Source organism: Anastrepha ludens, chromosome 2, assembly GCF_028408465.1.
Source record: "Anastrepha ludens isolate Willacy chromosome 2, idAnaLude1.1, whole genome shotgun sequence".
Taxonomy (NCBI): domain Eukaryota; kingdom Metazoa; phylum Arthropoda; class Insecta; order Diptera; family Tephritidae; genus Anastrepha; species Anastrepha ludens.
In genome coordinates, this window is record NC_071498.1 from 108,738,017 (window position 1) to 108,810,105 (window position 72,089).

The window sequence follows — 72,089 nt, forward strand, 5'->3', positions numbered from 1 at the left end:
ACTCAGCGACTCAGATAGATAAAGGCAACGTACCTATTTCAATGGCCGTATGTGTACGTATGCACCACATATCGTTACCAACCCATTGTAACCGTTGATTGGTGTTGATTACTCAGTAACTGGCCGCAGCTGTTTTGCAAATAATGTATCACAAAAGTGTAATAAACCAGCGATAGGGGCGAGCAGACAGATGTATGCACAGTTACATAGATTATTACAACATAGTTATTATTTATTCAGTTGGTCAGCCACTGTATTTTACTCACTCTTAAGTACCATTGTTCAAATGCAGGCTTTAACATTTAATTATTCCATTAACGGGGAGTAAAGTTGGCCCAACAAAGTACTGACAAGTTATTATATGGGGATTATAATTTCAACCAACAATCGGTTTATTAATAAAATACAAAATAAAAAAATTTAAATAGTTTGTATGTAAAAAAGAACTACGAAAATAAATAAAAAATGCTTGTCACAATATTCGGGATCAGAGCAAAACAGCGGCCAAGTAATGTTGTGTGGCTGGCAAATCATTTGTAATGTGATTAATGCGTCAACATTTTATTGTTCCATTAACCTGCTAAATTATTAATTAATTTAACAATTATCCATACATATTGTGATAATTGAAAGTAACGGACGGTCGGCAAAACTAAAAAAAAAGTTGCAAAAAAAAACACGGTGAAATGTTTTTTTATATGTTTTTTGTTTTTTTTTTTTTTGTTCAACCTGCTAACATTTAATGTTTTTTTTTTGGGGTTGTAATATTTTATGGCTGTAAAGTTTAATTACTATAAAAATTAAGTTTGTTCACATTGCGAATGCGATTGTTGAAAAATTTACAAAGGGTCACATATGTAAGTAGACCTACAGTGGAAATTTTTTTTAATTTTTAGAAAGCCAACTCCAGAACAAAATGCAGTGCTTTGTTCAAATCAGGTACCCAAACTAACTGTTATCACATTTTTCAAAAATACAAATGCCAAATGCATGAAACATATGGAAGTCGCTAGGGTGAAAACTGGTCACGGTGGGTCATTCCCATGGCATCCGGTTCTACGTTATCGGAATGACTCCGGTTTTTCCCGATCAAGGGCTGCCGGCCCAGTAAACTAAAACAGAAAACTGGTCGCGGTGGGTCATTCCCATGGCATCCGGTTCTACGTTATCGGAATGACTCGGGTTTTTCCCGACCAAGGGCTGCCGGCCCAGTAAACTAGCCCTCTGTAGTGAACCGTTTATCATCAATACGGTGGGTGCTTTGTGACACGGTTCATTGTCCTGATGACAGAGAATTTTTTCTTTTGCAAAATGGGTATTTTTTCACGAATTTTCTCCTTCAACTGTTGTAAGAGGTTGCAATTATATTTAGAATTCATTGCTTTGCGAGTTCGCAAGTAATCCGCAAACAAAATTCCTTTTGCATCCCAAACAACTGATGCTAGCAACTTCTTGGCAGATTTTGGAGCAAAAGAACCAGGTTCACACCACTCTTTAGCCTCTTGTTTGGATTTAAGATCATGGTGATAGACACAAGTTTCATCCATGGTGCTGAATCGACGCACAAAATCCACTTTATCTTTTCGAAAACGCTCTAAATATTGCTGAGAAAGTCGCATTCGAATGTGTTTTTGTTCCATTGTTAGCGAATGCGGCACCCATTGTGCACACATCTGTGTTTACTGTTTACAGTGCCCAATGAGATGCTTACAGCTTCTACTAAATCTCCTTCAGTCACTCGACGATTTTCCAATACGATATCCTGTATTTTTCCTACGATTTCTGGTGTTATCGGCTGTTTTAGGCCGTCTTGTTTTTGGATCATCTTCGAGGCCTGTATTACCATGTTTAAGTTCAGCAACCCATCTCTCTATTGTAACAATTAAAGGCGAAAAGCCATTATACACTTTCACATTCGTTCCTAAATTTCCTTTGCTTTTAAATCTTTCAAAAATAAAAATTTAACTACGGCACGATACTCGATTTCTTCGTTGTAGAAAATACTGTTGTTGTTGTAGCAGCAATACTAAACCCTCCCAGTATAGTGTCGACAGGTGGGGTCCATATGGAGAGCAGTGTTAGATGAGTGGGTTTAGTGGAGCATGTGAAAAGGTGGTTAGTGTCGTGCCGGGTGCCTTCGCATGCAGAACATATGTTTGGTATGTCGGGGTCATTTCTGGATTAGTAGGAGTTTGACCTGTACCAATGTTACGCTGGTCTCACGGGGAAGCTGGAGCTCTTCACCTGCTGTAGGTGGTTGCTGGATTCCATTACGGCATTCGGTGGTCGGGAGCTAAAGAAGATGGTAAGGGTCTCCCGATTAAAGTCGTTTATTGTCTGTCTAAACACTGTCTGGTCCAGTAGTTGTCTGTTCCTTCTGTTCTGGATCTCGTTGGCATCATTGAGGAGGCGATTCTGGCTCAAGCAGGTGTCTACATGGGTGAAACCTGTGCTAGCACCCAAACAGAAACTGTTTGCTGAGTAGTTTGATGTGCTACTTTGGCGGTAGCATCTAGCGACCAGACAGCGCAGAGCAGAAAATACTGTGATATGTCGCTGTTAAATGGCTTCTAAACAGAGAATAAATTGACAGATTGAAATGAAACTTCACCTATGTTCTTATGAAGGGTGTGTCAACATACCAAACAAAAAATTTAGGCCAGTAGCAGTACTTTTCGTAGACTTCCTGCGAATAATTTGTGTTGCACCAAACGTCAACGCGCATGTTTCGGCGCTAACTGGCAAACTAAGGTCGTCGAGGATGGCCCTGGTTGATGCAAAGGGATTATTTTTTCAGTGTTTCATATTTATTTTTATAATTAAAGGAATTTTCTACCATCAACAAGAAAATCATTTGGGGTCTAGAATTTCCGTTTCACGCTATTATTTTGTGGGCAACTGTAGTTCTTTAGTGGTTACTTGTTTGGCTTTCTGCCACCGAACAAGTGAGGCATAGGCGATGATGAGTCTAATCATCGGGGTATTACAGCCAATTGTGGCAATAAATAGTAGCCAAGTATCACATTTTCAAATCCATCTGGCCTCAGTATTACTTACAATCAAATAAAGACAATATTAATTTTTCATCAGAAATCGCAGCGATGAGCGTATAAAGCTGAAAACAAAAAAAAGTAAAAAACTGCACCAAAATAGTAATTTTGGACCATTTAACATTAAAAACATCAAAATCCAATTTCTGAAAGATTCCAATTTGTAAGCTGCTGCAGTACGAGTAAAGCTCATTTATGCTATGTTCGTCTATTATACATACATATGTTCATATTGTCATATTCATTATTCTGTATTATATGTAAAAAAGAATATATATTCGAAAAAGCAAAAACGCACATCACGTGGAGTATCAAAAAAGCAAAACCTGGCGAAAACCACAGCTGTTACGCTTACTAGAAGAAGCATCTGCGCAGCAAATATCAAATACATTTTTTGCATTTGTGAGTGTGTGTGGCACGAATTAAGGGTTAACTTTTATCCCACTAGAGATGGAATTTTACGGCAGTGGCGGCAGCTGGCGAATATAATAACAATGAACCAGGAAATTGGTTAGTTTCGGTTAGCAACAGGCTATTTAAGTTAAGAGAACAGATTTTTGTAATAGCGAATCTCTGATGTCTGTAGGTTTGTGTGTGTTTGATTATGTATTTCCAATACGAATATTGGTTGTATTATTTGGATGGGTTGGTATTCATTTATGTCAACTATGCATCCCAATTATAAAAGAATACCATATATGACGTGATAAATTATGGAAAAGCGAAAGAGGCTGAAAATCCGTACACCACCACGCACATTCCTCTACACGTGCAGGTACAGGATCTTTTAAGTTTGAGTTCTTTTTTTAAGTTCCAATTAAAGAAATACTTTGAATGGGAATTCGTTATCTGCTAATTTGGCTTACGCTTGTGTTCAAAATAATAGCTGCACTATTATTACCATTATTACCTCATTTTTAATATTTGTTTTGTATGGTCGACGCACTCCACAAAATTGGAGGAGGAGCCAGGCCAAACACTCAATAAAGGGTGTAGCGCAAATTATATCAGAATCTTTAGAAAACTTCAACTTTTGGCCAAACAAAGTGCAAGCCTCAAGTGGCTCGAAATTCTCATTGAGAATTCTTCTCGCTTAGGTGTTGAACATTTCCTTCCATATGAAAGACTTCCGAACATGTACTTTATATGGAAGAAAATTGTCAACATCGCATCAAAAAAATATATATCAAAAATCATGGCGATTTCAAACTTGCCAGATCCTGAAAATATTTAAAATTTTGATGACAATGTTTTTAAATTTGTTAAATTTTTGTGCCCACATGAAAAAATTTCAGTAAAATTGACGATATGTTGCAGGCCGGTTCTACGTTAAAACGACACGGAGTAGTAGTACATGTTATCGTGCTACAACAACAACAACAACAAGTATGTATGTTGCAGCATATCACCACTTTTTTGTTTTTATATGTAATACGCATAGGCAGACAGCTTGCTAACGTGCCGAATGAGAAAATTAGCGAATTCATTTTGCTATATTTGATAAAATTGGGCTACAAAAAATATAAATAATTTAATCTGCAAATAAAACTCTTCGGAAAAGTAATAGTAAATTAGTTGCAAATTTCAAAAAAAAAAAAAAAATTAAATAAAAAATATAACAAAAAAAATTAAAAATATAAAAAAATAAAAAAAAATAAATAAAAACAAATAAAAATAAAAAAAAATACAAAATACAAAAAAAAACATAAAAAAATAAATTAAAAAAAAAATTAAATAAAATAAACAGAAAAAAAAATTGAAAAAGTAAAACAAAGTTAATACAATAAAGAAAAATTTTAAAATAAATAAAATAAAACAAATTAAAAAATACAAAAAATAAAAACGCAAAAAATTAAAGGTAAAAAATCACAAAAATGGAACTAAAAAATATTAGAATAAAAAAAAAATAAAAATGTAAAAAAATAAAACAAAATAGAAGAAAAAAATGATCATTGATCGAGAATTTCACAGCATTGCTGATATCGTAGGTGGCGAGTGGAAACTACTTGCGTTACGAGCAGACAAATCTGGCTATCCTACAATCTGAAACAGACAAAACCCCTTATAAGTCTTTCGAAACACGAACTAGGGCATATAATATCTCTTATCACCGGCCACTGCCTTTTGGGCACTCACGCACGTCGACTCGGGGTTCCTCAAAACGACCTGTGCAGATACTGCGAGGACGAAGATGAGGAAGTATCGAGCAGGCATTTGCTGTGCAGTTGCCCCGGTCTAGTCAGAAGTCGACTCGCTCTTCTAGGCTCTCCAACAATTGACAATCTTTCAGCACTCTTTAATCTCTCATTAAATTCTCGAAACAAATCAATATTTTGGACCAAAATCTATAGTAAAAATCTCGGTTAGGTGGGGAAATCATATAATATAATGAGCTCTAGGGCAACACAACGGACCCAACTTGCGGTCTATGTAGCACTCCGATGCGGGGTCACCCTTAAACCAACCAACCAAATAGAAGAAAAAAACCCAAAAAAATTAGAAAAAAATTAAAATAAAAAAAATAAATAAATAAAAGGATGTACAGTGAGGGGCAAACTCCATTCCCTAATTTTTTTTTCATATTATGTGAAAAATATACAACAGATTTAAGTTTAATCGGTTTTGTTAACTAATGTTAATCGATAGAATTCGATTACACTATGTGTGAAATATGATGTCACGCAAATGTTTGCCTTTTTCTTTAACGCAAAGTTGAGCTCGTTTTTTTGCATTTTCGATGACTTTTTTTTTAATGTATCTGGTCCTATGGCTGCAATTTCTTGTCGAATATTTTCTTTTAAAACTGTAAGTGTCTTCGGCTGGTTAGTGTAAACCTTTCCCTTCAAATATCCCTACAGAAAAAAGTCGGGAGCAGTTAAGTCAGGTGAACGCGGCGGCCAGTCAAAATCACATTTTTTTGACACTAATCGACTTGGAAACATTTCGTTCAATAAATAAATAGTCAGGCGAGCTGTATGGGCCGTTGCGCCATCTTGTTGGAACCAATAATCTATTAGGTTATTTTTCTTCATCTCAGAACGCAAAAAAGTGTTAAGCATAGCCCGGTAACGTTCCCCATTCACAGAAATTGCTTCGCCATCGTCATTTTCAAAAAAGAAAGGTCCAATGATGCAATCCGCACATATTCCACACCAAACTGTGACTCGTTTGTCATGAAGAGGCTGTTCACGATATTGCTGTGGATTTTCGTTGCCCCAGAAACGATAATTTTGTTTATTGACGTTGCCATTTAAGTCAAAATGTGCTTCGTCACTCATAATGATTTTGCACGAAACGCGCGTTGAGTCAGAATAATTGAGTTCTGATTCTTAATGTAAAGTTCGACGATTTCAGAACGTTCGACAGGTGTATACTCATGTCGCAGAATTCTATTGACGTCTACTTTTTAAAATGTCATACTTTAAGCCGCATTTACGTCTACGTCAAAAATTATGGCCAGTTTACATTAGGGAATCGAGTTTGCCCCACCCTGTATAACCAAAAATTGAAAAAAAAATAAGAGAACCAAAAAAACAAAAACAAAAAAATAATGCAATCCGGGAGTATGGATAGAAAAGATTAGTTTACTGCGGCCAAATTTTTGGAAAAGTTGCAATCATTTAGTCAGTAGGTAATGGTAAATATTTGGTTGGGGGAAAAAGCAATCCATTAATTTCTGGGTTAATCGTGGTACTGGATTTAACAATTTAAAGTTTATGCTCGTTGTCAAGGTGACATTTAACACTAAAAAATGCATTTGCTGTTTTCGATTGTCCCATTTGTTGTGAGTTACAGGGTGTTAACAATGGAAGTCAACAAAGAGAAAATTCGGTACATTTTACAGTATTTCTTTGGTGGAGGCGAAAATGCAAGCCAGTCCGCTTAAAAAATTGTGAATGGTGATTATGATGCCGATACTGTAACAGTGAATTACGTGCAATTTTGGTTTCATCGATTCCGTTCAGGCATTTCTGATGTTAAAGAAAAGGTCGATAATGTCGAAAATATCGACAAAATCACAGAAATAATCGAAGTTGACCGGCATGTTAGTAGTCGAAGCATCACCCAGGAGCTAAATATCGATCATAATACAGTTTTGAACCATTTGCACAAAAATTTTACACAAAAGTATAGGATTTCTTTTTCCCCAAACTAATATTTTGGTGTTATTGGTGTATTTGGTGTTAAAAGAGTTATTGCGGTGATCAAGAGAGGTTTTACCGAGGGCGTACTGTACTAAGATTTTTTTGTGTTTACTACATTTCTCTACGCGCTAAATATACCGAGTATTTGTAAAACCTATTAACATCATGCATACCTTGTTTAAAATTTTTGCTCCACCTTCTTCCTTTTCAGCCTATATCTTAAGTGCCGTATAAATATAAAAATATATGTACATATATATATGTACACACGCATTTTTAATATTTTACAAACAATGTTTTCCTATCGCTCATATATTATATAAACTATTGTAGTGGGACTTTTTTATTAGTATAACTTTTGATGTTGGCTATGCTCTTGTTAATATTTTATTATACTCGTACACCTCTATATATTTTTTTTCACAAATTAAATGTATGTATATACACAATTTTCTTACTATTTCTGCGCCTGTTGTTGTGTGAATTGTTTTTTTTCGTTGTAGCTTCTATTTTCAATGTAATAAATTTTCTATAAATAAAAATCAAGCGAAGATGTTTCCTATAAATTCATGCCTCTCTCCATCATTTCATACTTTCTATATTTATTAGTTTCAAGCAGACTACCTACCCACATATATCGCTGGGATGTTGTATTGCTGTTGTGTTTTTTTTTCTAGAAGTCAACACTAAATATCCAGTAAACACATTCGTAATCTGTAATCAACTAAGACTACCATTTAGAAATGTCCTAAAATACGCATAAAATGTTTAATTGCTCAAGCCCACACATTGAATGTTCGAAATAAGCTGGCTTTTCATATTGTAAACATTAAGTGTCTTCACTGGGGCACCGTCATAAACAACACACCACCCATTCGCTCTCAATACACTTCACTTGTAAACATTTTTGGCGCTTTTCCCTCTATCGCTTTCCATATACCTACACCTGTGCGCATAATAATAGCAGCACGGCATATTACAAAGTTTTGAGTATTTGTCATTTAATTTTTTTAATATTTTTTTATTCAAATAAATATAGTCCATACTACAACAAGAACCATGTAACTCAAAGTTTCCAGCTTTGCACAAAATTCAAAAACTCTTCAACAAATTTTCAAACTTTTTACTCAGAATATTTATCATAATTTCGAGTTTGCAGGTTTTTAGCCCATTCAAGTTTGGACAAGCTTGTGTAAGTTTCAAATGGCTCAAGATTCGCTTTAATTTTTAATACAATAATTTTTTTAATTTTGTTGACAATAACACGGTCGAGTTGTTTTGTATATATAGAGAAAAAGCTCAAGACCGCCAGCAAAAAAAATTCTCAAAAATCAACGCGATTTTTGCGCCATTTCAAACTTGCACTTTATTATGTCAAAATTTAATGGACTCCAAAACTGCGTACTTGAATTTTTTTTTAAATCTGTTTAATACGTTGATATTTTAATGCAAATTTATTGAATATTTCTTAATTTTGTATAAAGTGTGCAGCTTTTAGTTATATGGGATTTGTTATAGCGTAAACTATCTTTTCATAAAAAAAAAAGAATAAATAATAAATAAATAGTCGAAACTTTGTAAAATGCCGCTCTGCTAATATTGTGCACACAGGTGTATAAATTGTATATTTTTGTATTCCAATTCCTTGGCTCTTTGTGTGCCACGCATGTTTCTTTTATTCATTCTACTTATAAATCATGCAGTTGTTGCAACTTCAACTACTTCTCCCCTATTTTTTCCACAGGCGCTTTGCAGCTCGAATTGATCTTCTATTGTGCGCTTACTATTTAAATCCATATTCATATAGTTTTCTTGAATGCCACTTTCTATATGCTCTGTTCTTCTACCTCGTTCCCTTCCTCCTCACTTCATTGCGCTTTCTTTGGAATGCCTTTTTCCTGCACTCGCATCTCTGTGGTTTCCTACACATCAATAAAAATCAAAACAAAAACTTTACCCCCTCACACTAATTTGTTTCGCAGCTGCTACTTGACAGCTAATTAACCAAATAAACAAAAATGAAATGTCCACTGAATCTGCCAATTGCATTGACATGGGAAATATTTTTTCTTTTCGATTTTTCCAGGCCTGAGATTCGCATTCGCAAACAACAGCGCATACAAATGTTTATTAAATCGAAGTCAAACACTTTTCCGTAAGAAACTTATTTAAATCAGATGAAAATTTTCATATAAAAAACGTTCAAAAAACAAGCAAAATAAAACAAAAAGAAACAGCAAAGCAAAAATGGCGTTAATTAAAATGTAAAAAAAAAGGTTAAAAATTAACACTTAAAAAAGTTTTTTAAAATAATAATAATTGCCAAATAAAAAATAGAATCCTTAAAAACAGCGAAAAATCGAAAATTACTTAACCGTCGCTGCTGTCTTATGAGAATTGCTTCATTAAATTTTCGCTACGTTTGATTTAAATTTTAATTGTGCACATACGGGAAGCATTTATTTTTGTTGTTGTTGCATTTTATTTATAAATTCGTCGAAAATATTCGTACGAGTAATTCTGCAAGGCACATACAATTTTCAAAATGCCATTAAAAAAGTAATTTATGCCTCAAAAACGAAGTGTTGAGGTGCAAATATTTTCTGCATAAAATTAGAAATAAAAAAAGAGCTCGAAGTAAAACATTCAAAGAATTTTAATTTTCGTTTCATTAAATAGCGTTATTTTTATTGTTTTTCTATTGCTTTGTTGTCGTCGAGTGACAGAGCAAAAGTGAATAAAAAAATCTGTGCTTCAAAAGTGTTATACATACATACTCACTCATACATATTCAAGTAGGTTATTAGAGAACTGTAACTAACAGCAGTGCTTTGAGGACAACACATGTGCTGTTCTTTTTAAAATCGGGTGAGTAAAATTATAAATATTTAACAAAGATGTAAAAGATGAAATTTAGGTTAAGAAAGAAAATAGATTTATATTCAAATAAAGTTTTACATTTCATTATTATACTAATATTTTCTATTTTTCTGAAGAACAAAATAAACTAAATTTTAACAAAAAAGTATTATCTAGTTATCTAGGCCAATTTTTTCATCCGAAATTTGCTAAATACAAATTAAAGGTATTAAATAACTAGACTGGCACTGCAATAGAAAAAGTCCGTATACCCTAAACGCCAGCAACCATGATGGAAAGAATAATGAGATGGCGCCTATCGTGGTCCCGTTACTTTGCTCTCAGCGAATTTGACAACGAGTTACGTGGTTTTAGCACCAGTATGGGCAGATTACCTTTTTCGTAACTTGATTTAGAATCTTTCATTTGTTATTTAGTCTCGGAGTTATAGTTCTTTCTCCATGACATTTTTCCATCCTGTTCTAATTAAAAGTAATTTTATTAATTTTGTAAAATATATATTTTTTAAAACTTAGTTCAATAATTCACTCAGTTTTATTTAGCTTTACTTTTTTTTAACATCTGGTAGCATTGCCCGCGATTGCAGTTTTTGTTGGTGTTCTTCTGCTTTCAGCAGTCAAATCTCTCTCTCGCTACTGCAGTGTTGCCTAGCTTTGGATGTAAAAACGCACTAAAATGCCCATTTAATGAAAAAAAACACCAAATTTTTATTCAGTTACTTGAAGAACTTTGTATGCGTGACAAATTGTCTTTAAAATGTGCGTTTTTTTTAATTAATCCATAACACAGGATATGTACAATTTAATTTTTTTTTGTTAAGCGAGACTCTTTTGTTAAGGGAACGACTACTTTGCTATATTTGAGGTTATGTAACTAGATAAGGTACTCTTTTTATAAAAATATCGTTATGGATTCTTTAGTATTTTTTGTTATTTTTTTGGTTATTTTTACTATGAATACACCTCTTAATGCTCTATGTCCCACTAAAAATTGATGACCGGAAGAAACGATTACACCCCTATGGTTTTAATTCGCTTTCAGTAAATTCAAACGCCTTTTAAAATGTGTAAAAAGGTTTTCAATCTTAAGAAGAGTTGAGAGAGGTACATTTAATACTCTTGCATAACCTTAAAAGGAGCAAAAAATTAAATTTGACTTTCACTTGCACTCGTTTTATAAGAACCAATTAATTTTCATTAGCACTAAAATCTTCTCAGAGTGGCCTTTCTTAACCTTCTTTTGTATAATAATAAAGTTTTTTTTTTAACTTAAAGTTTCGGTAGCTTTAAATTAAAAAAAAAAAAGAAACAAACACGAAACTTCAAAATTTTCGCATTTTGGGTATAAAAAAGCACTAAATTTATTGCGAAGAGCAAATGGTTGGCAATACTGCACAACTCGGAAAAACGTGACGTCACGCACTCTCTGATGGGCGCAATCTTCTTTCTATCATACTTGGCCAGCAACCGCCAACTGCTTAGGGTGAAGCCTTCTCTCTCTCTGGCTTATGTAAAAAATCAGTGTAGGCATACAGCCTACGTAACCAGTTTTGACTATTCATCATTAAATTTTTTTTTTTTTGATAGAAGTGTAACTAATTTTCTAACAAAAAACCATGTAATTCCAAATATCAAACTTAACACGTTCGCGTACCCTAAAAATTTCAGGGAGCTGCAGGGAGCTATTGATATAATTTATTATTATATTATAAGAGTAGTCAGAACATCGTATTTCATTTGTTATATGAAAGTACGTAATGAATCAAGTGGTCATTACTTTGAAATGTATATTAACTACAAAAACTTAAAGTTACATGAAATTAAATGAACAAAACTTGGCTTTAAAATTTGAATGCTGTAGCATTCACGTCCGCGAACGTTTAAAGGGGTATTCTAGTGTAGAATTTTGGTCAACTCGAAATTCTGTTTTTGCATATTTTCAAAGTTTAGACATTTAAGAATATGTCATAAAGAGGATTTTTTAAAATTTCTATTATTTCATGAGTTATAGCCTTTTTGATGCCATGGCATCGGTTCCGATCCGACCGCTTCAACTCAACAAAAGACGGTAGGCGTTTCCCGTTGAACGCGTTTTTCTCAAAACTACTTTTCTCGAGCTGGTGGTAAGGATATCTCGAGTTCTAATATACCGATTTACTTCAAATTTGGGGAGGCTGTTCTTTATACATTCCTTAATCGGATGACCCTTGCTCTAAACTATAACTTTTCATTTAGTATTTACAAAAAAATTGGAATGGAATTGGAAAATTTTTTCAAACAGCTGTCATAATTAAAATAAATTTAAATACATTTTTGTTTGTTTCCTTTGTACAGCGCTTCAAAAACCGGACGAAATGGAGGCATACACTAAAATACACTTAATACAAAAATCAGAAAAATTTAGCAAATTTTAATCAAAATCGCAAACTTTTAAATCAGAGCAAAAAAATAAAAATAAAAATTGTATATGCAGTTATATAGCTCATTAAATTTTAGTACAATAAACTTCATGTTTTTCTTTTTTATAGAAGAAAATACGTAACACCGCCAAGGAAAAAATTATCAAAAATTGAATTTGTATAAATCGTGTACAAAGTTTCAGACTTTGATTAGCCTGGTGAATACTTGAAATTAGTTTTGATAAAAAATTATTTAAAAATTAAAAAACAAAAAAAAATATTAAATCCTCGTTAAAATGTTGAGCTGCTACATTTTTTCGCGTGTTGTAGACAGACAATTAAGAAAAAACAAGAAATGATAAATCATGGGTTCTCCACTGACATGATGCGCCAAATACAAACAGCATTCCTGTGATAAGCCATCTGTCCTAATCGGGTGATCTTGCACCATGCGACTTCTAGCTCGTCTCCTAAGGTGACTTCTGCGTTCAAAAGAGCGAATACTTGAGTCTTCTTAAGTTGTGAATGAAAATTGAGCATCCATCACAGTTTCGAGCATGGGATGATTCAGTTATAACTTGGGAGGGAAAGGGAATATGTGTATATTAAAGGAGCTAATAAGTGAGTACGTAAAAAAAAAAATTAAAAAAAATTTATATTACAGTCACGTTATTTAAGAGATGAGGAACTCTATATTATTACGCAGCAAACGAGTTTCAACGATACGTACAATAACGCTTTAAATATGCCGATAAGCTAACTAACGACACACTTTGAGTAACACTCACCTCCCGCGAGAGTCGACTGAAGAAGGCGATTGCTAACGAGCAGCCCAAGTTGTCTCATGAAGCTCGCGCTATACCTCTACAATTGCTTTATGGAAATGGATAAGATAAGTCTTTTAGTTATACAAAAGCCATACTTTTGAGACAGCATATCCGTCAACCTTAGACGCCTTTGGTTAATGCAGCTTCAACAACAGCTAAGTAATAGATCCAACTCAGATTCTGCTTATCGAATTATTTTGTCTCATTTTCGTTTGTAGTCAAGTTTTTCATGTGACCCTTTATAGTAATTTTCTTATAAAACCCAACTCCCTTCAAAACATTTAGTGTACCAATTTTATATTGTATTTATTTAGTTTAAATGAAAATGTATATATGTACATATTGTATGTATGTACTACTAACTGGCTGGCTGGTTTCTTTACAAACTTTTATATTCCCTGGATATCACACAAAATGTTTCACAGAACGGAAAATTTGATTTATATTCAGTATGACAGATTCGACAAAAGCTAATTTATTGCAAATTTCTCCTCATGCTTGAATAACTTTAATAGGTTGAAACTTTGAGAGGAGTATTCTTAATATTTTTAATTTCGTCTAGATAATAACGGAAAGGTTGACTTTTTTGTTGAGCAGAGTTACAAAACAGCTTTTATTAACAATAATTTTAAATCCACCACTTTTTTTCTGCAAGGTGGTTGAGCGGAGCCGTGCCCCTGCATCTTGCACCGAACAACATTCCAAGCATTTTAGCAATTTCAAACAAACAATAACAAACTCACTCCAGGCATTCAAACGCTCCTCAGCATGCAGCTGTTGTCGCAAATGATCATGTCTTGAGGACGTCCGTGCGTACTTGCGTGCGCTCATCCTTACCGGCTTCACTGTCCTTACTGTGGCAGCAAAATGCTTTTTAAATTAAATTTGTTCATGCGTAGGACAGTTCGTTTTTTTTTTGTTTGCTTCTTCTTCAGCACTTACTATTGTTCACTTTTGTTTGTCAGGGAATTCCTTTAGCAACAGTTTGGATTTACTGGCTTGATTGTACTCATCATTTCGTTGGCGGTGGGTGGCAATTCAGGTCATAATTTGCTGGCGAAACATATAAGTGGCTTTTGAACTGCTGCGTTGCTGTTGGCGTCCGTAGTTGAATATTTAGTGTTCTTTTTGCGATTTTGCTTATATATATTTTATACAGTAGGGATGTGTGTATTTTTTAAATTACAATAGGTAATAAAAATTTGGTGTTAATCCATTTATGTTTTGGGTGGAAAGGAAGACCAAAGTTAAGCCCCGTTTCGGGTAATTGGAATTTTTTTGAAACTAGAAAAGATTTCCCCAATTATATTTCTTGAAATACATGGATTCAAACCACCTCGACCTTGAATACAATCAGCAATTCCAGCGATGCTATCATTTCTATACTTTCGGTGTTCTGTTGTTGTTGTTGGAGCAACATAAAAAATCCCCATACATATGTACCTACTATTATATTTGTAAAGTTGCAGCCGAATGAAAGAAAAGGATTTATGGTCCCCCGTTCCCATTTGCTCAAAAAGTGGTTGTTTTTGTAGCAGCGATGTCACCTCTCAATTCAAAAGGTTGGTCCCATCGCTCAATTGCGGCAAAATACACTTTGAACATAAGCAAATTGTGCATGAAATATTCGATCAAACTGATCTTTATAAATTTCAAATATGGAGCATTCACAATATTTCTATAAGAAATCGACTTATAACAACTTTTGCACGAAATAATAGAGATTCCCATTAAAAAGCTTCGTAAACTTTGACACAGTGTAAATAAAAAAATGAGACGAGCTGGTATCTCAGCATATGAAGATATCTCGCACGATATTATTTACCTATTCACTTGCCCCCTTAAATACAGTCACCTAACAGCCTTCCTCCTTTGGACTCACCGCGTCGAAACAACATGTTACAATACTTGAACCTACAAAGACAAATGACGAACGGTGACTTCACAGTGCTTGGCAAGGCTTGATGAACTGCTATAAGAACAAGAATGTGCTCGAATGGAATTTTTTTTTTTTTAAAGTGGTCTACTCATTATGTGCTTTCATATAATCCTGCTTGCTCATATAACAACAGTGCAAGAGCCCTGGGTATTTAGGGGCCGCCTCTGTGGATTTAGCGCGTTGAATAGGGCCACGGTATTATATGACAAGAGTTCGAGTAGACCTGGGACCGGTCATATATAGTATCATCCCATCTCACTGTGACGAGTCTTGAGCAATTCTGTTGTCAGGACCTGGTAGCTGCTAAGGTGTGTTATAAAGGTAGAAGTGAATGGCTGAGATTTGTGATTGCATCTGTTTATTTTTTTTACGATGCCGTGGAAGAGCCACCACCTGGGAAGACCACCAGTCTCGCAAGGTTCTGTGAGCGGCGCAGTCTGGGCCTCGTTCTCTGCTGCGTTGCTATTGCCCAGCATACAATCTGGGGCAAACGCAAATGCAATGAGGGGGCTCTCGGCTATTTGAGTTTATCGCTTTCTCTTGCGTAAACATACACAACAAGGGCAGACAGCCCACGTTTGTTACTGCTAGAAGGCAGGAGGTGATTGATTTCACCTTATCAAATTCAAAATTTGGGTGGTCAATCAGGAACTGGAGAGTCCTTGCCGAAGATTCGTGCTCGGACCACAAGTATATTGAGTTTCAGTGTGGCGAAGAGGCACAAATGCCATTGCTCTCCAGAAAACCCAGGAAAATAGACTGACAGAAGTTTAGGGAGGCGTTGCGGGGCTTTGGCGTGACGCCACCAAGACTTCGGAAAGAACAGGGGATTGAGGCGGCATTGGAAAACAGAGAAGGCATGTACTTCGATCCAACGATTCTCTCCATGCTCCTTGACTCCATGCCATCAAGAGTCGTACTTGAAAAGAGATACAGTGTAGTGGTGCCAGAGGCTCAGTTGTGGTCAAACTCTGAAAATGAGCCCGGCAAACACTGTTTTCGCATTTTCACAGATGGCTCCACGACCGAGCATGGCTCCGGCTCTGGGGTCTTCGTGGAATCCAGCAGGACAAAACTGCACTTTGCTCTTGGAATGCATGCATCTGTGTTTTAAGCGGAGGTGTATGCAGTTCAAGAAACGATGAACTTTGTTGTGGAAAAACGATGGAGAGGCAGATCTATATGTGTCTGCAGCGATAGCCAAGCTGTGCTCATGACCTTAGACATCCCACCAACCACATCAGGAGTGGTCGAGTCCTGTACATCTAGGCTGAACTATGTCGGTAGACATAACAGCCTGATGCTAAGATGGGCTCTGAGACCAACTTCTTTGGCCCAGAGCTCGTTTTGCCCCTTCCTTCTGAGGCCATCAAAGCCGTGGTTAGTAATTGGGTTACTACAACCCACAAACGAGCTTGGTAGGCTGAGCGAGGCTGCAGATGGGCTAAACTGATATTACCTGCCATGTCCGATCGACTGTCGCAAACCCTGATGTATGTAAATAGGAGCTAGAAAAGTAGAATAGGAACTTCGATATTGAATTAAAAAAAAATATATATGTCTTTATTTATTCGTTGAAATACTGAACTTTGAGCGAAAAAGTTGCGCAAGTATAAATTTTATGTTTAATAAAAATTAAAAATAAATTTTAGTGGAAATATGGACGGACACTCCTATTATACACATTTACCTATACATTGTTGCAATCGGTTCTTGATGTTGCATTTGCTGTTTTTTGGCGTCAGTTGTCACTTGATACTTATAATAAATGAGCAACTGCATATATATGTAACCCATGCTAAAATAGTTGTTGTTGCATGACAATTTCTTCTTCCTTTTGATCACACTCTCAAGCAGCAGCTGTCGCCTTTATTTTTATTATTATTGACAACAGCTGTATTTCGCTACTGGTTTTTCGGAATTTGCCACTCTTTACTTGCATAAATTGTATGATTTTCAGTTTATTTTTTTCCCAGCCATTTACTACCGTCGTTTTCGTTATGAGGATCCACTTTTGTCGCCACAGTATCGCATATGTTGCAAAACTGCCGATGCAACAGATTTAAGCCGACGAAGGCATGTTGATATTTGATTACATTCACTTTAACCAAGAGTATGTTTCAAGGCAATCGGCAGCGATTTATTCGGTTTTTATATATTACACAATAAATACACCTGTGTTCACAATAATAGCAGCGTGGTATAATAATAAATATTTCTTTTTTCTGCTACAACACAAATCATTAACTTAAAGTTGCAAACTTTGTATAAAATTTAAAAAATTCAAGTAACTTTTATCAAAACTTTGAAATTTTTGGTCAGAATTTTTAGAAAATTCACAAGTATACAGTTTAATAGCGGATAAAGTTTTATGGAATAGCAGTTTGAAATGGCTCAGAAACGGTTTTGAGTTTTGAACATATTATATATTTTATATTATTATTTTTATATATGTTCTGTAATCTCACCAAATAATAAAAAAAGTCTACAAAGTCAACGTAGAATAACAAAAAAAAAAAAAAACAACACAGCAGCGCGAATTTTGAATTACCTTAAACTTACGAGTAGAAGATATTACAAATCAAAATTCAATGGACTACAAAACTGCATACCCAGATTTTCTTTAAAAATTGAAAACTAAAAAGTTTGATAAGTTATTTAAATGAAACTTTGAATGAATTATGAATTTTGTTGCACTGTTTTCATTTAAGAACAAAAATAAATAAATAAATGAATACACATAGTTTGCAATATGTCGCGCTCCTTTATTGGGAAAACAAGTTTTTTAGGAGTTTGATGTTTTATTTATTTTTTGTGCAAATGGATACCCAAGCTCATGAATTCCTATTGAGTGTTCACTGAAACCATTCAGTAAGTATTACTTACTCAACGCTGAAACTTAACTCGATGAGCTTCAACTCAAATGGCAAGCAATTCGCTTTGCTGTTCCTATACATAAGCACCTAAGCTATACTTTATCAGCAACAACAAACACATTTGGAAGTAGCCCCATGCGAAAATATTTATGGTGTATACCTTGCGTGGAAATTCCCTACTACCCAACTGGTTAGCTTCTAATAAATTTAGAAGCATAACTAGATTACGTTAGGCTACGAAGATCGCCACTCTGCATGAGTGTGTAGAGGGGCTCACTTTGCTCTGTAGGGCCATTTTGATACCAGCACCATAATTATTTCGCTTATGTTCTCCTTTTCAAAACAAAAACAGAAACAGCTGCACTAGGAATCCTCCAGTTGCTATAAATCGGCAGGTGATATCTACACTTCGGATCTCTATTTCGTTCGTACCCGTACTAAATTGTAACGTTGAGAAAATTCAAAAGGTGTGTCCAACATCAGAGCGTTAACCGGCTCGTAGCGATTTTGAAGGAATCAGCGGATTTGCTGACGTAACAGGCGATGTAACAGAGATTGTGTTGGTGTTATACGAAAAAAATGACTGTAGTCATTGGTCATGCTACTGCTTTGCCGTCTGAACCGAGGTATATTCATTAAGGGTGGTGATACTTCTATTGCCACGGCAAAATAGAAAGCAAATAATGAATTCGCCTTGTTTCATTCTATGCTGGCACCCGCATCAACACGGCGAAAGACAAAAACGAATAAGCTGATTTACCAATACCACCTTTAACATATTCGCCTTGGTCTGAACTGAAATTGCAAGAGCGTAAGAATACGTGTGATCTGAGCGGCCAAAATTCTGCAGCCGAATCCTCTATAACGTGGCAGCCGAAGTTACTCCTAATATTTTGCTTTGTATAGCCATCCTGGTAATCTATCACCCTTACTGTTCTGCCTGGTCGAAACGAAGTTAAGGAAGTCTTACGTTAGGTGTGAAAGAAAAAAACGACTAGTGCGCATTTTTGATATCAACCCAAATCGGATCAATTGTTATTGACGAGTGCGGTGAACTTGTATGAGCCTCCAGGAGAGCTCGTTTACTATTTTATTTACTAGAGCTCAATAGTTCTGTGGGGATTAGGTTTTTTACTGCTGTGAGGGGGAAACTGCCTTGTTCTTTTCAAGCTTACATCATGTTTATAAATTATTTCATAAGCCTGTAGAGAATTGGTGCGGTTTTGCTAGGTTAGTTAAATAATAAAATGATGGAATTTTCGATCAAGCTCGCCTTTTAAGGAATAGGTTAGGTTGGTAGTGGTGGCTGATCTGTGAAAAAATCTCACATAGACCTTTAGGAGGATGAAATATTTGTTGATTCTAGGCACATTTGTCGAGCCCTACAAAAAGCAGGGCAGTGGCAAAATGCTGTTCCAAAATACCACCAGCATTCGCTTCGTTGCATGTGTTACACGCTTCGCTCTTGAATTATCCCATTTTAGCTGCTGATGAAGGTATGAGACAGTGTCCCGTCAGTACTCCAACCAATATTTTGCGGTATTTTCTGGGGATGGATAAAATAAAGTTTATAGTTTTTTATTCCAAGTCCGTAGCATAATTTTGCTAGTTTTGTACGAGGTTGAGTGTTCCCATATCGACTACATTTTCAGAGCTAGTTCCTCATTCCGTTCCGTTTTCAGAAAGGAGAGTGATGGGTATATGCCTGAAGAATACCTGCCTTAGCGAGCTCATCAACTCTCTCATTTTCACTACGTCCTGGTATCCATGGTATCCAGTAAATAGTGACCTGCCCATTTCCGCAGAGTTCAGCCCTTTTGGATCTGCGTTTTTGAACACATTCCGAAGTAGTCCATGGAAAGAATAGGAAGCAGAAAAATTGATGTATATGTACAGTTGTGCTCACATAATGAGATGTATGAGCCTTACGACGGCATAGACATAGTGCAGCGAATAAAGATCCAGCGGCTACATTGGCTGGGTCATGTCGTCCGAATGGATACAAACGCTCCGGCTCTGAAAGTATTCGATGCGGTACCAGCTGGTGGTAGCAGAGAAAAAGGAAGGCCTGCTGCACGTTGGAAAGATCAGATGGAGAAGGATAAGAATCTCACATAATAACTTTATCATTTGACAATAATCGCACTATTGTTTATCCTAATTTTTTTTAATTTTTTATGAAACTATAGTTCATTGCTTAAAAAATATCTTAAAAATCAAAGCTCCAAACTTTGTCCAATCTTCAGAATCTTAAGACAACTTTTGCGTATGCAGTTTTATAGTCCATTAAATTTTGGTGTAATAAAGTGCAAGTTTGTAGTCGCTCAAAAATTGGGTTTATTAGTGAAATTTTTTTGTTTTGTTTTGTATGCAATGTTGACAATTTTCTGCCATATAAAACAATTGTTCGGAAGACTTTTATATTGCAGCTCAATTAAATATTGTGTTAGTATTTTATTTTTATAAATATAAAAAAAATAATATAAAAAATAATAAAGTGCCTTTATTCGCTATGTTAACTTAATGCCCAAATGGCAAATGAAACAGAGCTCGGCATCGAGAGCTATCGGTGGCTTTTTGATGGCTACTTGTACTCGTATACAAAATTCAGTTTGCACTTTTCACCAATTCAAATGTTAATATGCTTTAATGGATTTTGACAGCACACAAATCGATATTCCAAAAAAAGTATTATTATATATTTTCAAGTGTGTTTTCAACAACACTTCCGTGGCTATTGTATTGGCTGCCCTCGCACGGCATTTCATTGCTATCGACACCATCTGCCGCGTAAACAAACATTCCTTTTTTGAAGGGGATTAAAGTGTTAAGTGGCAGTTGCCGTTAATTTGGTTTCCCTCATTTACCTACCTGCCACTTCAGCGGGGCTGCTGGCCACCTTTCAGTTTCAATGTTCCACAGTGTCTGTTCGCCGCAAACCCCAACATTTTGTTATCACTGAATATAAATATGCGATCAGACGAGGCAAGTCAAATGTTTATTTAAATCACTTTACCGTCAAAAGTGTTTATAGTGTGAACACCGAAAGATAATTTGATAATAGTGCATTCGGGCATTACAAGTAATTTCTAAAAATAAATTTGCTTAGTCTGACTGAGATCATTAGAAAATGAATCAATTTGGAAAGTTGCGCTCAACTTTTTATGGAATATAAAATATTGATTAAAATATGAAATACCCAGAATTTGTTATATACTCATAATATATTAGGTGAAGTAAAGAGTCTGATTATTTTTCGCCAGATGTTTTTAGGGAGACATATCTCACTACGTACACATTGCATTTCGTCTTAGTATACGGCTGATTAAGGGTTCAAAAAAAAAAAAGCGATCTCTGTCTGTTTTATGCCTGGTGAAGTTCCAGAATAAACATAAAAAAGAAAAATTCGTTGTAGTTTTCAGTACCACTGGCCAAGATGAAAAGCCAGATGACCCAAAAAAAAGTTTGTTATTTGTGAACTCAGTGCAGTGTAGAATGCAACGGCAAAATAAAGATTTCAACGAATCCGATTTGGTAATATGAACTTCAAAGATGAGACACGCTCAGATAGGCTAATCGTCACAACTATAGATAAAATCGGAAATCGTTAAATCGGACGTGCAAGTGGGCAGCACGGACTTTTTTGCTTATCGGGACAGACTAGCAAGTACAGCACTCAGACACAATTAAGTCCATTATACTGCACTCGGTTTCTCTTTTTAAATTTCTGTACATCTACCCGACCTTCGAAAAAATCTGAGTAGATCTTGTGCCAAGGAGATAAGGTGGTCGCTTCTTAGCACATCAGTGGCAAAGACCTCAACGCTGATTCGAGCGAAGACCGGATAGATGCACAGAAAATGGTCCGCCGTCACTCCACATGTTGGGCAGAGTGCACTGCCTGAGTTGACAGGAGGATCTGCGACAGGTAACATCAGTTTGTCCATGTGTATCCGCTCTCAGCATGTCATGCTCGCTTTTGGTTTAGAATAACCCGTTTTCTAACCGTGGGTTTTATGGCTGCAGAAGGGAGTGGCCAAGATAGTTGTTCCGACCAAGAGCTCGGTCACTCAAGCAGCATACACCAAACATGTAACATATAGCTGATCCTTTATGCTGTAACAGCAATAACAGAAAGTAGTTTCAGAAAGTTAATCTGCACTCTTTGGAAATAAAAACTTACTTTCGTACTATACTTAATTTCGAAACTGCTCGGCTAAGAGGCTTACCGAAAGCTCTTTCCATGTCGCATCTGATGGCGCCTTAAATTTTCACGCAACACTCACAGCAAATACATTAAAGTATTGCGTTTTGCCGAAAGGGTTCAAAAGTGCGCGTTGACACCTTCGTTCATCTGCCGGCGCATTTGTTTTTCTTTACGTTTCTCGTCGCTCATTTAACATTGGGTCGTGAGATTTATATGTATGTGTGTATGTATATTTTATGCACATATGGATGTATAATTTCTACTTCGCCGGCCGGTTAATTTTCGCGCTCTCTCTAGCCTATCGTACAACATTGCATGTTTGCCGCCTGTTGCTGGTGCCGCTGCCTTCGTGACTTTTTGATGAAAATTTATTTCAATTGACTTTAATCGAAATAAACTGTCTGCGTTCGCATTCCATGCCATGCCTATTGAGTACGCTCACGTATTTGTGCTCTCCTGCGCTGCTTGTTGATATGTTCGAGTATGTGCGAGTGCACGTCCCCATTGGCAGCTTCGCCTGCACCATCCCCGATATGTCCCGGTTGTCACCAGCTTCGGCAGCTGCAAGGCCTTTTACGGTATTATTTTTTTCTCTTTTTTTTATACAGTCAATACTCATGTGTTGTTTTTGTTGTGGTGAACTGTGCTGTTGTGTACAGTACTTTGCATTTTTATTGTCGTTCCTACTTTTGTTGTTGGTGTTGCTTTCGTTGTCGCAATTTGTGACAATTGTCGACGTTGTTGGCATTAAAATCAAAATAATTTTCGAAATTGCTTTTGGCGCGTTGTTGATGTCGATGACGTAGTTAGGCAATTCGCCAATTTCACTCAGTTACTTACACCAGTTGTTTGCCCGAGCGATGTGGCGGTCATTCAATCAGCAGTCGCCGGGCTGACCGACCATGACTTGTCGACTCTGGATACTAGCGACACTTAATCGAAATTTGAGTTGTCATGTTACTGGTTTGTCTGGATTTTGCCTTTGTACACTTCGTAAAGAGAATAACAATACCCACTTACTGGCTTAGAATTAGGCGGAAGGTCTTATGAATTAAGCACTGGGGAATTCGGTGCATTAACTTACATAACTTAAGTTTCAACTTATCGTAAAATACTAGATACGTTTATGCATTTACGGTGCTGAATTGATTGAGTTTTGCCCTTTACAGCTTATTAATCATGAAATAATGGAGTTGGTATGGCCAGGCGCCATAGTTATAGAAAAGGTGTCAAGTGGAAATTCCGAAAATGAGACAAACGATAGAGAAACGAGTCTATCAGACATATTCTCCAAATCGGAGATTGGAACGAAATTGCCGAAGGTATAAGTAGCCTATGCCCATCATCAACCGACTGATTGGACCTTATCAGTATGACTTTAGACTTGGAGAATCCATCATCGACCAAATATGCACAATACGCCAAATCTTGGAAAAGACCCGTGAAAAGGACGACTCCAAAGCTGCATTCGACAGTACGAAAAGGAGTTACATTCATATATGCCGCGATGCCCGAATTAGGTATCCCCGCAAAATGACGTTGCTCAATACCAGCAGCGCCATCAGAATTGAGAAGGACCTCCCCGAACCGTTTGATACCAAACGAGGTTTCAGACAGAGTGACTTGTTGTCGTGTGACTTCTTTACCCTGATGTTGGAAAGGATCCTACGAGGCGCAGAACTTAATCGCTCAGGCACAATATTTTATAAGAGCGTACAATTGTTGGCGTATGCCGATGATATTGACATCATCGGTCTTAACAACCGCTTAGCAACCGACGATGACAACATCTGATAAGGCGTCGCTTGGAATGTTTGAGAGAAAGATTTTGCACTAGATGTTTGGAACTTTGCACTTTAACAACGGCGACTATCGCAGGCAATGGGACGATGCGTTGTATGAGCTTTACGACGACGTAGACATAGTGCAGCGAATAAAGATCCAACGGCTTCGTTGATTATTTAATGCCGTACGAATGGATGCAATCGCTCCAGCTCTGAAAGTATTCGATGCGATACCAGCCGGTGGTAGCAGAGGAAGAGGAAGGTCTCCTCTGCTTTGGAAAGATCAGGTGGAGAAGGATTTGGCTTCACTTGGTGTATCCAACTGGCACCGGTTAGCACGAGAAAGAAACGACTGGCGCGCTTTGTTAAACCCAGCCAAAACCGCGTAAGTGGTTATCGCACCAATTAAGAAGAAGATAAGTATTTGAGCATATATTTCCGAAACATGTTGTTTTACTCCATGTTCGACATAACTCAGAATCTACTGCACCATTTCCAGTTGGATTTTACAAAGGGTGAATTGGATGCTAGAAAAATCAAATTGGATTTTAAAATAGTCAATTGGGTTTTAGAAAGCCTTAATTGGATTTTATGAAACGTTAAGAAGCTTTTAGAATAGTCAACTGATCAGCTGGGTTTTACAAATCGTAAATTGAATTTTAGAAGGCGGCAGATGGATTTTAGATGAATCAATTGTATTTTAGAAAGTATCAGTTTGATTTAAAATTTGTCAACTGGATTTAAAAAAATGTCAACTAAGTTTAAGATTCGTCAACTGTATTTTGGAAAGCGTCAATTGAATTTTAGAACAATAAATTGAATCCGATTGGACTCAAAACAAATTTGTTTCGAGGTGCCTCTGAAGCTTCACTGTCACTCGCTCAATTTTCATTATTTTTCAATGAAAATTTAGGAAAATATTACTCAAATGTTGTGTTATTACATGGAAATTGACTGAATAAACTAACATTATATTATATGTATCTATAAAATATGATTTCTTAACACAGAGCGTCATCCTGCTGACGCCAAATATTGTTCCACTTCGTATCGTCAGTTTTAGCCCACAAAAAGTTTATAGTCATGGTCTGCAACCGGGATGGTGTTTTAAACAAAATTTTCGAAAGAAAATGGGACAATGATGTCAAACCTGCAAACTCCAAATACATACAACTGTCGCTATTTGCGGATGCAATGCAATGAGTTTCTGCAACCTGGCGTGAAATTTTTGACTCCCACGTACTGAGATAAAATATATTACATAAATATTACTGATATGCTTTTTCGACAAAATTCGCATAAATTCTGAGAGTGGAACTGCCCGAAAAATGCTCAGTAGCTGAGATATCTCTGCTAGCCGGTATTAGTGGTTGGAGTTGTACACTCGTGCGTGCCAAATTCTAGCCAATACTCACCATGCTGAGGATCTTGAGTGGTGTGCAATAGCAAGTTTTCAATTGGCCAATGCAGTACTGAATTTAGAAAAAAAATTCAATATTTGCCCACGTATTTCAAGCGGGGGTGTTTTGTTACCAACTGACAGTCAGGATTTTGCGCGGGAAAAGCTGTCTGCTTGAAAATTGTAAATGATATTAGGACCTGTTTTGGCAGTTCAATGATGGGGCTCCCTTATTGGGAAACCCGTTGTTGTGCATGAGTTACGTGCCTTTTACCGGAACGACCTGGTTTTATATCCGCCCAAGGAATTTCATTGCAGACTATGAGCAAATTTTCCTTTAAAATATATGGGAAATGTTTATGCTGGTACAACAATAACAGTATCAACGACATAGTGTTTTGTTTTTGTATTTCAACATTTTTTGTGTTTTTTACAAATTTCTGTTTTAATCAATTCATATTATTTTCTTTCAATGCTTCCGTGCCTCCATATTTGCATAACATTAAAATAAAATAAAAAAACATCTATTAGCACCTATTTAATGCCAGCCGCTTTTTGTTCGCTCCTCACGAGTTCCATAGTGATAGTGACGCCATTAAAATATAATAAAATTCTATTTTTACACTTTTTTTATCGGTTAGTTTGTATCTATGCGTTTATCGTCATTTAAGTTTCGAGGGCATTTTCTAGCTATTAATTAATTTCCATATGCAGTATCTGTCCCACGACTTATGCATGGCAAGAAAATATGATATTGCAAACTGTAACTTCGAGTAGCAATAAAAATTAAAAATGAAAAAAGAAGAGTTCTTATTCATACAGTATAATATTTTTTTTTTTTTTTTGTAGGATTAATATTTTGTCACCCACCGTACTTTTATAGCCTATTTTCACCGTGCCTTAATTACTGTTTACACTTAATTACAGCTGTTTTTCAGAACAGAGTTACCTCATCATTAGTTGACTAACAGAAAATGTTATGTTAACAGTGACGGCCATGTTATCAAAGTAAACCTTTTTTGCTAGATACAGAGTCATAACTATAAAAAGTAAAGAGGTACGAATAAGGGGTTAGACTTATCTGGATTGTGAAAATTTAAGGCCTTATTTATTTGGGGTTGTTTTTTTAGGTCTATAATAAAGGGTTTTGTTTTTTTAGCTCTAAATAATTGCAAAAAAAATGTTCAACAGTTTGCCTTTAACGACGGCCAAGAGGACACCGATGTCTGAGAAGCGGACAGCTGAAACCAGTTCTGCCGACCCCTTTCTGGTAAGCTCATCGGCAATTTTATTTCATAAGGGAAATGTTTTCTGCACGTTCGAGACGTTTGAGTTCCTCATTACAGGAGTTCACCAGAAGAGAGCTGCAATACGCTGCTTGTTTCCGGCAGTTTAAAGGAGACCGAAATGCTGGCTGATTTAGAGTATTTATCCGTACCGACTCTCCCTCTTTCCAATCTGGCCTACTCGGAAAGATAGCCCTAGCGCAACCCTCTAAGAACAGTTTGCGGATGGAGAGGTCAGTGCGAATAACAGAGAAGGAAGGGGAGATCTGCTTCAAGATGCTACTATGTCCTACAGGAAGTTGTCTCCAAAGGTCAATCTCCTTCAACTTAATAGCACTCTGAGCAGCAATGGATTTAACCTGCAGATCCACAGGAAGTAAGTACAGAATAACGTTGAGCGCAGCAGTGGGACATGTTCTACAAGCACCAGTGATGCCCACACATGCAGTTCTCTGCACTCTCTCTAGTTTAGTGGTGTTGTTGCCTTTCTGAAGAGCTTCCCACCATGCTAGGCAATCGTATCTCAAAATTGGCAGAACCACTAAGGTGTACATCCAAAGTACGACACGTGGCTTGAGACCCCATTATTTGCCGAATATAGATTTACAGGCGTAGACGACTAGCTCGATTTTCTATGTGCAGCTTCCAGTGGAGCATGGGGTCAAGTATTACACCAAGATAGTTGACTTCCGATTAAAGAGTAAGATACTGGTTGTAAAGTCTTGGAAGCGTAAAAGGTGGAGGCTTGTATTTTCTGGTGAATAGCATCAATTCCGTTTTGTCTACTGCGTGTAGCCAGTGCACCTTCCAAAATTTCAGCCATTACTGATGGGAAGAGACCTGAGACCACATTTTTACTAGTGTAAAAATATACAAAATGGCGTCATAAATATACTCTGTCAAAAAAGTAACGGGAATTGTTCAATAAAACGCAAAATAATAGTTTAAACATCAAAATTTATATTTTGTCGCCTTCGAAGCAGTACACATATATATGCCAACGATTAGTCCAGTCAACAAAGCACCTTTTAAATGCAGCGAATGTTTTTTCTTTTTTTTGTTTTTGTCAATATTTTTCTATTTTTTCTATATCTACAAAAAAACAAAAAAAATGATTCGCTGTTTATATGAAATTTTCTATAAAGCCTGAAGTATTGCAAAATATTGCAAAATATTGGTTTCTCAATGGCAAAAGAATTTCAAATAAATTAAAAAAAAAAAAAAAACGGTTTTAATTTTTTTACAGGAAACGTAATTTTTGACCGAACGTTGAAACTTCGTTCACTTAATTTTTTGCTGTTCTTTGTTCTAGAGAACATGCAATAAATTTCTCAACATCGCCTAAAAAATGCCAAAAATCAACATTATTTTTGAGCGACTTCAAACTTACAATTTACTTTTTTTTTGTTGCAAAAATCGAATGGGTTAAAAAAACTTTCGTCACAAATTAAGTCTAAAATTTATTACACAAAACACTTCCTATCAATTATTTCTTTTGTATATCAGTCTAGGCGTCTTTGTATATTATTTAACAAGCAAAAAATTCGGAGAAAATTAAAGAAAAAAATAGATTACAAAAAAATTATATATATATATTGGTTCTATAACTTAATTTTAATGATTTTCTGAGTGAATTTGAAGCTTTATTATAAAAATTTAGTACAATATATTTTATTCAAAGTATTGTCCATCGTTAGCCACTACTTTTTCCCATCTTTCTGGTAATTTGTGGATACCGTCCCAAAAGAATTGCGCAGGCTTGGCTGCCAAGAAGGAATCGAGCCAATTTTTGATACCCTCAACTGAAGTGAATCGTATTCCAGTGAGTGCGTTCTGCATCGACCGGAACAAATGGCAGTCGGACGGGGCAATGTCTGGGCTATAAGGCGGGTGAGGTAAAATTTCCCATCCACTGTTTTCCAAATATGTTTTGGCCGGTTGAGCAACATGCGGTCGAACGTTATCATGTTGTAAAATTATGACCTCGTGCCTGGTCGCATATTTCGGCCGTTTTTCGGCGATTGCTCTTTTCAAACGAATCAATTGTGTTCGGTAGAGGTCCTCTGTGATTGTCTGGACCGATTTCAACAGCTCATAATAGATCACACCTTTCTGATCCCACCAAATACAAAGCATTACCTTGGCGCAATGAATATTCTTCTTCGGCGTCGATTTCGCTGGTTGGCCGGGCTTCACGTATGATAATTTGCGCTTAGGGTTGTCATAATGGATCCATTTTGCATCCCCAGTCACAACCCGATACAAAAACTACTTCAATTTGTGCCGTTCAAGCAGCAATTCGGCCATGCATTTTCGCCTTTCAACGTCTCTCGGCTTCAGTTCATGGGGAACCCAATTTCCAAGCTTCTGAATGAATCCGGCTGCTTTTAAACGTTTTGAAATGGCTGATTGAGTGACTCTCAATGATTTTGCTAGTTCTTCTTGAGTTTGACAGCAATCTTCATCGAGTAATGCCTCTAATTCTTCATCTTCAAACTTTTTTGGCTGTCCTGGACGTTCCTTGTCCTCCAAGCTAAAATCTCCACTCTTAAAACGTCGAAACCAGTACTCACACGTTTGTTGCGATGGAGCATGTTCACCATAAACTTCACACAGCAATCGATGACTTTCAGCTGTTTTTTTCTTCCAATTGAAACAGAAAAGTAATGCTTCCCGCAAATTGCGTTTTGTTGTGAAAAAAAAATATTGTTTACACTTTATCGAAATGACACATACTGAAAAATAAAGCGCAATAATAACGCTTCCCAATGACGTTAGTTAATGTATGACCTGTTGCGATTTTATATTGGTAACGCCATCTCTCAGAAAATCCTTAAAATTAAGTTATAGAACCAATATAAAGAATTAAAAAAGATAAAGAAAAATTAAAGAAAGATAGAAAAATAAAAAAAGTATATACAATAGAAAAATTAAAAAGGTATATAGAAAATTAAAAAAAGAAAAAAATACAAAGAAAATATAAAAATATAAATATAAAGAAAAATTTAAAAAATTCGAACAAAAAAAAAATTAAAAATAAAAAAAATTAAAAAAAAAAGAAAAAATTAAAATGTAAAGAAATTAAAAGAACAAACATTAAAAATAAAACAAATCAAACATTAAAAGATAGAAAAATTAAAAAACGTATATAGAAAATTAAATAGAAATATGAGTTCTTAATTTTGAAAGTGTTATAAGTCAAAAATTTTTAAAGTCTAGTTTATCAGCTATTTCATATCAAATCCTTATAAAATAACATAATCTGAAGAGATTAGCAGTATGTCATGAAAATTAACTCGATAAAATATGTTTATTTTTTGGCTGGTAAACAAAATACGGTTACTGTTTTTTTTGATAGTGGTATAAGTGTGGTTAATATAGTGGTTAATTTTGTCATGTCTTCAGATAACAGTTCAGGTATGATCAAGTAATCCTATTTATAGTTAATTGTAGACATTATACAGCGAAGAAGTATAAGTAATGCTCCCAAGAAATGGAAACGAATAGGACTAATATCGTCTTGAGATGAATCAGTTCATACTTTAAAAGTGAATTCGGAACCTTTGCAAATGGAAGAAAGCAACATGAAATCAAGAAAGAGGATACGGAATCAACGTAATTATGCCCAAAATATAAGAAAAATGAAGAGAAATAGTGGAAAGGAATATGAAACAAAAGAGTCTAAGCATGTGAGTGGTAAACTTTTCGAAAATAAAGATTGTCTTTGTTCCAAAAAATGTATAAATGGAATCGGATATGAAGACAGGAAACCTAATTTTTATTCGTTTTGTAAATTAGCAAGTTTCGAAAAACAGAATTTGTTTCTGTATGGTTTGGTTCGAAAACAATCAATAAAACAAAGACGACGCAGAAATTACGATGGATATATGAGAAAATGTTGTTTTAAATTTCATCTAAATGTACGGAATTCAGAAGTTTCTGTGTGCAAAACTTTTTTTTTTTTTGATACTTTCAAAATATCTAACGGAAGATTAATACGTGTCTTAAATGCTAAAACACCTGGAACGGATGGTCATTTCGGCAAAACAACTAAAAGAATCAACGAATAATAGAAAGAAAAACACCAATGGAGAAGCTGTGTCTTGGCTAAAAATACAATGGATCAGATTTCTAAGAAATGCTTCATACAGCTGATGAAAGCCGCTACCAAAAAAAAATTGAATAACTTTTTTTCTTTTTAAGTTATCTGTTCCATTTTTGTTTTAATTTGCAGATTGATCTTTAAAATTTATTAAAATGGATAACTGGGACACGCAAACAAGAATTTGGATAGTCCGCCGCTATCACGCACTGGAGTCCGTAGTTTTGGTACAGAGAGAGTACAGGCGGATGTTTGGCGGCGATCCCCCGAGCAGATGGACCATAATGAGACTGGTGAATAATTTTGCTGAGCAAGGAACAGTCGCAAGAAGGCCTTATCATCGAAACCCACCAGTTCGGACGGAGGAAACGATCGCTGCTGTAGCTGCAGCTATACAAAGCAATCCAAGGGTTTCAACAAGAAGCTTATCTGCTCAACTTGGTGTCAGCCGACAGTCTTTGCAAACAATAATGCACAAAGATTTAGACTTATTTCCCTACAAAATCCAAATGGTTAACAAACTGAATGCAGCAGACTTGCCGATTCGCTTGGGATTTTGCCAGAAGATCCTGCAAATGGTGGAAGAAGACCAAAACATGTTAAACTGCCTTTTCATGTCTGATGAGGCCCATTTCGATTTAAACGGCAATGTGAACAAACAAAATTGTCGAATATGGAGTACTTCTAACCCACAGATACTCCACGAGACGGAATTGCATCCTCTTCGCGTGACAGTGTGGTGTGCGGTTTCTTCCCGCTGTATTGTCGGGCCTTATTTTTTGAAAGAAAATGGTCACACCGTTACGGTTACTGGAGACCGTTATTTGAAAATGCTGAAAGAATTTTTCTATCCAGAACTACGCCGAAAGAGAATTCCTTTCAACTCTGTGTGGTTTCAACAAGATGGGGCAACGTCTCACATAGCCCAGACTGTTATGACAAAGTTGCGACGACAATTTCCCAATAAACTGATTTCAAGAAACTCCGAATTTCGTTGGCCCCCCAGGTCGCCAGACCTTACTGCACCTGACTTTTTCTTGTGGGGTTTATGTAAACAAGAAGTTTATAAAACAAAGCCAACAAATTTGGATGAACTAAAACAATCCATTCGGGCAACAATTGCGGCTATTCCTGTCGCAACTCTCAAAGCAGCAATGAACAACTTTTTACTAAGATGCCGCACTTGTGTCAACGAGCATGGGGGGGCATTTAAATTCAATTATTTTTAAAACTAGTTAAGCTACATTTAATAAAATTTAATGACCTTCAACTTGAAAAAAAAATAAATGAATTCCATACACTAAAAAAAAAGTTATTTGAGTTTCTTAATGTAGCAAAATTCATCAGCCACCCTGTATAAGGTGATTTATAAAACTTCCTTGGATGGCAATACCGAATTCAAAGTATTAGATCTCACACATAAAATATTAAGATCTAAAAAGTAAAATCAGAAAGTAAAAAATGAAAAATTAAACAAAAAATTAAATTTTTTTTTATTTAAAACTTTCTATAAGCGAACAGAACTTCTAACTGCCGTTGACTTATTGGTGGAAGTAGATTATTATAGTACTCTTACTTACTACCCATACTATTTTTTGTAATTTTCGACAATTTGGCATCTTCTTGCATATCCTTCAATTGTTTTTTGTTTTGTTTTTGGTTTGAGATATGTACACAGGTATGTCTGGTAATTTCCCAGCAGCCTGATTAGCACATTCAATCTGATCTGTTTGACGCGAATAAGATTTGTCCCAGCTAAATGACAAAGTGCGTCTTGTATGAAAATGTAATCGTCTGAAGGATGCTCCATGCAGTTCAAATGTGTTACCAAATCATTGTTGAGTGGTTTAATACATATGTATGTTCGAGCGTATTATTCCTTGAACAAAATATACTACTCAAGGCGTTCTAATCCTTCGAGGTTAAGTTCTAACTCAACAACAGAGAGACTCAATATTTTAAATAATCGCATTAGGCTCATATGTGACAGAAGACATATAGTATGGGTACACCTGGAATTGAGGAAGTTGATGCAGATGAACTCGCTTGTAAACTTGAACTTGGGGTGAAGCCATTTCTTGCCTTGGGACAACATATCATCAAAGAAGAGCTTAACAGTGAAGGGCTACTGCTAAAAGATATAAGCTGGTACCAAACAATGGGATTGCGCCAGGCTAAGCACAAAATCACCCACTCACAATGCTTAGTGGAGTTCTCACAGGCCCCTGCAGATAACGCAGTCATCTGTATATGCTTGGGTTATGGTCCACCTACTGCTATAATTTTTGTGATCAATCACCGGAAATCTAATACACTTTCTTCTCGAATGCGATGCCAAAGCGAGAAGAAGAAAGAGACATCTTGGTCTGGGATGACCAGAAGAATGGCACATACACCCTGCTCAGCTCAGCTCCTTCTTAGGTTTACTTAGGGAACTTAGTTCGGATGCAGTATTACGTCGAAGTTTAAACCTCAAATTATTCTATTCTAACATAAGTGCTTCACTTAAAATACGCTATTAAATCATCACTTAAAATAGATGTTCGTCACTAAAGATAGATAAATTGAGTTTACTACAAAAGCCCATGAAAATATGTTTGGATGTTAATCATAGTTTTCTCCAAAAGTTAAGTCTTTATGTAGTTGAGTTCACAGTAAACGCCTTTCTTGCATCTAATCTATTAGTCTCGACTTTCGAGCTGCATACCAAATTCCTACTCGTATACGAGAAACCCTTACCATACCTAATTCATTGGACATGTGCTGTAATGATATACAAGTTTGTTATTTGCTTAAGCGGCACACACATGCATGGTATGTTAGTGCTTAAGTATGCGTGAATTAGATAAATAAAACAGTCATAAAAATGTTCAGGAAAAAAATACAAATTTTTATTTGCATTTCCTAAAAAAAAGTAAATATATACATAAGTATATGCGGGTGGTGGTGGCGTAGCCGAATTCTAGGGCGCGCAGGCAGCAGCTGGAGACCAGACAAATAAATAAGCGTACAACGAACAGCTGCTGGAGGTGACATTAAATTCATTTGGGGTGAGGAGTATACCAAGTATTTAAAGAATATTTGATAAATAAAATAACAGCTACATTCACTTTCGGCTACTCGACTAAATTCTCTCAAATGCAATCAAATAGAGACAATAAAAATATTATTCTTGGAATTAATATGAGCTAGCGGAATATTTTGTATCTATAAAACCAAAGTCATAACAAAAGTGAAGCTTCCAATCATCGACAACATCGTGAGAGTGATAGATAGAAGACAAAAAAATGAAAAATTTATAAACAGACTTAGAATCACTCAATCCAGTAGCGGCAGAGATTTATATCGCCATCGAGTGTAACCTCCGAGGGCAGTTGGGCAGTGGAACCGAGCTAGCTTCATTACGCTTTTTCCCGTATTTGCACACAACTGTTGCGTCCTCCAGTGTCTGACGCATTTGAATGTACCACAGATTTGCATCTCTGTGCGTTTCTATTGCAACAAGTCTGCGTGCTACATATTGAGAACAACAAATAATCAGATAAAATAAAAAAAATCCAGCTGCGGCCAAAATGTTGCAATAAAATAAAAAAAAAATAAAAATAAAAAAGTAAGTGATCAAAATAAATAGTAACAAAAGTGCAAAACACATTTGACGACAATAAAATGCAAAAGTCGATTATTTCGCTTGCGACACAACAATAATTGCCGGCAATTTGCATATGCCAATGCGAATGCGGTCTGTCTGCGATTGCAACTGCACACACGCACGCATGCTGGGCTGGACCAAGCGCATGATACACCCACCCACACACAGTGGTAAACGGCAGAGGGAAGAGAGAGGCAGAGATAAAAACACGAGAATCTGTGTCATTAGCGAGTTCTCCTAATGGAAGCATGCGATTTTCGTAAGAATATATATTTTTTATGAGTGCAAATGTGTCTAGCCTGCATACATATGTATGTATGTACAGTGCGTGGCAGTGAAAATCGTACAATGGCACTGAAATCGTATTTTTTGCAATAGAAAATGTCAAAAGAATTCAAAAAACAATAAAACACGAAAAAATAAGACGACTCAATCAGAAGTCAGAAGCAGAAGCCGTAGTCAAATGGGTCGGTGCGTGACTACTATTCGGAAGTGCATAGGTTCGAATCTCCGTGCACGAAACATCAAAATGATAGAAAATTTTTTTTGTTTAATAGCAGTCGTCCCTCGCTAGGCAATCGCGAACGTCCGAATGTATTTTTGCCATGAAAATGTTCCGCATAAAAACCCATTTGCTAAGCCATTCGAAGTCGCCTAAAAACTGTAGGTCCCTCCTTTTGTGGAATAACAGCAAGACGCACACCATAAATAGGAGAAGGGGTTCAGACAAACACCAATTGTTTATTTATTTACTAGCTAGCCCGGCGAACTTTGTTCCGCATTAGAGGCAATAAAAGCAAGTATTTCAATCATTCTTTATTGTCCATGTATTTTGGTGCGTGACTACCATCCGGAATGCACAGAGGGAACGTAGGTTCGTATCTCGGTGAAACACCAAAATTAAGAAAAACATTTTTCTAATAGCGGTCGCCCCTCGGCAGGCAATGGCAGGCCTCCAGTGTATTTCTGCCATGAAAAAGCTCCTCATAAAAAATATCTGCCGTTCGAAATCGGCTTGAAATTGTAGGTCGCTCCATTTGTGGAACAACATCAAGACGCACACCACAAATAGGAGGAGGAGCTATATATATTTTGGTGCATAGGTTGCTCTCGTCTGGTTTCGACGTTTTTTGTTTTATGATGGTCTTCCGACCCGTGAACATGCCACATATAATTTACAATGGGAAAAACATGGATTTTCCAGATTCAGACGACAAACTTTCAAGGTGTGGCTTTGTGGTTTGTTAATGGTCATAGCGAATGTAGGACCGGTTGGAAATTGAAGTCTTTTAAACGAACCAACATATCGGTTGGGATCATCGGGATCCTAGCCTTCGAATTTTCCTTTGAGTATCGTCACGTAAATCTCATTGTTCATCAATTACTTACCCCCAAACTCGTACCGTTGTTTCGAAGCAGGATTACTACGGAGCCAACCTCGTGGCGTAAATTGTGCGGTGGTAAGCCAGGTTTAAAAATTCAATTGGATAGTTGGGGGCCATTGCAGAGCTTTTTGCAATATTTGATGGTTCTTCAATAGTTTGGAGATTTAGCGGCAATTTTAATGCTGAATGAGCCGTACGGCCTCCATCCCAGAAGAAGCAACTGCAACGCATTGTTGGATGTCGCACGAACAGTGGCTAAAACTACTGACTTGAGGAATATCTTCCCAGTTCCACCAAGGGCATCCATGAAATATAAATCACCATTTACACCATCATCAATTGCATTCATTACTGTATCATAAACTTATTTTATCTAATGGTGATCATATTCACGTTCCCGTTTCAATTCTCAATTAAATGCGTCATTCATTCCTCAAATTGGCGCTGGCTTTCCTAACCTGACTAATAAACTACCGGGCATGTGGTAACACATGTCTTCGATCAAGAGTGAAGGCCGCTTATGTATCTCCTCATTTATCTCAAGATCGGGATTTCTGGAACTGACACGAATTTGTACCATTAACAGTGACTCAAATGACTTTGGCCCATGCACATTTACCAGCAACAACCACAAATAGAAGCATTCATCATTTTTTGGATGAACTCTATACATACGACCAAGAGCATCAGTAGAATGCACATACGGGTAACCAGGAACTGCATCGCCTTGCTTCCGTCGCTGAAAATTCTTCGAAGAAGCATTCCAAGTATAATAACGTGTCATCTCCGAGTAAAGCAAAGTTTGTGCAAACGGATCGCTTTGGAAAATCTCAAAGAAACTGCTCAACGTTGTCGCTGGAGGTGTTTTAGCCGGTTGAACAACATTCGAAGTCGTGAAATATACTCATAATTATCAAATTTTCAACCCTACTCAACCATAGACAAAACTACGTTTAGCTGTCATTTGCGTTTTGTTATTCCATATCAGATGTGTTTTTGTTATTTCACTTTTTATAGTAACTTGTCTCGTCGCACGAGAACGCGATCGAACGGGATAAAAAGTATCCTATGTCCGTCTCTTGGTTCTAAGCTATCGGCGAAATCGGTCCTGCCGTTCTTGAGTTATAAATAGTGTTACTAACACGAGACTTTCTTTTATATATATAGATTTATTTTATTTTTAAGGAAAGTCAGTATATATTATGTATGTAGAACAGTTCAAAATACATTGAAAATAAACAAAAAATAAAAAAACATGCGTTGTGCTTCGCATTTTTCAGACAAAATGAAGATTTGCCGTGGTCAAATTCATACAGGGTTATTTTGTTTTTTTTTTTGTAAATTTATCAAGAAATTATATTTTAATGGAAAAAATGTTAAAATCATTCAAACGTCTTGGTAAATTTAAAAAGATTTAATTCCTTCTTATAGAATCTCTGGTTACACTTTATATTATGCACTATACTTTCATTATATCATACATTAACAAAAAAAGTCAGCATTGTCATTGCAAACAAAAAAGCTGTACCATTTTTGTTGTCACTCACTGTATACGCATGTCGAGATATGTGCTTCTACACATTTGCTGTGTGTGCAGCTGCGCGACTAGTTTGTTTATGGAAGCATTTAAGTGTAATAATTTTTTTCATTTCCATTAAGCTTTCACACCAACTCGCATTTATAACGGTTCTTTATTGTATGCTTAAGCGAATTGTAAAGTTGACGCAAAAGTATTGATTTTATTTTTTAAGTTCTACAATTGAATGCGAAAAAACAGCTTTATATTTGGATAAACCAAAATAAAATAGGGTCGACGGATTTGTCTGGTGCTTTTCGATTACCCACAATGAAACTTCAAAGAAATTTTACGGCTTGCTTGAGCTAATGATAACAACCAAAATTTAATTATATATATTAATACATCTGAGCGATTTCATGTCAAGTGAACCAAGTATTTGCGACATTGCCGTCAATTTTGCTAAAAGTAATACTTGTATGCTTGTGTGGAGTAAGAAGTACTCTGGAAAAAATTTGAAAAGAAAAATGAGATTTATTCAATGTTTAAAATTTTGGTGTAGAGTTTTATTATGTTCCACATATCTTTGGTTTTTTCTCCATAATGATTAATTTCTAAATTATTAAAAAATATTAAACATTTTTAAAAAAATTTTTTTTTTAGAAATTTTTAAGAAATATGGTTTTGGTAATATTTTAAAAAGCACCGCTTATGATTTTATCTTAATTTTCTAATGGGATTCCCATAACATAACTGGCTTAGCCTAGCTAGAGCGCTATTTTTCATTAACTCGCTGAACATATTTGAATTTAACTTAAAAAGTTATCGGAATTTCTGTATGAAGAATAGTTTAAGATATTATATTATAAAAACCTTAAAAAAAAATCTGAATATTTTACAAACATTTCTAAAAAAAAACATCCCTAAATATATATAATTTTATATAAAAAATAAAAATTTCCAAAAAATATTAAAAAGTTTTTTTTCCTAAAATAAATATTTTTATATAAAACATAAAAATTCCCAAGTTAAAATTTTTTTCAAAAAATTTAAAAATAAAACTTTTTTTCAAAAATTATATAATTTTATATGAAAAAATAAAAATTCCCAAAAAATTAAATTTCTAAAAATATATAATTTTTTCTTATTAAAAGTACATTTTAACTTAAAAAGAAAAAAGTAAAAATGTTGAAATGAACCCAAGATATTTCACTTCAAAAAAATTTATACAAAAATCTGAAAATTATTACATTAAAAAAACAGTTAGCTCACTTCTTATCAAGTAATTAATTTTAAAGTTTTTGTTAGCATTTATTACATTAACTATACATTTTTTTAATATTTTTGCACTGGTCACTTAATTATTTATTTTACTTATATGCATTCTGGGCAACAAAAGCCAAATCGGTCTGTAAATACAACTTTTGGAAATCTTTCGATCCCGTCCCATTCATATATCTTCTCACATAGCCAATAATGAATTATATTCTGTAACTGATTGAAATCGGACTATGTAAATAATTTTTAGAAATTTCTTGGCCCCACCGCCACCCAGCGGATCGAAACAAACTAATAAACCTTGGCAGATAAAGTAACTAAAATTTGATCATAATTGAATGAGCGATTTAGGACGACAAGTTTCACATATAAACATTAATTTTTATGTAACTAATATGTATAATATTTGTGGCTATCCTGCTCAAAAGTATAAAACTGGTTATACTTACAGTGGTGGCCATATCATATGCAACTAACATCCTATTTGCAAAAATGTGTACATATTTTATCATTAAAATTTACAGAATGTTGATTTAATGGGAAATTATATTAGTTTCGAATGTATATTTTTATTTTACGTTTTCAAACGAAAAGTATTTGTTCCCTTAAAGAAGATAGACTCCCATTTTTACATCAATCCTAAAAGAGCATGGACAAAGCAAATGCAACTCTTCAAAAGAGTTTAAGTAACACTATTGTAACGGTACTTTATTCGTTGTCTTTTGTTTATCTGTCACTCAAAATAGCTTGTATACTGCATATAATATAATATCAACCGTTCCTGCAAATAAATAAGTGTGTTTATTTAAATAAAGTTTCGCGGTTTTGATAATGGCAAGAGACAAATTTGGAATTGAACTTCGGAAGAGAATTATTGCAGATTTTCAGACAGGAATGACACAGAAAGGCATATCTGCAAAATACAGCATACACAAAAGTTATTCACCGAGGAGAGCGCACACGCAAAACTAGCCAAAAGACAGACAACCTGATAGTACAACTGGCAAAAAAGAATCCTGAAATTGTTCGAAGACAAATAATAAAAGACTTAAATTTGCAAATATCCACGAGAAGTGTGCGTAGACGCCTTTTGAAAGCTTCACTGCGAGGTTGCCGTCCTGCACACAAACCTATGATTTCAATGAAGAACAAGGCAACGCGTTTGAAATTTGCCAAGGAGCATCTAAATTGGCCGATCAGCAAATGGAAAACAGTCCTTTTCAGCGATGAGTCAAAATTTAACTTGATAGGTAGTGATGGAATGTCTTATGTGAGAAGACCAGTGAATAAACGGTATGATCCTCGTTATTGCAAGAAAACGGTTAAGCATGGTGGAGGCAATATAATGGTGTGGGGCTGCTTTTCTGCAAATGGAGTTGGACCATTACATAAAATTAATGGAATTACACTGTGCGACAGTGAAATTATACTTTTATGGAGACCTAGTACAACTTGTAGGTCTGGTAAAACTAAGACAAATGGTATAGGAGAAATTTCCAATACACCCCCAAAATCTCATTTTATGGCCATAAAACCGTTTTTCAGTAGGTTGATGTGAACAATCACTCCTAACTTCGCCAATTTCCATCCGATTTCGAATTTGTTTTTTTAGTTCGAAAGAACAAAAACAAGCCTTTTTGACAGTGTGTTGACATTTTTTCTGAAATGACAACTGCCGAGACTGTAGGTGGAAGTATTTGGAATTTTTTTTATTTTTTCTCTATTTTTCCAACTTTGACATAATTTTTGCGATATTATCCGATATTGAGGATTTTTTTTAGTACACTACTGTTATAGTAAATTTAATTTTGCGTCAAATGAGCTATATTTGACTGTAATTGAATTAAAATTAATAGAGTTGTGTGAGTTTTAAGATTTTATTTTTGTTTTTTTTACTAATTTGGTATGTAGGTATAACTTACGCTAAATGGGAATAAGGACGTGTTTTGATGCGTTATTATAGATACGTAATATTTATTGGAGTGTATATGTATACATAAGAGTACACTGTACTGCATACAACAGAACTGGTTAGAACTTACGAAAATATCTGACATATTATAGCACTTTTTTTTTCAATAGAAATATGAAAAAGCTCCCAAGTGTACCAAAGTTCACACTGTACATTGATTAACAAAAGAAGTTTGTTATTATAATTTAACCTTATTAAAACGTCAAAGTTGTATTGTTTGTTTCATTGAAATTTGAGAGATCTAAATCAAAACGTTGCCAAAAAAGTCGAATTTCTCAATATTCTCCGATGATGTGGCATCATCAGCCTTATCATAAACCAGATGGTTGTTATTTTTGTAAAACGGACGTAAACGGTCATCATTACAAAACTCGAAAGCACATAAAGTATGCTGATGTTGCAACTGTTAAGAACCCCGTAGGCTTGGACGATATGATTGACTCAACTGCAGGTCATGAACTGAAGGAAGTTCAACTCATTGCTGATGATGATCAAACTGATAACAATAAACCTGATGATGAAGAGTACTTTCCGTCTGGTTCTAAGTCTTCAGAACAACACATTGTATCAAATTCAGATTTTCAGGATCTTTCTCGTGATTTACTTCTATCGGGAAGACAATCTGAAATGCTCGCTTCTCGATTTAAACAATGGAGTTTAGTTGATGACGACTTAAGATGAATGATGATGATCGAATTTCTTACAGAGAAGTATTCAAAACTGATGAAGAGAATGACAAATGTACCGTACCATACTAAACTCCAAAGGGCCGTTTCCAATGCATTTTTAAGTTTGGAACCAGTTCCGTTGTGTACTGCACCGTACCGCACCGTACAATGCTGCACTGCACAATACTCCAATAAATATTATGTGTTTATAATGACACTTCTTATCATTTTCATGCTTCGAAACGCATACCAAATCTCGTAGTAAAAAAAAAGAAAAAATCTTAAAACCCACACAACTCTATTAATTTTAATTCAATTACAGTCAAATATAGCTCATTCGACGCAAAATTAAATTTACTATAACAATAGGGTACTGAAAAAAATCCTCAATATCGGATAATATCGTAAAAATTATGTCAAAGTTGAAAAAATAGAGAAAAAATAAAAAAATTCCAAATACTTCCGTCTACAGTCTCGGCAGTTGTCATTTCAGAAAAAATGTCAACACACTGTCAAAAAGGCTTGTTTTTGTTCTTTCGAACTAAAAAAGCAAATTCGAAATCGGATGGGAATTGGCGAAGTTAGGAGTTATTCTTCACATCAACCTTCTGAAAAACGGTTTTATGGCCATAAAATGAGATTTTGGGGGTGTATTGGAAATTTCTCCTATACCATTTTTTTTAGTTTTTCTATAGCCACAAGTTGTGCTAGGTCTCCATAAAAGTATATTTAATTTTTTTTTTTTTTGTCACACTGTGTTATGGACCGCTATGGCTACAATAACATTTTGGAAGACGTAATGCTGCCATATGCTGAGTGGGAAATGCCGGTGCGTTGGGTCTTCCAACAGGATAATGATCCGAAACACATGGCAAAGTAAAGTCTTGGTTTACCGAAAATAAAGTTGATGTTATGGAATGGCCACCACTGTCCCCGGTTCTCAGCCCGATTGAGAACTTGTGGGAACTGGTTAACAGGCGGATAGGCAGGACTAGCATTAGAAATGGCGATGAACCTTTTAATAAACTCCAAGAAGCCTGGAAATCGATCCCGATGAAAACCATTGATAATTTAATTGCGTCAATGTCGAAACGATGCGCCGAAGTCATAAAATGCAATGGGTTTGCAACAAAATACTAGTTTCACTATTTTTGACGATAGCTTTCAAAAAGTTGCATTTGTTTTGTCCACATACTTTTTAAGTTGTGTTATAAAGGTAACTTTTTTTTTATATCTGAATTAATTTTGTTTAATTTAAAAATATAATTTAAAAGTGTACATACCAAACTAAAATAAATTAACTTTCAATCAACATTCTGTAAAGTTTAATGGTAAAGTACAAACAATTTTTCGTAAATACTGTGTTTGTTGCATATGATATGGCCACCACTGTATATAGATGTCTATTTACCTGCTACTTAGCGTTGAATAAATTCATGTAATGAAGTAAACACTTCGACTCCACGATCTGTAAGCTGCTACCACAACAACAAGAACCCCTCGGCCTTTGTGCCCTGTACTCATCAAAGTTCCTCATCCAGCCTCAGCTCTCTCAGTAAACCTATACCGCTGGACTGGGTGGGGCTAAGCATATGACTGAGCATAAGCATGTGACTTTCTTCCGGCCACATCCGGCCGAGATATCTAACCCTTCTTCAAGCTATAGCATCACATTCGAGAAGATGGTGTCTTAGAGTTTTCCGCAATTGGTCATTTAACGCTGTCCAACGTTCCGGTTTTTCGATGCATTTCCCGATTTCAGACAGTCTCCATGTCTTGAAACCAAAAAAAAGTCTGAGTTTTGAGCAGTTATTGCGGGATTGTATCGTCGTCTTAATGGTGAAAAGCAAAATCCGCAATACGAAATGTGCTGAATTAGCTTCAAATCTTGTCATGAGGTTCAAAGTGGTTCATGGTACCATAATTTCTTGTATATGGTTTAAAAAAAAAGACCTAAAGTTTCCTGATACCCAAGAGGAACCATTAAAGTTGATTTGCGCCCGTAAAAATGGGCTTTTGCGAGTTCCGTTGGAAATCTCTTAAAACTTTTAGTTGGTTTACCTTAACGAGCGTATCATGGTAGCAAGAAATTGAAAAAAACAATAAAATATTCAAATCAAAAAACTGTAGCGGTTAGGTTAGTTAAGTTAACCTGGTTGATTTGCAGTCACGCATAGGCCGGTTTGATCCATATCAATACCAGATTGGGCTCTTTAGTTATGTGTTTTGAAATAGTCCTCCCGCTTGTTTCAATTGCAAATTTAACGTAATATTTCCAACATACCGCCTGGTGGATGTAGTTTTTACCAAATCATACCGGTTTAGCTACAGCACAACAACTCTACACATCCCTACACTTATTGCAGTCAGTCTATAATACGGATTTATTTGTTGTTGCCACATCACAACTTCCCCCCATAGAAGAGAAGCTTCACTTAAAAATTCTTTACAATATTTTGCACTTCCTCTTCGGCATTAATTTTTTAAATTTGCTGACATAGCTGGTTCAGTGCAGCAATACAATGAGTGGCCTTCAAATCGAGTTGATCTGCTAGCGAGCAGCGACTGTGGAGATGTAAATAATGAATTATGTTTTAAGAAATCAAAGCAGACTACGTCTAAAAAGACAAATAAACAAAGCAGACTGACACTGTCACGCGGAGGAAATATCAAATTATACCTCCAAAAAAAAAAAGAAAAAATTAATTTTTAGTTACGACGTTAAAGAATAAATTTCTTTCATTGAGTGTAGCCAAGCTGAACATCATGGCGGGAAGCGTCGAAATCAAACGCACAAATTCACAAACCAGCAACACACTCAGCTTGTGTAGACTAGATATGGTGTCGCGCGACATTAGACTGACAGTCATGCCATGCCGTGTCTCTCATTTGGCATGTGGTTCAGGGCATACACGCAAGAGTATATGAGTTTGTAATAGTTGCCGGAGATGGGATACGTGGGGTGTATGCGTCTCTATACATACATAGTAGTCATTATCAGCGATAAGCGTCTGTCACTTACTTTTTTGTTACTAAAATGGCGGTGTTTGTTTTTGGCACTTTTCATTTGCATTTGCTTATGCACGTAATACTCATCCATTTAACACCGCAGACCCGCAGACGGAATAACGAAGCGAAGCTCTTGCGATAAAGAAATTTCCAATTGTCAATTAGACGAAGCAGGAAAAAAAGGAGTGAAAATAAAACGCAGACTACAGGAAGAGTCCGTGAGAAGTGTCATTTTCTACTTAGTGAATGCATATGCACATTAGGGCGCATCGCTCCCCATACAAAAACAAAAACGCCACTGTCTTTTCATCGGAGTTGTAAAATTGATTATAGCGTAAGATTTCTGCCAAAATATTTCGGAAATATACGTTTTAATATTTACGTTACTGGACAGATTTAAAAATTACTCCAAAAATCTCACCATTTTGATTTCGTCGATAAAGTGTTTAAACAATTGTATTCAGACCTTGGAAGCTTAAACTCTACGGTCAACTGAGATGAAAAATATTTAAAAAAATTAATTATATTTATGAAAAACTCGGTTTTCGAAGGTATTTTCAAATCGTTCTAGCTCAAGTAAATCTAAATATTTTTCCGAAATATTTTGGCGAAAGTCTTAGAATATAGAAAATGTTTTAATGATTCTTCTGGAATACTCGCAAAATATGAACGTCGTTGAAAAATACTGCAGCTGTAGTAATTTTTTTGGTTTTGGAGAAGAGTACTGAAAAGTTTGGGATTCAGCAGCAATTAAAGCATTTAAGCGTATATCGTCCGTGAGAAAGAGCCAGTAACTGCCAAAAGCCCGACTAGAAATTTCGATAAGGCGGTGATTGGGCGCAAATAAGGCAGACCGCATTCCAAATTTGCGCCTCATAAGGCAGCCTAACTAAGCCCAAATCCCGAAAGGTATCGCCACACATCAGCCTCATTAGGCGCAGGTTCGAAAAATCGAACTTCGGTAATACTCCGGATGCCCTTCTACAAATCAGTTAGGGATTCCAATTTATGCCTAAGTGAGACACTGCCACAGATTTTCGTGACTACAACCAAATTGGGTATTGTTCTGGCATGCTAATCTTTGCCTTGCATAACGTGGGCCTGGTAAGGTAATAGTGAGGTGTGCCTCAGCAAGGCCTGCCTAATTCGGGCCTAACTGATTCTTCGGCATGCCTCACTGTAATTCTAGTCGGGAGGGTCTTTGAAATTATAAGCTCTCAGACTACGCTCCTGTGAAGTCAGTCAAGATAGCCACATGAACAAAGTGTATTCCAAAAATGGGAATATTTTAAATTTTTTAATAAAGCCGTAAAATATTCAAACTAGTAAGGATGTGCTGAATTCGGCCCCAGCCGAATTTTATATACCCGTGCAGTTTATAGACGTGAAAGTTATAGCTCTTCATATCAAAAGGACAGGCCAAAAGTGGGTGTGGTGGTCCGACAAGAAGAAGCTATCACATTTTTCAAAGAAAATCAGGGTGTATGTTTTGGTATATTCCAAATAGTGAAACATATCTTAGCACCGCTTAATTGTTCAGAAGTCCACGGATGTATGGAACGCCCCAGTTGTTACCGGGTAAAGAACAGTGCATGATGTTTTTCTTACCGATACGGATTAAATACGACACTGTTTTACGCCCACCTTGGACCCAATATAATATTTCTCCATCCCCATTCCACAAAGGGTGAAATAAACTACCGGGAATGTTTAAATAAAACAAAACAGAGTTAAATTTCAGGCAAATTTATTTTATCTCCTTGTCCCAGTCCTCCATGCACCCCTGGTAGGCCGACGAAGGGATGGCCTTCAGCTTCTATCGACTGAAATCTCCTTCCACGAAGTGGTAACTTCAACTTTGGGCACGGGGCCATATCAAGTGAATACGGGCTTGCACAATGGTATTTACTTGGTGTTTGCTGAAATAATCCAACACAATTTCTGCTCGGTGCGATGGCGCGTTATCATCATGCAATATCCAAGAATTGTTTGCCCAAATTTCGGCCGTTTGCGACGTACAACATCTCACAAACGCTTTAAAACGGATAAATAATATTCTTAATTGACTGTCTGGTCCGATGGAAGGTGCTCATGGTGCAGTACGCCTTGGCAATCGAAGAAAACAGTCAGCATCACCTTCCCGGCACTTTTTGATCATAGGGTATAATATTCGTAAACAAAACCCAGTGACCATTAAAGGATAATACGTATACGTTGATGGAGAATTATGTTGTGATAAACTCTGAACTTAGCTTCATTTTCGACTTCCTGAATTCCGTTTCGGAGATCAGGATCAAGGCAGACCACGACAGTTGGTACTACGTTATCGGAGCGACAGTTCTGGCCAAGAACTGCCATTCCATTCTATCGATCGAGAAAGCTTGTGAGAAGAATGAAACATTTCAAATGGCAAAAAGTAGAGGACGAAAAAAATTATTAAATGATCCTGACGTAAAAGTGATTGAACGTTAGTGAAAGCTGACGCAAAAATCGGAGTCCTCAAGGTAGCAGCAATATTTGAAGAAACTATCGGACGAATGGTTAATTCGGTAATGGTTAAAGGGATATAAGGGGCGTTTTTCGAAAGAAGCCCCTAATATCAGCAAAGATTGCATTAAAGCGATTGAAGTATGTGAAAACCTACATGGAGAAACCATATGACTTTTATCTATGGATTTCCGTGTACATGAATGAGAGCAAATACAATACATTTGGGTTGAATGGGAGAGGAACATGGTGACGGTAGTTTAATGTATTGAAGCACAATGCCAGCTAACAGAGTAGCAAATCTTTCGCTTGTAGCAAAAGCTAAGATTTGAATATTTATCTACTTTAAAAGAAAATTGAAAGCCAAGTCCCCAGCAACTTGGTATCGGCTCTGATACCAGTAAGTGAAGCTGATGGACCGCACTGTATCAAATAAAAATGTTGAGATCGAACAGCTAATATCAGGTAAAAGCATGCGTTTAGCAAAGCTCAACGGCTGAAATGCTGTGGACACCTATTCATGATGGACGACAGCAGAATTACGAAAAAGACCTTCTACTCTCTTATTATAGGCAATAAAAGGCGTGGAAGACCACTAAAAAGATGGGTAAATGATGCTGATGCAGATTAACGCTTTATAAAATCTACGAGAAGGGACGGTATGAACCGATTTGTATGGAGCACAATTGTGAAGGAAGCATTGGCTCAGCCCGAGCTGTAATTGTTATGATGTTATTCGCTAGCGGTGAATCTTACTCGATAACTTCGTTGTTGCTTTCACATGCAAATTTTTCCTCAAACGAGCAGAGAAGTGGCGAATTGCAGGCGCCTTAATATGGATTATTGGTTGACTGACAGATCAGATGCTTGTCTAAAGTATCTCCTTGAAAGTAGTGTGCAGCAACATCAAAAACATCAGCTATAATTTGAGAGTTGTCATAAATTTGCCGCAATTCTTACACACTGCACACACTCGAGCATGCAACATGTGGCCGAATATAAGAACAACAACCCACAGCACCACAAAAGCGGTAGTGCATGGTGCATACATACATACATATGTTGTTGCAAGCATTGCTTCCTTCACTCGGATTGTGGTGCCGTATTTTGTTTTGCATTTTACCCATGTGGCATGCCACATATGCCAGTACGTTACACATACATATACATAGATACGTAAATGTACTTGCATATTGAAATTCACATAGCTGTTACCCCTACATATTGTAGTTAAACATTTGTTGCATGCTGCAATGCTGTTGGCATTGTATGAATGTGTCACTTTGGCCTTTTCGACTGCCACGCCACAAAGCATATTACATATTGTCGGTTCTTGGGTGCACATTCTGTGCTAACAAAATAGAGGGTAAAAGTATTTTCCAATCTCCCTGGCACACCACTGCCACCACTGGTGTGCATAAATACTCGGCATTTGCTTCAAAAAGAATTTTTTTCTTCTCTTTTTTGTTTTTTTTTTTGTCTTGCTTCTTTTGGGACTTGCATTTGGTTGCGAAATTGTTGTATATTCTCTCTTGTGTTGCCCCTTTTGTTTGTGCGTGGCTCGTGTGTATTGCATTTTTGAAAGCGCCCGTAGGCATTTCCTTCTATGCATGCGTCATGCCACATGCTATGTGCGTTTTGTGTACGCTTTTGTATTCCTCTCAGCTGCATGCTCAGGAATTCACCAGCTATTCACCCAATTTCTTGGTATTTAGTTGACGTTATTTCTGCAAATACAGGGTGGCCCATTTAGCATTTATTTAGGACGCAATTCGGTTATACATAAAAGAAGCTTGGATATTTTTTAGTATTTTTTTTTTTTTATTTAAATGAGTAAACTTTGCCAATAAACATGGAACACAATTTTATTAAAGTGACTAATCAATTCTGGCAAACCAATTTTTTTCAGTAAATTTGGGCGAGTTTCGGCACTCGTCTCAACAACTACGACAACTTTGATTTTATGTTTCAACTCTTGAATTCTTTTTTGTTTGCTATCACTTCATTTATCCTTGAAGGCATTCTACAAAAAACCATGTAATGGAGTGATATCGTAACTCTTAGGCGGCTTATTGACATCAACAGTTCGGCTGATGATTAGATTTCCGAAGACAGTGCAGAAGAGATCAAATTTAAGATTAGTTGGTATTAACTTAGTATAAATGCTACGCTTCGGATAGGCTCCCTAAAAATAGTGAATAACCACATCCACGTGTCATGCAAGGATAGCCTTAAAAAATTAAGGAATATTGTTTTCACCCTCTTACATATTCTTGTGATACATCGGCATAGGAAACTATGTGATCCTTCCACTTTAGATATATGATGCGGTAAGCAGTTTTATGTAAAAAACAGCATGGACAATTTTTGTGGAACATTTAACCCTCTAACTCCTGAAAAGATGTGCCTTTTTGTCTCTTTTGTAAGAAATGTCATGCACATAACGCTGCGATAGAGCGGGTTGAAAATTTTGAAATACAATTTGTTTTTATGTATAGTATACAAGATTTTGATTTTTCTAAAATTTTCATAAAATTTATTTGCTTAACTTTTTCAATTTTCTTAGTAAACTTTTTTTTTTTTTAATTTTCTTTTATATCTTTTTTTATAATATATAATTTTTTTTAATTATGCTGATTTGGGTTCTGGGAAGTTTTCTCTAAATTGATACTAAACTTTCTATGGAGAGAAAAAATTGTACAGCTGAATTTTCTTTTTGAAACTCAGACTAACGCCAAAATTGATAGTGCGCACACTGACGGACGTATCGTAGTCCCTTACCGCAGCCCCTAGAGAACACAAAATTGAGCAAAACTTATCCCGTAGAGAACAACTGCGTTTTTTTGTGTGTGTTTGGTTGTATCGACACAATGTTGCCATTGATATTTTAATAAACCAAAGCCAAAAACCACCAAATGCAAATAGTTCATTTATCAATAATTAACATTATTCATCATTGTTTTTAAGTTATTTTAGTAAAACTACACATTTTTCCAAGTTTATTTTGTAAATGATTTCGAAATTTACTGTTGGCAACACTGTGTGGTGAGAGAGCAATCAGCTGACACGATTTCACGAAATTTTCCAAAATCCTACGATAAAATCTACGATACGGAAGGGTGGTAATTTTTCATTTACGCGGGGCTCTCAGTTGTTTGATCGTAAAAGCTGACACGATTCTGCGTTTACGTCGTGAGTGGGTGCAGCATGACGTGTAAGTTGGGGCATTGTCTCAACACTATGACGATTACAACACACAACCTGGTTTTTCTTTTAACATGCTTTTTCCAGATCTTGAAAATAATTCTCAATCAATAATATAATTAGGATTTTCAAAGAATAAAATAAAAAAATATTCAAATAAAAATTTTTATAGAGCAAATATAACAAATTGACTTGACTAATCTGCTTTTGGTCTCTAGCATATCACAAACTGACGATGTGCAGACAGTTTGGAGTAATTAAGAGCACAAAATTTGGCAATTTAGAAAAAATCGGAGGTGAGGTTATATTGGTTGGCCGAAGCAGAGACCAATTTGGTCCATAGCGATACCAGATCAGATTCCTATTTTAGTGAAAATATGCATCTCTCACGATGCGCGCACTGTATTGTAGGAGTTGCTCAGGAGCACCCAGGTAGCACAATCTACTTTTCGAGAGAGCTGGAAAGTAGCATATGAGATGCTCAAGGGCTTGTATCTGGCTTATTAAATTTCCTGCAAGCATCGTTTTGAGTTAGATTTAGCTTGTAAGCCGACGCTGCAACTAGGCAGTGCGCTGTTAGAACACCAAATAAAGTATAAAAAATCAAATCAGCTGCTCCACATGTGCCTTGGTCTGAACTAAATTTTTTGTGTCTTTAAGTGTATAAATCACATTTACGTATATTTTGAACAATGTGAAAAACTTATAATTGAGGAGGCTTTCTTTGAAACTTTTTAATGTAATACAGACTACAGCTCCAGGTCTTTTTTCGCACATTTCCGAACAGCGTGGGAAAATGAGCCATGAGTACCCCCACGCCTGTTCGATGCTCATTACTCGAAAATTTGTTAGCGTGAGCTGGGATATATCGATCCTTTTCGAGTAATTTGAGCGATGCTTAGATTATTTTGACTTTTTATCAGCACGTTTTAAATTTCATAAATTTGAGCAGTTGAGCAATGAACGACTTTCGAGCGAGTATGGACTACTCACCCTGATCGATATCCGGGTATCTAATAACTACAAAGGCTTGTTCATTTTTTTCTGTTGGAAAGAAATTTCAGTGAACAACAGAGAAAACAGAGAAGTTTTTTTCAGACAAAAAAATTTGTATTCTGTAAATTTTTGTGCTCCGTAAGTGTTTGAATATTTCTGTTAGTATTTTTATGATTCTAAAGACCTTTGAAAATGTTGATAGATACTTTCGAACTTTGGCTTTATTGCCCCATATATGAAATATATTGGGAAAAGAACAGTTGCATTATAGTTTAAAATCCGCTGTCTCGCACCGAATCAAATTTCATGTAGCCAATTCATTTGATCTCATTTAATCTCATCATTCGCTTGCTCTTCGGTTCGATGCCCACTATCCTCTAATAACGCTAGCTGCTCGTCAGGCAATGGCAAACCTCCGAGTTGAGTTCTGTCACGAAAAAGCTTTTCCTAAAAAAACAAATATTTGTCGTTCAGAAGCGTCAACATTAAGACGCGAAATTACAAACTGTATCTGTATCTTTCGACAGAGACGTCAGATCGCTTAATGACATACCGCATTGGAAGCGTCCGTCCAAGCAGATTTTTACCATGGAACAGTACATGCCACGCGAGCGCTCCCAAATTGTTGAAATTTACATTCAACAAAAGAAGTCAATTGTGAAAACTCAACGTGCGTATAAAAAATTAAATAATGTGAAAAGTGCGCCTTCAAAGAACACCATTAAACGTTTGTACGAAAGGTTTCCGACTGGTGATGCTCTTTCTAATCCAAAGAGGCCAAATCAAAACCGACCAAGGCGTCGCCAATCACATCCCAAAATCGCCGTTCTGAGCAGTTGGGCATTGCTCGGACGACTTTACAACGAATTATCCGCATTGATTTGCATTTATTCCCGTATAAGATTCAATTGACGCAAAGATTGTTGCCTGCGGACAAGCCTCGTCGATTGGAATGGGTTCAAAGAGTCATCGAAATCCGTCGGGTCCGTCGAATATGGGCAACCCTGTAGTACAAATAACTTTCAGCGAAGATGGTAGAACCAACCGCGCTTGGACGACCATTCGAATCAGCTGATGATGAGCACGTCAAAGAAATCAAATAGTTAGTGCAAAAAATTTGACAATTAACCATAAAAGTCCTGGCTTGCTACTGGTTAACATTTAATTTAGATCATACGAATATATTTGGAGCGGTGTTTTGTGCTTGAAAAAAGTGTAATTACATTTGATTATGAAAACACTCAAAGTATCAGCCGAAACTGCACTGACACTTCCATAGCATTTCGCTTAAAATTCAACAAATATGGCACCACAAGCATCGTTTTTGTCTGGCGTAGCATCTTTCGACTTCTGGTTATTATTTCCTAAACCTAAGAGGCCTGTCCGAGTACCTCGTTTCGACACGTTTGAGGAGATAAAAACCGGATCGCTGCGCGCTTTGTATGCCATTCGGACAGCCAACTTTAAATTACTTCAATTTTATGTTTATATCAGGAGTAGTAAAAAAATTGATTACCGTACATATCAATCCGCCCCTAATTCTCATAGTTTTATTGATTTACAACGTATAACTATACCAAGTGTGTGAGCAATAGCTGGAACAAAGATTCCTTTTACGGTCAGCTTGTTGCGTACAAGTTTCTTGGCTTCTGTGACCCCCAGTAAAATTGTCTGCTTATGATTTCTGTGGAACAATTTAACCCTCTAACTGCCTTTTTTACTGAACTCTCATTATAACTGTTTTGAAAAAGGGTAAAAAATACCCACTTCGGTAGAAGTTAGACAGTTAGAATGTTCTACAAATAAATTCGTCTTTAAATTCTATTATTAAAGTTTGAGGTCAGAAATTATGTTTAAATTTCACCTATTTTCACAATTTTTTTGACGTGATAACGTCTTATAATTCGATTTAACAGGCTGCACGCACGAAAAAATGTGTCGTTACCTTGCTCATATGTAGTTACCTTGCTCATTAGTGTTACCTTGCTCATTTGTCGTTACCTTGCTCATTGCATTGCATGAACTGCAAGCGAAAGCGCGAAACGAACGACAAAGCAAACGAACGGCAACGTTCGACATCTTGCTCTCTCCTACTTAAGTGAGCGTATATATGTATGTATATGCGCATATGTACATATATAAATTCACGTATTTGTATTTGCATATGCCTTCTTATTGATTATTATTAATTTGATTCACTTGAAGAATTTAAAATAAAACCAAGTTTGTTAATAATACCTGTTGTTTTAATGTTATTATTAATTTTTTTATTATATATGAAGGAAAAAATGTATGGTAATTAATATTTACCATATACCTTATAAGATATGTTGTCTAACTAATATTATAAAGAGGAAAACTTTGTTTGTTTGTAATGAATAGGCTCAAAACTACTGGACCGATTTTAAAAATTCTTTCACCATTCGAAACTACATCATCCACGAGTAACATGGATTATATTTTATTTTGGAAATAGGGCTCGAGATATAGGTCAAAACGTGGACCCGGGTAACCTTCGGATGTGTATGTACAATATGGGTATCAAATGGAAGCTGTTGGCGAATGCTTTAGTCCAGAGTATTTTTCATGCCGCTCCGTGACTAGGGTCTCGAGATAGAGACCAAAACGTGGACCCTAGAATGTGTTTGTACAATATGGATATCAAATTGAAGCTGTTGGTGAATGCTTTAGTACAGAGTATTTTTCATGCCGCTCCGTGACTGGGGTCTCGAGATAGAGACCAAAACGTGGACCCGGGTAACCTTTGGTTGTGTATGTACAATATGGGTATCAAATGAAAGCTGTTGATAAGTGCTTTAATACGGGGTAATTTTCATACCTATTGATGACGAGGGTCTGGAAATATATGCCAAAACGTGGACCCGCCGTGTCTTTGCACTGATTTAAACCAAACTTACACACATTGTTAAGGAGGTATTGAAGATGGTTTCCGTATGGTTTGGATACCTATTGGTAGACAGGGTCTCGAGATATAGGTCAAAACGTGGACCCGGGTAACCTTTGGTTGTATATGTACAATATGGGTATCAAATGAAAGCTGTTGATAAGTGCTTTAATACGGGGTAATTTGTTATGTTATGTTATGTTATGTAATGTTATGTTATGTTATGTTATGTTATGTTATGTTATGTTATGTTATGTTATGTTATGTTATGTTATGTTATGTTATGTTATGTTATGTTCCGTTATGTTATGTTATGTTATGTTATGTTATGTTATGTTATGTTATGTTATGTTATGTTATGTTATGTTATGTTATGTTATGTTATGTTATGTTATGTTATGTTATGTTATGTTATGTTATGTTATGTTATGTTATGTTATGTTATGTTATGTTATGTTGTGTTGTGTTGTGTTGTGTTGTGTTGTGTTGTGTTGTGTTGTGTTATTTTATGTTATGTTATGTTAAAGTACAATATATTATGTTATGTTAATGTTAACTCATTCTCTATATCCATACAAAATATCTATCAAACAAATAAAATTAAAATTTTCTTTTGAAAAATGCAACCATTCAATCAGTATTTTCTTATGACGTTATCACGTTAAACTATCGTCAGTAAACCGACTTTACAGACAACCTCTTTTTTTTTTTGCCATTAAAAATTTAAAAAACGATGCTTCAACTTTTCGGGCTTATTAGTACGTTTACTGAGTATACAAAAAAAATTTTTTTTTTACTTTTGAAACAATATTTATTATTATAAAAATGCCGCTGAAGATGACTACCTCGAAAAATCGAACCCGGACGGCGTAGATGATTTCGAGACTTCTACTCATCTGAAACACAAAATTCAAGAAGATTCTTAATCAGAAAGAGTGCAGTTGTGGTCGGAACTAAAGAAAATCAAAAAAATGAAAAATTCACAAAATGGCGCGCTTTTGAAAAAAAAGTTCGTAAAATCGGGTTTTTTTCACTAGTTTTTTAGTTTAAAAAATAGGAAATTATTTAAATAAAATTATGATTCTAGTTCCGACGATAGCTATACATGTTGTGAACATCCCCGCCGTGCCGAAAAAAGTCGTTTCGAGATAAATGAGTTTAAAGTTTGAGGTACAGGCGTGCGCTGACAGCTCTACCTAGTTAATGAGCTGTAGAGGTCATAGTATTGGTAATTTCCGAATGAAAAATTTCACAGTATATTCTTAAGATACTATACTTTCGAAATATCGAAAAAACAAAAAATCGATTTTTTGAAATTTCTAGACCACCGGGTCCCCTTAAAGTCGTTTTATACATAATACTTTCAATAAACTATACGCATTTTCGGTAACAATTTTAAAATTTGAAACCTCCGCAATAACGAAAAACTCAGACCCTCTAAACTAGTACTGTTTTCGGCAAAGTGGATTCTGGTGACATCCGTTTTCATAATTATTAGCGTGTTTTCGTGATGCGCAACTTTGTGAACTCTTAAAATCGGAAGTCAAAGCAAGTTAAATATAACTCTGCTTTTCGTGTTTGATCTCTCCAAAGAAACAGATGGATGACATTTAGCCCAACATATGTTGACAATCATTTACATACATATGTATGTATCGGGTGATTTTTAAGAGCTCGACAACATATCGCGTCAATAGTTACTTGAATAGAGTAATAAATCAATTATTAACCGCGCTGCGTGGCAAGTTGCGCCATCTGGTTGGAACCAAAAGTTCAGCTGATTAATTTTTGGAAACAAAATTCAATCAGCATGTCTCGATAGCGCTTGCAGCTCCTTTGTAACGGCAGTTTCTTCCTCATTTCGAAAGAAATTTGGGCCGATGATGCCGCCAGTGCTCTATGAACTTCCCGAATAAAATTTATTTATTATTATTATTTTTTTTTTTTTTTCAAACTAAATTACCCCGATTTGGAAGCGTTGCTCTGGCGTTAAACAATTCATGAGGACTTTGCAAATCTTACTGAATAGAAATGTCAACACAGTTTGTCATTTTCAGCTATCAAACCATAATTATCGATATCGATAGTTCTCATGAAGCTAAAGAAAAACACCCGATACATATGTAAGTATATCCAGCAACAGACACGCTTCCATTTAATTCCGAAACTAGTGATTTTTCAAATATGAATTGACAAGTACAGAAAGTGATACGAGTACAAGAAATTCTTCTACAAGTGTACATACATATATACAGATGTCAAATATCATATCTATGCACATATCGCAACGTGCAACCTTGTCATAGAGTCGTTTCAGCCGGCAGCAGCAACAAGTGGGGTCGTGGCGCGTGTTGCCAGAAAGTACAAATATATTTAAAGATATTTGTAAGTATATATGTACAGTTGTGTAGATTCCTGGTCATGTGTGGTCCAACGTGTTGCACATCGACTGCTGTTGCTGATGCATGAAAGGCTGGAAAGTGAAGTTTATATAGAAAACATGTTGCTGTTGCTCTTGCTCCACCTGTTGTTATTGTTGTTTCCGATGTGTAGCTGCGTTGCTTGTTTTTATTGTCAGCAGCCGTCGTCAGCTCATACGGCTTTTAGTGTTGTCGCACTAATATTGCTTTAGTTTTGTGTGTATTTTTATTGCTACCTAAGCCCCTTTTTTATTTATATCGTAAATATTTTGGTTGGCATTGTTTTTGTATATGTCTATGCCTAGTCTGTTGTGGCTTCATCTTTTTAGGTTTCTCAAAAACACAGCATTTTTAAGTGTTTCAACAGAACTGCTTTGCTCATCAAGCAGGCAATCCGGTCGATTGATGGGTCTTATGATAGCAATAGAGTTGCCATGAAAAAGTTTACCACTTAAATGATATGGAAAATGTGGAAAATGGAAATGTCTGAAGAATTTTTCTACTTTAAAGATGTGGGAGAGGATTTTATTCACTTTTTATTACTAGAGAATGACTGAACATTGACTTTTAAAGGGCGAAACGAACCGGACTTTGGCCACCAAAACCGAACCGAATATTTTAAAACTCCTATGGAATAAACAAGCCCAGTTCTTTTATTAACCAAAAAAAATCTCAGTTACACTATTTTCAGCTCAAAATCTAACATCTGTAGGAAAACAAAAAATAAACAAAACAAAAAAGGCAAAAAAACAAAAATTATTTTTACATGTGCACATGAAGTAATTATTTAATAATCTTAATTGGATAATTTTATATTGTAATGTAAAAGCATTAGCTTATCGGCATTATCACTTTATTATCGGCAACGCCCATCCGTATAGAGCCAACTTACAGCACAACCCATTTGCTCATTAGGTGCACCTGTTGGAGAAGCAGATGTTATTTCAAAGCAATTTAAACAAAAATTTGGGGTTTGATATCAGTATGCAAACAAATTTTACTAAAAAACTAAAAGTTTATACAATTTTCAAGCAAAAAAATGTTAAGTACATAGCATTCGGCCATAGTTCAGTTCTTTTTGGGCCGAGACCGAACATGACCGCAGCCGAAATTTTGTCGTTTTCTGCTAATCACGCAGTACGCCGCAGAGAAGTTACGAATGCAACTTTCAGCTAAGAAAAATTTGCCATCACTTAATCCATGTGAACCCTCAAGGTTATAGGCGCAGAGAAAGGCTCAAAGGACCCCGTTCCCACGACAGTCGGTTCTACGTAACCGGAACGACCCGGATTTATATCCGGCCAAGGACTGTTACTTAAACAGCATTCGTCGTATATGCACGGGGGATGTTCATGCTCATACAACAACAACAACTCAAATTACCCTGGCGTTACAGCCTTGACGGGTACAACAACGATCTCCCCTGGATGCAAGCTAAACAAGCAGTCAACAGTAGAAGAAAGTGGAAATCATTGACTTTGGCACTATGCGCCTCATACTTGGCTCTTATGCAAACAATAATAATGATAAATCCATATGAACTCTAAAAAAGTGCTGCCAAACTAAATGCTAAAGTTTCGACACCAGCTTGCACGAAGTAAACTAATGAATTTTAGCTTAAAAAATATTTCGTTAGCCTTATTTTGCAATGAGTTCTATTTTGATTGCGGCAACAATATTTTCCAATAAAGAAAGGCAACGAAAATTAAGAATAATTCAAATGCGGCAGAAAACGTTGACAGTTGTCTTTAAACCTTTGGAAATGAATGAGACTTTGTAAGGAAAATTCGTTGCTTTTGGCTGCTAAGCTTTTCTGCAACTTTTTTCCAAAATCTGTGCATCTCTTGTGTTTTTGGCATTTGAATATTTTTTATTAAATTTAATACTGTCATTTTACTAATTTATCGTATTCTTAGAAGATGGTCAAATAAAATTAGTTATTCCCTGCTGAATTTTATTTCATTTCAAACTTTTCCTGGCCATGACCAAATTTATAACGCATGGCAGCAACCCTTAAAGCAAACAATCAACAGTTGTTCTGACTTATTTGTTCGACCTAGTGTTCGGCGTCATTGCTGTTGACAAAATTAATTTGTTTTTATATGTACAATTCAAAGTACTCATTCGTACAACATTAGACAGGCAGACACACGCACACGAACTCACATAAGAAGTGTGCAAATTCGTACTTTTATGTGGTTTGGCGTTTTATTTGGAAATACCTCTTGACATTTTCTGCTTCTATGTACATACTTATGTGTGTATGTATGTATGTGCTACCGTGTGTTTGAGTGTTGTGCAAATAAACAAAAAGCGGTCAATTCAAACCAAACATTGAACATAACAAAAGTAAAAAACTGAATTTATTTGAAATTAAAGAGTTGAAATATTCACTCTTAATAAACTCTCTAGTGGGCAATGTGCAAAAGGGGCGCGAGACAAGGAGCATGCCAAATTGGGCATATTGCCAAAAGAAGAGGCGGCAGCAAACACAATCGGCATGCCTTGGCGCTGTATTGCGGTTGATGAGCGCTGAGTGCTGTCACATTTCGACTTCAGCCATTCTATATTTTCGTTGCTGCTGCATATTCGAAATACGTACATAAATACATATGCACATATATAAGTTAATACACCTGTGTTCACAATAATAGCAGCGCGATATATTGCAAAGATTTGACTATTTTGGTTTTTTTATAAATCAAAGTTTCAAACTTTCTATAAAAGTTGGAAAAAACATGCAATACAAAATGCACAAAATATTCATCAGCATTTCAAACTTGTAACTTAATTTTTAATTTTGATATAAAATTGGACCAGTTTAAGTGGCAGAAGATTCGCATTAATTTTTGAAAATTTTCTTTGTTGACCGAGCTATGCATTTTCTTTCATTTAACGAAATTTTATATCGCGGGAAAATGCACTAAATTTGTCAAAAATCAATGCGATTGATTTGCAAACTTTCTAAAGCTCTGAGACAAAAAAATTAAAAAGATTATTGATTTAGAAGAACGCCACTATTGTACTAATTACGAAAAATTGGGAAAATTTTTTTGTTTTGCTAATATACATAACGGCTGTTCGAAGAAATAGTACTTTTTCCCCTCTTTTTTGGGCATTCTGAATTTTTTAAAAATAGTAAATAAAAAAATTTTATTTTGATAAAATAATAGAATATACAATATGTATTGAGAAGACACACACCAAATTTCAAGTGAAGTGGTTCAGTAGAACTTGAGATATCATGTCAAACGTTTTGAAAAATTTAGGTTCGAGAGAACCGCGTTTAAAGTTTTCAGGCAACACGGATCGGAATACCCCCTTAATGTGCCAAAATTGGATGGGCTGTAAAACCGCATACCAGAGATATTTTCGAAAATTTTGATGTAATTTTGCTGGGTATTTTTAAATTTTGTAGACAATTTAAAGCTGGAATATTTAATTTTTGTTGTAGTATAAAACTAATTTTTTCATAAAAGTTAAAATTTTGTTCAAAATTTAAAGCTGGAGTATTTAATTTTTGTTGTAGTATAAAACTAATTTTTTCATAAAAGTAAAAATTAGAAAAAAAATTAAAAAAAAATCAAAATTGCTTGAAAAGTGTGAAATTTTGATAAAAATTAGTAGTTTTTTTATTTGTATTTTTTACAAATTTTAAACTTTGAGCTATATGTAATCCTTGTTTCCGCATCCATTTCTCCCAAATTTTCCTCTCGCACTCTAAGCGAACTACATGGCAGCGATCACTTTCCTCTGATAACGTCTATTTCCATTCCAAAGTGGTACGAAGTCAAGCCAATATCAAAGTTTATTACAGATAAGGCAGTCTGGGTTAGGTTCCAAAGCATTGCTGTTGATTTAACGAATAAAAAACTAGTATCACACAACATCAACAGGGAAGCAGCTAATATTAAATCAATAATCCGTTCTTCTGCCCACATATCAATACCACAAACAAGCACTAAAAAGTTTTCCGCAAAGTTACCTTATTGGTCTAATTTGCTTACCTCTTTGAGAAATAAAAAACAAACGTTTTGGACAATATATAAGCAAACAATGAATGAATCTAATTTAATAAACTTCAAAAAAGCAAACGCAGTGTTCAGAAGAGAGTTAAAGGCTGCTAAAAGAAAATCATTGGAAAAAATTACGTCCAATATCACCCCTTCGTCTAATCCTAAACAGACTTGGTCTGACATAAGAATGCTAACTGGTTCCTCCCCTCGTTTTCACATACCATTTGTATACAATGAGCAAAAACCTATTTACTCTCCACAAGATATCGCCGAACTATTTGCCAAATCTTGGTCAGCTTATTCACATAATTGCAATTTTCATCCCACATTCAACACTCAAAAAAACCTCTTCATTCATTACAGTTATTCAAATTCTTCCCCTTCACCCAAAGCCTCCTTAATTGAAATGTCAATTTCAACTTACGAATTTGACTCCACGATTTTTAAAATGTCAGGAAAAACACCTGGGGCAGATAAAATTTCCTACACAATATTGAAAAATCTCCCCTACGCCTTAAAGAATAGACTAGTAAATCTTTATAATGATATATTTACTTCAGGTGTTTTCCCTCAAGCGTGGAAATCAGCCTTAATTATCCCCATCCCAAAACCAAATAAACCTTCCAACCTCACTGCTAACTTCCGTCCAATATCCCTACTTCCATGTATATCCAAAATATTAGAAAAAATTATAGCGATACGAATAATGTGGTTTGCAAAAATAAACGGATTTATCTCTTCCCTCCAATTTGGTTTCCAAAAAGGCGTGGGTGTTATTGAACCGCCTTTAAATATTTTGAGCATTTTTCTAACACAGCTCTAGCATCAAGTAATCATGTCTCAGTATTGAAGTTAGACTTTGAGAAAGCGTTTGATAGGATTGGCATTCATGTGGTACTCAGGCAACTTAAACGCTGGAAAGTTGGCACCAAAATATTTAACTTCGTTAAATCCTTCTTAAGCAACCGGAAACTCTCAGTCAGCGTGAGGAACTACAGATCGCAGACTTATAAACTAACAAATGGTATTCCCCAAGGCTCACCGCTTTCGGTGACGTTGTTCACAATAGCATTTAACGAAATCAGTTCAATCATTACCTCTAACTCCCTTGTAGAACATTTCACATACGCAGATGACGTTTTGATTTTCTCAAAAATAAAAGACCTTACAGAAGTTAACAATATTTTCTCTAGTATACTAAGTAATATATGTAAATGGTCCGAATCATCGGGAGCTATTATCTCAACGAACAAATGCTCTACCTTTCATTTGTGTAGAAAACATGTCTGTCACTTTCCTACATTAACCTTCTCAAATACACTAATTCCTCATTGCAACTCACTCAAAATACTAGGTTTAATATTCGATAAAAAACTTACTTACAAAGAGCATTGTAAAGCTACTAGACTAAGTTTATTTGCTAGACTAAATATAATTAAATTTTTGTCATCAAAACATTGTCATATACATCCACAAGTACTTGTAAATATCACAAAGGCATTATTGCTATCGAAAATCGATTTTGGGCTTTGTATTTATGGAAATTGTTCACAAGTAAATCTAAACCTACTATATGCTCCCTACCATGCAGCAGCCCGAAGAAGTATTCGTGCTTTTCCGACGTCCCCAACGAAAGTTGTTCTCACTGAAGCTGGATTACCGGATATAACCCTCAGAGCTATGCGTAATACAACGATTCTCTTGCCAAAGCTTCTGCTCTGTAGAAATGAAATTCTTTTCTCACAAGTCAACTCAGCTCTGCTTACGTCAGGAAAAAAAAACAATAAGCCTTCCGCCATTCAACGCTGCGTTGAATTATACCAGCAATTGAGTATAATTTCAATGGTTGATACCAATTCCAGCCTTTCCTCCAAACATTGATCCTGATGAGTTCCTGTTAACAGACCTGTCTAACTTACCAAAGGAATTTACTTCTTCAGAGGTATATCTTCAGCATTTTAACCAAACATTAGCTCAATTGGAGAGTGATTGGGAGACTATTTATACAGACGGATCCAAAACGGACACCAATACTACGTTTGCAGTAACAAATCATCTTGGTGTCACCATTGCTGTCGGTTCATTGCCAATATACTGCTCGGTATTCACAGCCGAAGCAGCTGCATTACTTGTAGCAGTTAAATACGCTTCCCAGAAAAGGAGAAAATTTATAATTTGCAGCGATAGCAAATCTACTTTGAATGCTATTAAGAACCAGAGAAACGAAACTCCACTAGTTACAACCATTCGAAACATATTACTTCTCAATAAAAACACTATAAGAATCATGTGGGTTCCTGGCCATTCTAGGATACCAGGAAATGTGTATGCTGACAACAGGGCTAAAGAAGCCGGCCATGAACCATTACATTTTAGTGATGATATTACTAAAAAAGACATTCGAAAGCTGGTACAAGAGCATTTGCATAAATTTTACGCAAGTAATTGAAATACCTTTCAGCACCCTTATAAGAAATACAATCCCACCGGAGCGAAACCTTTATATCCCTCTAATATAGCCTGTCAAACTTTAAAAAAATTCACGCGACTCAGGATTGGCCATTCAATATCTACTCACGCTCATTTGCTAAATGGTTCGCCCAAACCACTCTGTCCTCACTGCAACTCCATCGATTACTCAACCCTACATACTCTTGACTACTGCCAAAAATGGGAGGAATGTAGAAATGCGATGTTTCCTAACTGCAAGCCCACTGATTTATTAAAAAACACAGATATTAATAGTATTTCCTTAATTTGTAAATTCATTTCACAAACTAGATTAAGTATATAGATCATTAAGCTCTGAACAAGCCATATAATCCATAACAGCTATTCCTAACACTCACCCCAAAAACTATCCTTCCTCTCCACCATAGTTCCTCCTCCCTTAACTTTAACCTCACCCAAAAAAACAAATTAGTATACAGTAGGTTCTGTTTTTATGCGGCTTTTTTTATGCGGTTTTGAAATAGTGCGGTTTTTTTTTAATTACAAAATGCATGTCGACCTATCGGGAATTGTACATATAAACAAGATTCTAAACCAGCTAAGCAAAAACTCATCACAGATTACATCAGAAATGCTAACCCTACAAGTATGGAACCGCCTGCATAACAATCTTGATCAGACGTGTACATTTCCTCAAGTGACGAAAGTGATTTTACGCCAAATCCTAAACGAACGCGCAACATGTGGATATTGTCTGATTCTATTTCTGACTTAAATTTATTTTTCGATTCTGACGTTTCTTAAATAAAGATATAATTTTCAAAAATACAATATTTTGTTTATGCGATTTTATTTAATTATTTCAGATTCATGCGGTCTATGGAACGTATCTATAGTTATAATATGGGACTGGTGCCCTTTTTTAGGCGATTTTATTACATTATTTCAGATTTATGCGGATTTAGCATTTGAAACGTATCTATAGTTTTACTATAGAACTAGTAGCTTTTTTTATGCTGTTTTTTTTTATGCTGTTTCTTGCGGAACGTATCTACCGCATAAAAACAGAACCTACTGTACTATATTATTATGTATGTATAGTATATAGATACTTAAGTTTATATTATCATAAGCCAAAGGCCCTGGCAGCCAGTGCTTACTACTTACGTGTGACAGTTATTTATAATTGTAACTCTTGTAAAAATAAATAAATAAATATTTTTTATACAAGTAAAAAGGAAAAAGTAAATAAAAAAATAAATTAAATTAAATCAAAATTGATTGAACAATTTGTTATTTTTGTTTTTAATTTTTTACAATTTTTTAAACTTAGAGCTATAAGGTTTTTTTTTGTGACATAAATTATATTTTTTATAAAAGTAAAAAACAAAATAATTAAAAGAAAACCCAAACTGATTGAAAAGTTTCAAATTTAATGAAAATATTAGTTGATTGTTGTTATTGTTTCCAAACTTTTAACTATGTAGTTTTTATTCTGATATAAATATATTTTTTATTAAAGTAAAACAGAAAAAAGGAATAAAAACAGATTGAAATTTTGATGAAACTTTCTTAATTTTTTTTAATATTACACACTTCTAAACTTTTAACTATATGGTTTTTGTTGTAACATAAATTATATTTTTTATAAAAGTAAAAAAGAGAAAATAAATAAATTTATATCAAAACTGATTCAAAATTTTGTTGATTTTTTGTTATTTTGAATTTTTTAAACTTTTAGCTATTGGGTTTATGTTGTAATATAACTTATATTTTTTATAAAAGTAAAATTAAAAAATTAAAATTAATAAATAATTAAAAAAAATTAAAACTGATTGAAAAGTTTTAAGTTTTGATGAAAATTCGTTGATTTTTTGTATTTTTTCCGAACTTTCAGCTATATTATGGTTTTTATTGTAATATAAACTATATTTTTTATGCAAGTAAAAAAGCAAAAATAAATCAAAAAATGAAAACTGAAAAGTTTAAAAGAAAAAAAATCAAAACTGATTGAAAAGTTTAAAAGTTTGATAAAAATTTGTTGATTTTCTTAATTTTTTACCCACTTTCAGTCTTTGAGCTATATAGTTTTTGTTGAAATAAATATAATTTACGTTTTTTACTTTTATAAGAAAATTAAAAATCAAAACTGATTGAAAAGTTTGAAATTTTGATGAAAATTGTTTGATCGTTTTTTTTTTAAGTTTTGTGTTTTAGTTTTTTTTGTTTAAAATTTTCAACTTTTAGCTATATGGTTTTTGTTGTATTATAAATTATTTTTTTTATAAAAGTAAAAAGAAGAAATAAAGAAAAAAAATTTTTTATATATTTTTTCAAGACTACTTGAAAAGTTTGAAATTTTGATGAAAATTTGTTGATTTTCTTTTAATTTTTACAAACTTTCAAGCTTTAAGGTATGTCGCGCTGCGCTATGGTATTGCCTGGGTAAGAAGTCGTCTCGAATACTGCTCGCTTATGTAGAACCCATACTGCGAAGTCAATTCTAACAAAATCGGTATATTACATAAAATTTCTCATTAAAGAGTTTGTACAATTTTATAGAATTTTGTTGATTTTTTTTTAATTTTAGTTTTTGTTGCAGTGTGAACTAATTTAAAAAAAAAATTATAAAATTCAAACTTTAAAGCAGGTTGCGCTGCTTATATTGTGAACTCAGGTGCACTTACATACCGACTCACATATTTGCCAGTCAACAACGGCAAGACAAAACACACAAACACGCGTACATTTAGTTTCTAACTGCAAGGAGCACTTCATGCTTGGTGCCTGAAAATTTTACTCATCATGCCTGCTGGCCTGTCAGCCTGCTTCACAAATTGCCAAAAAGTGGAAAGCTTTGTTATTGTTGCGCTGTCGGTGCATTCATTGGCTGTGTGGTGACGGTGTCGCTTTCGCTATCGCCGCGAGCTGTCAGAGTAGTGTTAACGCTTCGGTGGTGCATTTGAGCAACAAATCATGCATGAATACAAAAATTTAGCAACAACAAAGTGAAACGGAAAGACAAATAATGTTCCTCTTTTCATTCTTGTTTGATGTGTCCAAAAACCGGAAAATGGTCATACTTATTTCTGGGCAACGCGAAGATTAGTAGCATACGTTTTACGTTTGTGTTGCAGCCATATGTTAGCGGGACAATTTCTTTTTAAAAGCACAAGTATTTAGTAGCCCTCTTAAGTAGTCAAAAATTGTTTCATAATAAAGGGGTCTACCACTTTTTTCAGATAAGAAAGAGAAAGATAATAAGAAAAGGTAAAAACAAAACACTACAATTCAATAGATAGAAAAAGCACTTCTTTTTGTGTTTTTTTTTTAGCAAAGAACGCCGCACAGTAGGCTCCTCTTACAGATTTTTTTCGTTTTGAGTGGCGTAGTAACTGCTTAAATAATTAGGATTAAGTTCGTCAAAAAGCGCTAGTTCTTCTTCTTCCAACCGAAAACGCATTTGAAACCAATGCTTGCTCTAGTTGGTCTTCTCAATGCAGAGAGGTGCTACTTCAGCCAATGTATATTCCCTTTCCCATGCCGGGGGCCGCTGTGAATCTCATTCAGCTAAAAATGTACAACTTGTATAAGGGGTGAGGTGGTGTGGAAACTATAAAATGTTCACTTTTTTTTTTTCAAAAAATATCTTATTAATGTTGCCTCCTATATGGCATCGCTGACTAAAGCTATAACAAAATCACATTTTTAAAGCACTCTGACGAGGAAAATAGGTTCGGAACTTCTCAACTCTGGTCTGAACAGCAAGTGATTAGAAAAGCTTAACAAACCGTTTGACAAGAGCGCGCACAATTCTGCTGCCGAATCCCCCATGACGATGCAGCTACGTTAAAAAAAAAAGATCATAATAATAATAGTCGGCGCGTATACTTTTGTCTGTATTTGGCCGAGCTCCTCCTCCTATTTGTGGCGTGCGTCTTGATGTTGTTCCACAAATAGAGGGACCTACAGTTCTAGGCCGATTCCGAACGGCAAATTGTTTTTATGAGGAGCTTTTCCATGGCAGAAATACACTCGAAGATTTGCCATTGACTACCAAATTACTCTCACAATTCTCTTTCGGATGGCCAAACCTTGTAATCTATCTATCATACCTTCATTTTCGCCACCGTCGTTCTGCCGGAGTTGCCATGTCGTGACACTTGTGTTTTGATTTGAGGTGGCGAGCGATAAGTTCAGTCGGTAATAAATTTAAAAAAAATCAGAGCTTTGCCACCGCTTCTGCAGTTAAACGTGAGCACGTTCCACCGACAACCGTTATCTGAATACATGCATATGTATGTGTGTATGCACATATGTACGTCACGTACCGTCACTAATTCCCTCCTACATACAATTTTATCCGGTAGTTTGATAATTTAAGTTAGTTGCAAAAAAAAAAGCAAAAAAAAATTTGTTCACTTTCATTTTACTTTGAACTTCTGTTATTGCTAACAAATATTTATTAATTTTTAATGTGTTTTATGGATTTTCTGTATAATTCGCTAACCATATGTTTTCTATAACTATATTACATATAAAGTTACCCTCGTAGGTTTTGCTTTTTCACTTCATAAAAAAGATTTTATTTGTTTGCTGTATTGAATGTCGGTTTTTTTATCTATTTAATGTGTGTGCGTTTTTTTTTTTTTCGTGTGCGTTTCATGTTTCTTCTTCTTTACTGAGAATCGCATTTATTTTACTTTCTGTCTAAACAACCGGTTACCTACTTTGAATATTTTCTAAACAATAAACGGATGTTGATAAAATAATTTAGCATAACAAATTGAAATTTCCATTTAGTTGTATGGATCTCTTTGCTACTAATGCACATTGAATGTTGGCTGTATCTATTTGCAAAATAATCAAATTATTTATTTACTTTTCTAACTACATATCTACATACATATAAGTATGTAAATATGTACATATATATAATTCTTTGAAAATTCTCTTTCTACTATCGGCAGATGCTTTTGCCTGAATACCTTCACATTTATGCCTTTATGACTAAAAGAATCTGTTTTTAATTGATTCCATTAAATTTTCTTTTTATCTTCTTCTTTTTAGGTAAGTTTGTTCAGATATGCACAAACGTGTAAGTGTTAATAAACTGAAAGGATTTTATATTTTATTTATTTTTAAATATTTTAATGTTTGTACTATAAAGCAAGCGGACATCTGTACAAATAATGGCCATTGTAACTTTAATAATATTAATGGGTGGAAATACGCCCTTCAGATCAAATGAAATACCCTTTCCGGTCGTGAATACATCGAAGTCAATATGGATGTATATTTTTTTTTAATTAAAAAAATTGTCAAAAGCAAATTTATTTCGGTACAAGAGAAAAAATTCCCATTATCTATAAAACACGATTTCATTCATGCGGCTGCCTCGGCTTGCGCATCCCTTTGAGCCAGTTTCCCAAGTCGTTAGTGACGGTTTCTGGCTCTGTCTCACGAAAGGCTTACTCGATATTTGCCTTAAAGCCGTGGATCGTTAATGGATTCTTCGCTTCACATCAGCCTTTCATGGCACCCCCAAAAAGAGTTCAACGGCCTCAAATTACAGCTCCGAGGACGCTAATTAACACTACCGCAAAGGCTTGATAGCACGATTACCGAACTCGGTGCGCAAGTAATGGATTGTGGTATTGGTTCTGTAGCATGGCGAGCCATTTTGCTGAAACTCTTTCGTTCGTTCAAGTCCATGTCTTCAATCTCCGACCACAAAAAAAACCGTTAACGTTGGTGTTTCCATCTGCGTTTTCAAAGAAAAATGCGCCAATTATGCCACAGCTCCGAAATCCACACAAAACTGTCAGTCTTTGAGGATGGATTGGTTTCTCGACGGCTTTTGCGATCCTTAAATGAACCAGATCTTTTCTAGGAGAGGAGGATATTTATTTTCGGACAATTCCAAAACCGAAAGCGTGGAACTGGTGTTGAATGACATCTACAGAAAACTTCAGCTCTTCTTACGTATTGGGTATTACGCGGATGGCTTTCTAATCACAGATTTTCGCAATACTGAGCCAAGGATGACAGATGATTAGGTTTGACCATAATCTATGGTGAAAAACGAAATTGAGCAAGGAACTTCGACAGCTACGTCACCGGGGACACGGCACCAGAATTCTGTCCGCTCATTTCACACTTATTCACATATATTTCAATCAATCAGCAACCAAGCCAATGGCTGGTTGATTTTATTCGTATATCACCAACATAATCTCAGTTTTTTCGTAAACTAACTGCTGTTGTGACCTCAGTGACGGCAACAAATCAGTTAATTCCTTCAAACTTGCCTGCAGTCGGTTAATGGTTTGATGTGGGCCACACCTCTCATTTTTTTCACCAAGGAGTGCTGCAGACTGCATAATTGGGAGGAGGTAGTGTAGAAACAATATCAGACACTGGAAAATGCCCGAACCTTCAGCAATTCTTGTTAACTTCATTTTTTAGGCAACAGTCTTTGTACGGTTGAACTTACTTGGATACTAGGGCACTGTGCTATTCTGGGTTACGAATTGGCTGATTGATAGGCGAACTATATGGTCGTTGGCTCACTCAACAGGGCCCAAGTCAATTACTGGTAAAGGTTTTAAAGGAATAGTTAGCTGGTTAGTGGATATTTTTTATCGTTGGTATAGTCTTAACACCTTAGTGACAACTAACTGCTTCTTGAAAAAGCCGCACAGGACTTTATATAACCCCTTGCGAACCGAGAAAGAATGAGTTATGAGCACGATTTCTAGTTTGATTCATACCGGAGCGCAGTACATGGGGTCCCCATTTAATATGTTTCTCCTGTTGGGGGGAAAATAAGAACACTTTCTCTGTTAGGTTTCCCTCAGCTACACTCTGTATCCCTCGAGACATTTTTCATATTCATCAAGTCGTCAAAGATGTTTTAAGAAGAATGAACTTTGTAATAGGGACCTTATTCTTGTTTTCTCCTTGCATACTTTCTGAATTTCCTTTCAGATCTTAGTTATGATCGGCATCCAAAGGTGAATGCTTGGCTCTTTATCAATAATCTTCTGGCAAACTCTCATCCATGCACCATAACAATCCGTTACTCAAGCGAAACAAGAAACTACAAACGGAGTCTATAACAACTCGTTTACTGATTCGTTAACGGAAGCGAGACGCACTGTATTCAAAAGAAAAGCGTTCACACTAAATATGGGTAGCGGTTGTTGTTGTAACTTACTTATCTAACGGGTGATTTATTAGCTATTATCTTTTTAAACAGTTGGTTTAAACAGCTGGCTCACGTTTCGTGTTTTGTTTCACTGTCAAACATCTTCAGTTTGGTCTATAATTTAACCATGAATCGTCTTACAAACGAACAACGCTTGCAAATCATTGAATTTTGTTATAAAAATGCGTGTTCTGTTAAGAAAGTTTATCGCGCGCTTCTTCCATTTTATGGTCAGTTTAATCGACCCACTGAAGCGGCTATTCGAGCTATTGTGACTAAATTTAGAACCAAATTTACATTACTGGACATCAAACCACCAACACGCTTACGCAGAGTGCGAACTGAAGAAAATATCGCAGCTGTATCGGCCAGTGTTAGTGATGACCATCAAATATCGATTCGTCGCCGTTCGCAGCAATTGCGCCTCTGTTACTCAACAACGTGGAAAATTTTGCGTATGGATTTAGGTGTGAGCCTTTCAAAATACAGCTGGTGCAAGAATTGAAGCCGAACGACCTACCGCAACGCAGAATTTTTGGTGAATGGGCTCTTGGAAAGTTGTCCGAAGATCCACTTTTTTATCGAAAAATTGTGTTCAGCGACGAAGCTCATTTTTGGATCAATGGGTACGTAAATAGCAGAATTGTCGATTTTGGAGTGAAGATCAGCCAGAAGAATTGCAAGAGCTACCAATGTATCCAGAAAAGGTCACAGTTTGGTGCGGTTTATGGGCTGGAGGTATCATTGGAGCGTACTTCTTCAAAGAAGCTGCGAATCGTAACGTAACTGTGAATGGTGAGCGCTACCGTGAAATGATATCCAACTTTTTTTTGCCCAAAATGCAAGAGCTTCACTTGCATGACATGTGGTTTCAGCAAGACGGTGCCACATGCCACACAGCACGCGTAACAATGGACTTGTTGAGAGGCGAGTTCGATGAACATTTTATTTCACGTTCGGGACCTGTCAATTGGCCACCCAGATCGTGCGATATAACGCCTTTGGATGATTTTTTGTGGAGCTATGTTAAAGTTCATGACAAGTCTGCTTCAATTAACGCATTAGAAGACAAGATTAAAGCATTTATATGTGAGATAGCGGTCGAAACATTGGAAAGAGTATGGCAAAATTGGACTATGCGGATGGACCATTTGAATCGCAGTCGCGGTCAACATTTGCATGAAATAATCTTCAAACATTAAATTGTCCATATAACTATCGATTTAAATAAAAAAATCTGAGAAATGAGAAGATCAACTTTTCTAGTAGAAGCTCTCTTTGACACAAACATCAGCTGATAGTTTCTGTGTATGTACAGTATAACTTCTCCTAACGCGTACTTCCTTTAACGAACTTTTTTTCCCCGAAACAAGTCTTAGGTATAGAAACCAATTACCCTCTTTGCGCGAAGTGAGTGTTCACCGAAGGCAATCGTTCGAAATTTTCAGAATCACATCAACAACACTTCCGTATTTGCGAACTCTTACTTTCCTTCGTCTTTAAGGCAAACAGTGCCATACTGAGTACCCGTAAAAGATGTCGAAAGAAGCGTGCAGTGTAAGTTGACATTTGAATTTTCGTATAATTTCCAAGGAAAAAAATTGTATCAAAAGTTGGCGTAAACATTATATTTGATATTTTAACTTCCCACGCCTTCTAAATTTCCAAGGATGTATGTATGTATATACAGTAGGTTCTGTTTTTATGCGGTTTTGAAATAGTGCGGTTTTTTTTTAAATTACAAAATGCATGTCGACCTATCGGGAATTGTACATATAAACAAGATTCTTAACCAGCTAAGCAAAAACTCATCACAGATTACATCAGAAATGCTAACCCTACAAGTATGGAACCGCCTGCATAACAATCTTGATCAGACGTGTACATTTCCTCAAGTGACGAAAGTGATTTTACGCCAAATCCTAAACGAACGCGCAACATGTGGGTATTGTCTGATTCTATTTCTGACTTAAATTTATTTTTCGATTCTGACGTTTCTTAAATAAAGATATAATTTTCAAAAATACAAT